Here is a 72,089-nt window from a genome sequence, read left to right as displayed (position 1 = left end):
AGCTCGGGGTAGTCGTCCACGTCACGCCTCCGACCCACCTGTTGCCGTCGAGAGGACCGTCAAGTACCTCTCCGCCCTCTTCTTCACGCACGCACCTCTACGGCCCTGGATTGACTACCACAATGACATCTTCTCCCTCTGCTTCGCGGATAGCAGCCCCACCAAGTTCAGCGCTCCCTCACATCATCTCCGGCTCGTCTCCGTCGACCCCACCGTGTCCTAGGGTGAGCTAGGTAACGCACCAACCTCTCCCTTTTCTTTCCATGGCATATAGGACCCCGTGACGCTCGATCGATCCGTGTCTTTGCTGTGCTCACGGTGCTCCGGCGAGGTCTGCAGTTTCGTTGTGTGTACTTGCTGCAGTGCGCCCACGCGTCCCCGTGCTCCGGTTCCCACCTAGCTGCGTTCTCCTCGCCACGCTTGCCCGTGTGCACGCTCGCAGCCCGCTCGCCTCGCCTCGCCTCGCCAGCTTCAGAGGTCGCTCTCTTGGCCTCTGCACCGGCGGTACCAAGCCAAGCTCGCCATGAGCTCGTGCTCAAGTTGAACCCAACGCACGCACTCCCGCACCAGCTCCGCATGCACGCGCTAAACCCCCCTCCGTGTCCGCACCCCCGCCGGCACACCACCTCGCCGGATAAGGTCGCCTCGCTCGCCGGCATCATCGCCATTTTCTTTTCTATACGCGTAGAGGAGACTGGCCAGACCTCGTGCTAGTACATAAGGTGTTCGGTCTTCTTTATGCCAACTATGAGCGCCTGGCCCAGTGGCAAAGGCTACGCTCTAACTCCAGGGAGACCTCGGTTCGATCCTCCCCTGGTGCGGTTTAAACCCCCCTTTTTTTGCATTATGCGTGAGTATGACAGCAAGGCCCCACCTGCCATACTAACACTCCTCAGGGCACCACATGTCATCCTCACCCCGTCCTCTTATTTCTTTTATTTTTTTCTTTATTCCAGCGCTTTCCATTTCGGGAAAGCTACCTTATCCTGTTCAGGCAAGTCCATTTCTGGACGTTTCCAAATAAGGAAAATGCCATTTCTGTCAGCTACCTTTTTAGGCAGTGTTTGACTTATTGCATTTGTGGTGATTTTTCTACAGCAACCCCAACATATTATATATGTTTTTGGGGTAGAAAAATCCCACCAACCCAGTGGTGGCATTAGTTTCTGCATTTGAGCAAGCTCATAAGCATGTCATTTTACATCATGATGTTGTTTTGGCATTTTTGTGTGATTTTTTTTCAAACATGCTATGTGGTGGTTTGGCACATGGTTAGCTTCGTTTTCATGTATACTTCATGCTAGAACTTGTCCCATGCCACGACATGCCTTGCAGTGAGTTAATCAAGCTTGTAAAGATGCCACGTTGAATCTGTTTTTGTCATGTCCTGGAATTTCACTAAATCTGAGATCTGTTTATGTTTTTGCCATGTTCACATGCTTGCAATGATATTTTCTGATCCCATTTGGCTCAAGGTCACTAAGGGACTTTTGTTAAGTGCTTTGAGTAGCTTCATTCCATGCCTTGCTTTGCCATGTTAAGTTCCTGTAGCATGTAGTTTTAATGCTCTAAAGTGTGCTTCCTGATGTTAAATTCCAGACTTGTGTTAATTTCACTAAGTCTGAAACCTGTTATCATTTGCACTTTTGCCATGCTTGTTTGAACCTGTTAATGGATGAATTAGCCGTATCTCAGTGTTCATCTTTTGTCAAGCATCATGAGTGGATCCCTGCTATGCATGTTGTTGTCATGTTTGAGTGCTGTAGCATATTTATCTTGATGCATTTAGTTGGTCACTTGCTGTTTATCGCAGACCGGTGCCATATTTGTTTTGCTTGCCATTTCCAAACCATGCATCCGATTCCGGTGATCTTTATATCGATTTCAACTGAAATCGCCTCACCTTTCCAGTGGCACTCTTGGATTTCCAAGTTGAGGCTAGGTTTATTCATTGCTTGTCAAATCTTGCATATGCATCACATATCGCATCCCGCATAGCATACCATGTTTGCATCATGTTGTTTGAGCTTTGCACGTGGTTGATCGTGTTCCTTTTGCTTGTTTGTCTTGTTTGGGTAGAGCCGGGAGACGAGTTCGCTAACGGGGAGCCCGTTGAGTTCGCTTACGAGGATCAAGTCAACTCTGACAACTTTGCAGGCAAGATGATCATACCCTCGAAATCACTTCTATCTTTGCTGCTCGCTCTTTTGCTATGCCTATGCTACGATGCCTACCACTTTCTTATCATGCCTCCCAAATTGCCATGTCAAACCTCTAACACCCCATGTCCTAGCAAACCGTTGATTGGCTATGTTACCGCTTTGCTCAGCCCCTCTTATAGCGCTGCTAGTTGCAGGTGAAGATTGGAGATCGTTCCTTGTTTGGAACATTGTTTATTGTTGGGATATCACCATATTATCTTGTTTATCTTAATGCACCTATATACTTGGTAAAGGGTGGAAGGCTTGGCCTTTTGCCTAGTGTTTTGTTCCACTCTTGCCGCCCTAGTTTTCCGTCATATCGGTGTTATGTTCCCGGATTTTGCGTTCCTTATGCGGTTGGGTTATAATGGGAACCCCTTGACAGTTCGCCTTGAATAAAACTCCTCCAGCAATGCACAACCTTGGTTTTACCATTTGCCACCTAGCCTATTTTTCCCTTGGTTTCTGGAGCCCGAGGGTCATCTTATTTAAACCCCCCTGGGCCAGTGCTCCTCTAAGTGTTGGTCCGACTGAGCTGCCTGCGGGGCCACCTCGGGGAAACTCGAGGGTTGGTTTTACTCGTAGCTAGTCTCATCTGAGTGTGCCCTGAGAACAAGATATGTGCAGCTCCTATTGGGATTTGTCGGCACATTCGGGCGGTGTTGCTGGACTTGTTTTACCATTGTCGAGGATGTCTTGTAAAACCGAGATGCCAAGTCTGATCGGAATGTCTTGGGAGAAGGAGTATCCTTCGTTGACCGTGAGAGCTTGTGATGGGCTCAGTTGGGACTCCCCTGCAGGGATTTGAACTTTTGAAAGTCATGCCCGCGGTTATGGGCAGATGGGAATTTGTTAATGTCCGGTTGTAGATAACTTGAAACTTAACTTAATTAAAATGAATCAACCGCGTGTGTAACCGTGATGGTCTCTTCTCGGCAGAGTCCGGGAAGTGAACATGGTGTTGGAGTAATGCTTGACGTAGGTTGTTCTAGGATCACTTCTTGATCATAGTTCTTCGTTCGTGCTTTGCCTTCTCTTCTCGCTCTCTTTTGCGAACAGGTTAGCCACCATATATGCTAGTCGCTTGCTGCAACTCCACATATTACCTTGCCTTACCTATAAGCTTAAATAGTCTTGATCGCGAGGGTGCGAGATTGATGAGTCCACGTGACTCACAAATTACTTCCAAACCAGACGCAGGGACCGATGATACCGTTCCAGATGATGCGCTTGAGCTCAAGTGGGAGTTCGATGAAGACTCTCGCCGTTACTATGTGTCTTTCCTAGATTATCAGTAGTGGTGCCCAGTTGGGGCGATCGGGGACCATGTCGCATTTTGGGGTTGATCTTTTATTTTGGTACCATAGTCGAACCATGAGTGTATTGGATGATTGTAATGTTATTCATGTATTTGTGTGACGTGGCGAGTGTAAGCCAACTATGTACCTTTTCCCCTTTTATCTATTTACATGGGTTGTTGTGAAGATTACCTACCTGCGACATTGCTTTCAATGCGGTTATGCCTCTAAGTCATGCTTCGACACGTAGGAGATATAGCCGCATCGAGGGCGTTACAGCTGGTGAGTGGGAAGATGATGTTATAATAACTGGTGTTGGCCACACCACCCTTGGCAATCCTGTTGCATTATCAAAGCATAGTGCCAAGGAGGAAATTTCTGCTATGTGCAAAGGCAAATGGAGCACAGACTTGTCAAGCTACGCCCACCTCAGCGCCCAAGAACTTCACTCTGGCTTTTTAAACTGTCTACACACAAACCGTGACTACAAAGCTGGTTTAGTGAATCTGATGAAGGAGCGTTATGAGGTAACTACATAACCTTTTCTCTCTTATGTCCAATTTCAAGTGCCAACTCCAGTAGCCCCCAAGGGCCGATTTATGATGCCAATCTAAATCGGGACTTTGCAATATCCAATTCTGCATGCTTATCTTCCAAGGGCCGGTTTATCGTTTGATGATGAACCTGTATTTTTAATTTTGTAATCATGAAACTTTCGTCAGTGTAGTCCACAAGGGTCGGCTTATCTTTCCGAGCTGAACCGGGACTTTAATCGATGTTACTTTGAGCAAACGTACATTATCCCCCAAGTGTCAAGAATAATACTTGTATTGTGCTTGAAACTTATTAAAAAATTCTGATAATCAAGCAAATAGGCATTAGCCCCCAAGTGCCAAGTGTATAACTTGTTATATGCTTGGGACTTCCAAATTTTATTGCCACTTCATAATATGTCTTTCTCTGATAGGCTGAGCTGAGCAAAAAGGAAGCCCAAATCGCCGACTTTCAAGAAAATATCGAAACCCAGCAAGCAGAGACCTCCAAAGCCAAAGAAGAATTGACCAGTTCCTTAACAGCCATGGAGAAGCTAAAGGAAGCTTTGAAGAAGGAATAGACAGACAGGGGCATAGAAAAAGCCACTTTACAAAAGAGAACCGAAGATGCAGAGGCAACCCTTAAACCGGTGGTCGAAGAGTTGACCAGTTTAAAACGGCAGATCAATGCCATGACCTCTGCTGTTTTTGGTAAGTACCTCACCTGAAGCTTTGCAATATACATTATCTCATCGGCTGCCGGTTTACTGATGCTTGCAATGACACAGGAACCCGCACTAACCACTTGGGCATGAAGCTGAAGGCTGCCTATACCCTGATAGAGCAGTTATATGCCGGAGCTCAACAAGCCATCTGCACTGCCGCGCATAACAAACCGCCTCCAACTTTGATAAAGGAGACCATTGAAAAACTATCAATGTTGCCTGCTCGTTTGGACGAGCTAAAGAGATCAGGTGCAAGGGCAGGTGCGCTGACCGCACTAATGCAGGCTAAGGCATGGATACCTGATCTTGACTCGTCGGATGTCACCAGAGGGTATCCTAGCATAAAAGAGGATGGCTCAGAGTTTAACAATGATGATCTTTGGAGGCTGACGAAAGAAATGTGCCCCATAGATAGCAAATTGGCCATAGAAATAGATCTCTCTCACTATCAGCCTGTTTATGACTCCGATCATAAAAGACTTCCTGCACCAACACATGATGTAGAAGATCTTACGCCGCCAACCCGTAAGCACACCTATGCCCTTGATGTTGACCCTTCAAACCTTATAAGTGATGAAGCTGTGTTCCAAGCCTTAACTGGAATCGATTGGGTAACCATTGACTTCCAGCCACTGGGTAGAGAAGAGGAAGATGCATCAGCACATGACAATCCATAGCCTTCAACTCAGCCCGGTGACGAATCATGATCCGGAGGCCGGATTAGCCTTCTGCGTACTGTCACACTTTGTTGAAAACAATTTTTGTTTCGGGCATTTAAAACGCCTTGTAATAGGCTAGCTGAAAACACTTGGTCTGCTATGCCATCGTGCATACTTATTTTGTTTGATACTGCGAATCCACCATGCTTTTAAGATATAATCTGTAGTGGTGTTATTTAAATTGTTCCTGCATACAGGAATTTTGAATGTATCCTAGCGGTTTACCGCTAGGCAGGTCATGATGTCCAAACATATGGTCTATGGATTGATAACCCAGGCTATACTTTGAAAGAATAATCAAAGATAAAAAAGGCGATACTTGTGATATCGTATCATACTGTTGTTTGACCAACTTTTGTATATTGAGGGTGGTAACCCAACCTTGAGTATTGATAACTCCTTTCATGTTGTGCCGGTCTATGATAAAACCGTACCGGGTTATAATAAACACCGGTGTATCCACATATAATACTGGTGACTTGTAGTCAAAACCAAACCGAGTTAATAAGCGTCGGTTTACACTTAATCATGTACTGACAACTTTGTAGTTGAAAGCTTAGCCGGGTTAATGAACACCAGTTTATCAAAACCATTTATAAATCTCATTAAAGGAGAACAAACTTGGCAAATAAAAGCATACGAAAACTTGTAGTTGAGGCTTTTCACGGGCTGCTAGGCCCCAAATTTGAGGCTTTTCATGGGCTTCCAGGCCGCTGAGTTAAACCATTTTACAAAGCCTTTTAAGATGGACCTCAATCTTTAACCAATCGTTGTTTTAACTTTGACAAGTTCAGGGTCTATGAGATTGACTTGTCAAAAGTTCGGGGGGTCATACCAGGTTTACCTGGATGGAGTGGCTTACTGAAAAGGCAGGCTAACTCGGGGTTTTAGGTGTATACACCAGGCTTCCAAGCCGTGGCTTGATAGCCTATTACAAGTGTAGATTCTTTGTTCATTGCGAAGCAAAGAATCCCCAAGCAATACTTTGAGCTGTGCTCGGTGGTGCCTATGTTTGAGTTGTTCTTTTATAACACTCTCTTTGGCTCCAGAATAATTTTCTTTTTGGCTTTGAGCCGATCAAGAGGTGTAGCTATGGTTCAAAAAACAACCAAGCCCCCAAGTGATTTTTCTGGTGGCCTTGCACCGATCAAGAGGTGTAGCAATGGTTCAGGTACGACCAAGCCCCCAAGTGATTTTTATATAAACCGGACTCCGCTTCATGAACAGAAGCCCCCATGTAACCATACATGATATAAGAAAACAACAGATACCCTGCTTTAGCTGAGGCTCCGGTTTATTATATTGATCATAATATATACATTGTCATAACTATGTACATAAGAAGAGCCTCTGGCTCAAGTATAGTAAGGCCGAAGATGAGCTATATTCCACGGCCGTTGGGTCTCCTCCGATTTACGTGAATCTTTATGCTCTCGAACATCGATAAGATAGTATGAGCCGTTGTGCAGATTTTTGCTAACCACAAAAGGTCCTTCCCGAGGTGGGGAAAACTTGTGCATATCAGTCTGATCCTGGATGAGCTGGAGCACCAGATTGCCTTCTTGAAAAGTTCTGGTTTTAACCCGACGGCTATGATAATGTCACATATCTTGTTGATAAATCGCCGAATGTGCCGCTGCAAGATCACGCTCCTCATCTAACAGGTCCAGTGAGTCCTGACGTGCTTTCTCATTATCAGCTTCAACGTAGGCCGCCACACGGGGCGAGTCATGATGGATGTCACTAGGGAGAACCGCCTCGGCTCCGTAAACCATGAACAAGGGCGTGTAACCCGTAGATCTGTTCGGTGTGGTGTTGATGCTCCATAACACGGAAGGTAACTCCTCCACCCAACAGTCCGGCGTCCGCTTTAAAGGAACCATAAGCCGGGGCTTGATGCCTCTCAAGATCTCTTAATTGACTCTCTCTGCTTGACCATTAGATTGGGGGTGAGCCACTGATGATACGTCAAGCCGGATGTGCTCACGTTGACAAAATTCTTCCATAGCACCCTTGGACAGATTAGTACCATTATCAGTTATAATGCTATGTGGAAAACCAAAACGTAAGGTCACCTTTTTGATGAATTGAACCGCCGTGGCCGCATCATACTTACTGACTAGCTCTGCCTCTACCCACTTGGTAAACTTATCAACCGCCACCAGCAGGTGGGTCTTCTTGTCCTTGGACCTCTTAAAGGGTCCAACCATATCCAGCCCCCAAGTTGCAAACAGCCAAGTGATTGGAATCATCCTTAATTCTTGAGTCAGAACATGAGCGCGGCGTGCAAACTTCTGATAACCGTCACACCTCTTTACCAAATCCTCAGCATCATCATGAGCCGTCAACCAATAGAAGCCGTGACGAAAGGCCTTAGCCACCAAGGATTTTGAACCGGCGTGGTGACCACAATCTCCTTCGTGGATCTCATGCAAAATCTCACAACCTTCTTGAGGAGACAAACAACATTAAAACGCCCCTGTTACGCTGCAATGATGTAGCTCCCCATTGATAATGGTCATTGAGTTGGATCGCCGGATTATCTGCCAGGCCAAAGTTTCATCGTCTGGTAACTTGCCCCGGTTCATGTACGCCAGGTATGGGACTGTCCTATCCAGGACAATGTGAAGAGCCACCACTAATTGTGCCTCCGGGTTAGGAACAACCAAATCCTCCTCAGTAAGTATTTTGACAGACGGATTATGTAGCACGTCTAGGAAGACATTGGGTGGCACTGGTTTGCGCTGAGAGCCTAAGCGACTTAAAGAGTCCGCTGCTTCATTTTTTCACCGGTCTATATGGTCCACTTGATAACCCTTGAAATGACCAGCTACTATGTCCACCTCTCGTTGATACGCCGCCATGAGTGGATCCTTGGAATCCCAAGTGCCAGACACTTGTTGAGCTACCAGGTTCGAGTCACCAAAGCACTTAACCCAGCTTAAATTCATCTCCTTAGCCATCCGAAGACCATGGAGCAAGGCCTCATATTCTGATGCATTGTTAGTGCAAGGGAACATTAAATAGAGAACATAACAAAACTTATCACCTCGTGGGGAAGTTAATATGACTCCATTCCCCGAGCCTTTCAATTGTCTGGACCCATCGAAATGAATAGTCCAATAAGTGTTATCTGGCTTTTCCTCCGGTGCCTGCAACTCTGTCCAATCATTGATGAAGTCCACAAGTGCTTGGGATTTGATTGCTGTGCGAGGCGTATATTTTAACCCATGAGGTCCGAGCTCAATAGCCCATTTGGCAATCCGGCCGGTTGCTTCTCTATTTTGGATGATATCCCCTAAGGGGGCGGAACTGAGCACAGTGATAGGATGACCCTGAAAATAGTGCTTGAGCTTCTGGCTGGCCATGAAAACTCCATATACCAACTTCTGCCAATGTGGGTACCTCTGCTTAGACTCAATAAGAACCTCACTAATATAATAAACCGGCCGTTGAACCGGATACTCCTTTCCAGCCTCCTTGCGCTCCACAACAATAGTCACGCTGACTGCTCGGGCATTAACAGCCATATATAACAACAAGGGCTCCTTATCAATAGGAGCAGCAAGGACCGGCGGCTCGGCTAATTGCTGCTTCAAGTCTTCAAACGCTTCATTGGTGTCCTCACTCCAGACGAAGTCATCCATCTTCTTCAACATCTGATATAAAGGGATGGCCTTTCTCCCCAAGGTGACTTATAAACCGGCTCAAAGATGCAATCCAGCCTGCTAGTCGTTGAACATCATTGATACACTTCGGTTTAGCCAAAGAGGTTATGGCCTTGATTGTCTCCGCTTTAGCTTCAATGCCCCTATTAGACACCAGAAAACCCAAGAGCCTTCCTGCCGGTACACCAAAGACACACTTGGCCGGATTAAGCATCATTTTATGAACCCGGAGATTATCAAAAGTCTCCTTCAAATCATCTATCAATGTCTCCTCCTTTCTGGACTTCACCACAATATCATCCACATAAGCATGAACATTGCGCCCGATCTGATTGTGAAGACAATTCTGTACACAGTGCTGAGAACTCGCCTGGGCACTCTTGAGCTCAAAAGGCATTGATACATAGCAGAAGGCTCCAAAAGGAGTTATAAAAGTTGTTTTCTCTTGGTCCTTAACCGCCATTTTGATCTGATGATAACTAGAATAAGCATCCAGAAACACAAACGGTCACAACCCGCCGTAGCATCAATGATTTGATCAATACGAGGGAGAGCAAAGGGATCAGCTGGACAAGCCTTGTTCAGATCTATGTAGTCCACACACATACGCCAAGTGTCATTCTTCTTAAGCACCAGAACCGGATTAGCTAGCCATTTAGGGTGAAAAACTTCCACAATAAACCTGCGGCCAAGAGTCGGGCTACCTCCTCACCAATAGCCTTGCGTCTTTCTTCATTGAACCGGCAGAGAAATTGCCTAACTGCTTTAAACTTGGGATCAATATTGAGAGTGTGCTTAGCGAGTTCCCTCGGTACACCTGGCATGTCAGAGGGTTTCCATGCAAAGATGTCTCAGTTCTCACGGATGAACTCGATGAGCGTGCTTTCCTATTTCGAATCCAAGTTAGCATTGATACTAAACTGTTGAGATGAATCACCAGGAACAAAATCAACCAGTTTAGTCTCATCAGCCGATTTAAACTTTAAGGCCAGATCATGCTCTGTAGTTGGTTTCTTCAACGACGTCATATCTGCCAGATCAACATTGTCCTTGTAAAACTTCAACTCTTCTGTTGCACAAACCGACTCAGCATAAGCTGCATCACCTTCTTCGCATTCCAAAGCGATCTTACAGCTTCCATGTATCGTGATGGTTCCCTTGTGACCCGGCATTTTAAGTTCCAGATAAATATAACAGGGCCTTGCCATAAATTTAGCATAAGCCAGCCGTCCAAACAGGGCATGATATGGGCTCTTGGTCTTTACCACTTCAAAGGTCAATGTTTCTGACCTTGAGTCGTGCTCATCTCCAAAAGCCACCTCCAGAGCTATCTTACCAACTGGGTACGCCTATTTACTAGGCACCACGCCATGAAAGACGGTGTCTGATGGTTTAAGATTCTTATCTGTTAACCCCATGCGACGGAAGGTTTCATAATAAAGGATGTTGATACTACTTCCTCCATCCATGAGCACCTTGGTGAAATTGTATCCTCCAACTTGAGGTGCCACTACTAATGTGAGATGACCCGGGTTATCCACCCGAGGAGGATGATCTTCTCGACTCCACACAATGGGCTGTTCAGACCAGTGTAAGTAACGAGGCACCGCCGGTTCGACGAAGTTCACTGCCCTTTTATGAAGCTTCTGATCACGCTTACACAGACTTGTGGTGAAAACATGATACTGCCCACTATTCAATTGCTTCGGGTTGCTCTGGTAACCCGACTGCTGCTGTTGCTGCTGACCCCCCTGATGATTGTAACCACCTTGGTTTCCTTGATTGCCTTGATTGCCATGTCAGTTCTGATTACCGTGGAAACCTGAATCGGAACTGCCTCCACCATAACCCGGCCCATGAGATCCGGGGCCCAAACCGCCGCCTGGTCCATGATCATACCGAAAAAATCTAAAATTTTGAATTCTAGCATAATATAATAATCTTTCCAGAGGTGCATGGCTGGCTTATCCCGCGATCTGTGCTTCGGGCAAGGCTGGTTCAACAGGTGAGATAGGCGCTCCGTATTAGGACCTGGTCCTCCACCACGTGGGGGCGGTTTATCCTTTCGCCGCTGGCCCTTGTCCTGCCCGTTAGTGTTAGCCACAAAATCTAAACCGCTCTCCGCTTTATGCTTACGTTGTGACCCACCGGATTATGTTGCTGCCCTTTGGTGTTGCCACTCTTCTTTCCCTTCCCTGTCTTGTCGTCGTCAGACTCGGGGTCCTTCGTACTATCAGAGTCGGCATACTTCACCAGAGCCGCCATAAGTGTTCCCATGTCATTGCAATGGCGTTTGAGCCGTCCCAACTTCAGCTTCAGAGGCGCAAACTGGCAATTGCCCTTCCAATGTTAAAACTGCTGTGTCAGCGTTGATGCAGTCTAATGAATGCAAAATCTCTAAAACCCGGTGCACCCAGCGGGTTGTTGATTATCCTTCCTCCTGGACACAGGCAGCTAAATCCATGATTGACATGGGCTGCTTGCACGTATCCTTGAAATTCTGGATGAACTAGGCCCTTAACTCGGCCCACGACCCAATGGAGTTGGCCGGCAGGTTTTTCAACCATGTGCGAGTTGTTCCCTCCAACATCATGGTAAAGTATTTGGCACACGCCGCATTGTCCACATCCAGCATCTCCATTGCCATATCATAGCTTTCCACCCATGACTCGGGGGATAAATCGGCAGTGTAATTTGGCACCTTACGCGGGCCTTAGAAATCCTTGGGTAGCCGTACATTACACAGTGCTGGGATGAGACATGGTACCCCCAAAGAACTGGAGGTAACCCCTGGTTCCACCGACGTTGTTGGACGAACCGGAGTAAGTCGGCGGGCCTCATGCTCCGCCGCTAACTCGGCCTCTCGACGTGCCCTAGCGTGATCCACTACGTCCTTAGCATTGCCACCGCAACACGCCGGGTTATGGCCATGGGGCGGATTACGATTCCGTGCACTCCTTGATACGTCCGATTCATCGATATGCCTGATGTAGCTCCGACTCGGGCAGGGAGTAGAATGAATCCTTTCGCGGCTATATGAATAAGCCCGCTGTTGAGTCAAGGCTGTCTGAAGGAGCTCCCTAGCTCGTCGTGTTTCAACTGCTACTGGGGACTCGCCATCAATCGGGAGAGCTGCCAATCGTGAAGCAGCGGCAACGATGTTATCCAGTGGGTTAGAGTAATGAACCAGAGGCGTTGAGACATGTCGTGATGGCACATCGTTCTGATGAGGCTGAGGGGGCGGGTCCATCGCGCGTGACTGAACCAGTGACCCGGTCCCAGGCGCCTCCGCCCAGTTTACCACTGGCTGGTTGCTGGTGCCTGCTCCTGGTGTGTTAAAGAGGTTTCTTCCTTCGTAAACCGGAGGCAGGTGAGATCGGTACCTTCTCCTCATGACGTCATCTGACGCACTGTGGTCCAGCATAAGCCGATAGGCCTGTGCCTCTAACCCAGCCCGCTCAGCGGCCATCCTGGTGTTCTCCGTTGCCAGATCCACCTTAGCTTGAGCTATCTGATCTTTCACCTTTGAATCTCCGCGTTGTGCTGATCTTGGTTTGCCGCGTCAACCTCCGCTGCCAGCAACGTTGCCAAAGCGTCGAACAAATTGTACAAAACCTGAGCCAGAGGCGGCGTAGAGCCCCCTGCTCCTGCTGGTGTTGCTGCTGCTGAACCAGAAATCACTACTGCGGCGGTAGAAGAGTGTTGCACCGTTTGTGTACCGGCCATGAAGATCGCAACTCGGCTCGGCGGTTCAAGGAGGTCCGGAATACTATCGCCATCGGAACCACCACTAATCCGGCCATCATGCAGCTGGTAAAGCGACTCGGTCTCTCCAGTTGAAGACTCGTCATCAGAATAGACGACGGTATCGCCACCAGATACTGATCTATCCTTAGATTCCGCTCCATGGATGACTTCCACAAAGGCAAGCTTCACGGCAGGCTGAACGCGGGCGGGTCATGCGCGCTGAGCCGTCTCGATGATGTCGGTGCAGATGTCCGTCTTAGGGCTCGGTTCACCGATCTTGCCAATGAAGACATGTATTTCGCCAAAGGGGACCCTGTACCCATACTCGATAGAGCCGGCCTCAGGGCCCCAGCCCGCGTCATCGATGTAGAGCTTGCCACGATGACTCTTGGTCATCCGGCCCACAGCGTATCCCTTGAGTCCTTGGAAGCTGCCCTTCAAGAACTCGAAACCATTGTGCGGTAGCCCCACGGTGGGCGCCAACTGTCGTGGAATTGTCACGGCAGATGTCCTCGTGAAAGGACTTAGTCGTGGAGCCATCGCGATGAGTTAGCTTAAAGGGGTTAAAGCGGACAAGGGACGCAAGGGTTTATACTGGTTCGGTCCCTTGCGGTGAAGGTAAAAGCCTACGTCCAGTTGTGATGGGATTGCTTGGGTTTCGATAACCAGGGAGTGAATCCGCTTTGCCTGGTTCTCGAGTTATTGTTTGTTGTCCCTAAACCGTCGCCGGGTCGTCCCTTTATATACATAGGTCGATGCCCGCCAGTTTACAGAATCCCGAGGCCGGCTCATAAACGTGTCCGGCTTGGTCTCTACTCTTTCTATCCTCCAACACAAGTTTACATATCAATGTCGGTTTATGTCTACAGGCCTTAACCCGCCTTTGGGCCTTGGGCCTTCATAAAGCGCCACCATCTTTGTCTTTATGGGCTTCAAATATAATAATCATTATGTGGATAACCTGGCCTCTCCTGACGGGTTTATGTCCAGTAGTAGTATCCCCAACAGGCCTTCTCCTTTCTTTTTATGGCCTCTTTTTTCTCTTTTTTACGGAAAAACTAACGCCCACATGTGTGGGCGTTTGCACATCGCCCACACGCCTCCATCACCACTCATTTTGCCACGTATGAATCGATGACATCAGCGGAAATCTTTTTGGTTTTCGGCTTAAAAATGTTTTATCTCTTAATTAAAAAAGCGAATTAAAAATCCGTTTTCATCATTAAATCCGTCACGACGAGATCTTCAAAACTAGACCCCATGTTGATATGTTTCGACAAATTTTTTTTTGCCCAGAAGTTGCCATGATGTTTACACTATAGTTGCCATAGTGTTTAAACTAAAGTTGCCATGTGGCAATTTTAGTTTGTAGATCATGGCAATTTTAGTTTTTTGATGATGGCAATTCCAGTACTTTGATCATGAAAATATTTTTTTGTATGAACCATGACAATTTTAAGTGCATATATCATGGCAATTTTAGTTTATGGTGCATGGCAAGTCTAGTTTATTAATTCCTCATTTATAATATGTCAAAAATTACTTTTAAATGTAAAATAAAATAACTGAAACATATCATGGCAACTTCAGTGTAAACACCATGGCAATTCATGTGCAATAGACATGGCAACTTTTAACCCAAAAAATTCATCGAAATATATTGATATGAGATCTAGTTTCGAAGATCTCGTCGCGAGGGATTTAATGGTGAAAATGGATCTTCAATCGGATTTTTCGTTTAAGAGATAAAACATTTCAAAAAACTGAAAATTCAAAAATATTCTTGCATGCATGCGATGACGTGACAATCTATTTGCATTAGGGACGTGTGGTGCGTCTCCCTTCCTGCCACACGTGTGGCAGTTATCGACGTCCTTTTTATTATTTTTCGTCCGGAGTCTCATCCCGACTTGTGGGGGAATCATAGTCTCCATCATCCTTTCCTCACATGGGACAATGCTCTGATAATATAGATCATCACACTTTTATTTACTTACAACTCAATAATTACAACTCAATACTTAGAACAAAATATGGCTCTATGCGAATGCCTCCGGCGGTATGTGCAATGAATCAAGAGTGACATGTATGAAAAATTATGAATGGTGGCCATGCCACAAATACGATGTCAACTACATGATCATGCAAAGCAATATGACTATGATGAAGCGTGTCGTAATAAAAGGAACGGTGGAAAGTTGCATGGCAATATAGCTCAGAATGGCTATGAAAATGCCATAATAAGTAGGTATGGTGGATGTTTTGAGGAAGGTAAATGATGGGTTTATGGTACCGGCGAAAGTTGCGCGGCACAAGAGAGGCTAGCAATGGTGGAAGGGTGAGAGTGCGTATAATCCATGGACTCAATATTGGTAGGAAAAGACTATCCTCGTCCCCGACCGCCACTCGTAAGGATGGTAATCAATGAAACACCTCATGCTTCAAATTTGTTACACAATGGTTACCATACGTGCATGCTACGGGACTTGCAAACCTCAACACAAGTATTTCTCAATTTCACGACTCTAATATCACCATCTTCATATGTCGAAACTATCATCAAGTATCAAACTTCTCATAGTATTCAATGCACTCTATATGAACATTTTTATTATACCCATCTTGAATACCCATCATATTAGGACTAATTTTATAACCTAAGCAAATTAGCATGTTGTTCTAAAAGACTCTCAGAATAATATAAGTGAAGCATGAGAGATCTGTTAGAGTTGTGTCAAATATTATTGTACAAGTTAGGTTACAGTTGGACTTGGTTTTGGACTGTGTGTAGACAGGGTAGGAGTTGTGTCCTAATAGGACACTTGTATCCTAGGCCTCTCATATATATCGGGGGTAGACACACGATGTAACCTATGCCAACATAATAGCACCGGCACACGGGGGAGCCGGCGGCGTGTGTCGGCGCCTGGACGGCCGGGGATGCGGTATTGTGGCGGTGTCATGGGGAGGAGCGCTCGTAGTCAGGCCCCGGGGATGTAGCCATGATGGTGAACCTCATTAACAAATCTCGGTGTCATGCCTCGTGTGATTGCTTGGTCCTCGGTAGATCGACGGAGCGTCTCTAATTTATTCTAACAAGTGGTATCATGAGCAAGGTTTCGAGGAGGCTGCGGATCGTTGATCTAGAGGAAGCGACGAAGACTAGTGGATGGTCATGGTAAACATGCGGGTTCACACGATTTTGGGAGGACCTTGGCAATGTTTGGAGATCGTCGGATGAGAGGCAGTCAGAAGGAGCAGCAGCCGACCTATCATGCGGCGACGGCGGTATCGTGAAGTTCTCGACGAGATCGGGATGACATTCAGCAGGAGGACTCCACCGGATAGATCGATCCAGTCTGGGCAAGCGGTGGCGGTGGTGGCGTATTGCGGCGCGTGCGCGTGGGTAGGTGTACTGCCAACGCGTGGAATACCCGCGTATGTGTGCGCTGGCGCTGGGCGGCCGGTGGCCCAGGTGAATGGCGAGGAGGCTGCAATCCAGGCGGGAAGCAAGCCCATAGCGCAAAAGCCCAGGCGTGGGCATCTTGTGCGCGGAGGGGGCTGCTGCTAGTGGCGGGCAGGTAGCGATCACAGCCGTTTTTCGCAGATTCGGAAAAGGCAGCGAGAGATTTGTTAAAGGAAAAACATCTTCGCGGATAGCGCAAGCTCAATCAGGGGATCAACTTTTCTGTTCTTTTTCGCAAATTCAGATTGCATGCATTGTGTCAGGTATAGGACGCCGTGGCAAGAGGCCTGGGAGCCAGTGCATAATGTTGCTAAATTGAGGCATCAGGAGTATTTTTGGACAAAGAAGTATGCATGGCGTGAGTTTTGAGCAAGGCATGACCTTTATGTTGTTTGCAATGCGTACGCGGAGAAGCTGCTTGGGTCCAAATAATTTCTCCGATGAAAGTGTGGCGTGATGTCAAGTTGGTCAAGATGGAGCGCGTGATGAGTGATACATGTCTGTCGTATCTACTTTTCCAAACACTTTTGCCCTTGTTTTGGACTCTAACTTGTATGATTTGAATGGAACTAACCCAGAATGACGCTGTTTTCAATAGAATTACCATGATGTTGTTTTATGTGCAGAAAACAAATATTCTCGGAATGACCTGAAACTCCACGGGAGGTCTTAGAAAAAATAATAAAAAATCCTCGCCAAATATGAAGACCAGGGGGCCCACACCCTTCTCACGAGGGTGGGGGGCATCCCCCCTAGGGCGCGCCCCTACCTCGTGGGCCCCTTGTTGACCCTTTAACGCCAACTCCAACTCTATATATTTTCTTTCGGAGAGAAAAAATAGGAGAGAAGAAATCATCGCGTTTTACGATATGGAGCCGCCGCCAAGCCCTAAAACCTCTTGGGAGGGCTGATCTGGAGTCCGTTCGGGGCTCCGGAGAGGGGGATTCGTCGTCGTCATCATCAACCATCCTCCATCACCAATTTCATGATGCTCACCGCCGTGCGTGAGTAATTCCATCGTAGGCTTGCTGGACGGTGATGGGTTGGATGAGATTTATCATGTAATCGAGTTAGTTTTTTTAGGGTTTGATCCCTAGTATCCATTATGTTCTGAGATTAATGTTGCTATGACTTTGCTATGCTTAATGCTTGTCACTAGGGCCCGAGAGCCATGATTTCAGATCTGAACCTATTATGTTTTCATGAATATATGTGAGTTCTTGATCCTATCTTGCAAGTCTATAGTCACCTACTATGTGTTATGATCCGGCAACCCCGAAGTGAAAATAATCGGGACCACTCCCGGTGATGACCATAGTTTGAGGAGTTCATGTATTCACTTTGTGCTAATGCTTTTTTCCGGTTCTCTATTAAAAGGAGGCCTTAATATCCCTTAGTTTCCAATAGGACCCCGCTGCCATGGAAGGGTAGGACAAAAGATGTCATGCAAGTTCTTTTCCATAAGCACGTATGAGTATATATGGAATACATGTCTACATTACATTGATGAGTTGGAGCTAGTTTTGTGTCACCCTATGTTATGACTGTTACATGATGAACCGGATCCGGCATAATTATCCATCACTGATCCGGTGCCTACGAGTTTTCCATATACTTGTTTACGCTTATTTACTTTCCCGCTGCTACTGTTACAATCACGACCAAAAACCAAAAACATTACTTTTGCTGTCTTTACTTTTGTTGCCGCTACCACCACTATCATATTACTTTGCTACTAAACACTTTGCTGCAGATACTAAGTTTCCAGGTGTGGTTGAATTGACAACTCAGCTGCTAATACTTGAGAATATTCTTTGGCTCCCCCTGTGTCGAATCAATAAATTTGGGTTGAATACTCTACCCTCGAAAGATGTTGCGATCCCCTATACTTGTGGGTTATCAAGACTAATTTCTGGCGCCGTTGCCGGGGAGCATAGCTCTATTCTTTGAGTCACTTGGGATTTATATCTGCTGGACACTATGAAGAACTTGAGAGATCCAAAAACTAAGATCTATCCCTCAATTACGAGGGGAGGTAAGGAACTGCCATCTAGCTCTACACTTGATTCACCTTCTGTTATGAGTAAGTTTGCGACACCTACACCTGCTTCTGTTATTCGTTCTGATATGTCGCATGTTATTGATGATGCCACTTCTGCTATGCATGATACTTATGATGAAACTTCTGGTATGCCTGACACTATTGTGCCCCTTAGTGAATTTCTTGATGAACAAATTGCTAGGGCTAGGGAAAGAGAAATTATTGAATCTGAATACGATGATGATAGTGACGATGATAATATGCCTGTTATTCCTAAAGGTTATCTTTTTGATAAAGATGCTTCTTTAGCTATTTTAGCTTGCAGAGATAGATATGAGCTTAAGAGGTTATTAATTAAATGGAACAAAGAATCACTTAGAGATAAAATGAAACCCGATTCAGCTTTTTCTACTTCACCTATATGTGTTCCTGATAAAGATTATGAATTCTCTGTTGATCCTGATATAATTAGTTTGGTTGAATCTGATCTGTTTTATGGCTATGAATCTGAAACTGTTGTGGCACATCTTACTAAGTTAAATGATATAGCTGCCCTATTCACTAATAATGAGAGATCACGTTACCTCTATTTACTCAAAATATTTCCGTTCTCATTAAAGGGCGATGCTAAGATATGGTTTAATTCTCTTGAACCTGGTTGTGTGCCTAGTCCCCAGGATATGATTTATTACTTCTCTGCTAAATATTTCCCTGCTCATAAGAAACAAGCTGCTTTGAGGGAAATATACAATTTTGTGCAAATTAAAGAAGAGAGTCTCCCACAAGCCCGGGGGAGGCTTCTCAAGCTACTTAATGCTTTGCCTGATCATCCTCTTAAGAAACCTGAAATACTTGATATCTTTTATAATGGACTAACCGATGCTTCCAGAGATTACCTGGATAGTTGTGCTGGTTCTCTTTTCAGGGAAAGAACACCGGATGAAGCTGAAATTCTATTGAATAATATGTTGACAAATGAAAATAATTGGGCACCTCCTGAGCCAGCTCCTGCTCCAATTATTGAGTCTATTCCTAAACCAAATCCGAACAAGAGAGGTGTTTTATTTCTCAGTCCCGAAGATATGCAAGAGGCAAAGAAATCTATGAAAGAAAAAAGAATTAAAGCTGAAGACGTTAAGAATTTACCTCCTATTGAAGAAATACACGGTCTTAATTCACCACCTGTTGAAGAAACATATGATCTCATTTATTTATTCACTGAAGAACCTCCTGATCCCGATATCCCGACACAGGTAGTAAAGGTAAATTTTCTCTATAGATATGATAAAGCTGAAGTCCCTCCTACTAAAATTGCTAGTCAATGCTTGGATGAGTTTGATAACTTTATGTATAAGCAAGATGACTTCAATGCTTATTTTGGTAGACAATTAAAAGAAAATGCGTATATGATTAGACGCTTGGGTGATTATATGGCTAATATTAAAGGTGAACTTAAACTTGTTAGCAAACATGCTTCTATGGTTACCACTCAAGTAGAACAAGTACTTAAAGCTCAAAAAGAAGTGCTTGATGAAATGAACAGTAAGAAAAATGATTATGCTGTTAGAGTGGCTACTAGAGCTGGTAGAATGACTCAGGAACCTTTGTATCCTGAAGGCCACCCTAAGAGAATCGAGCAAGATTCTCAGAGAAATAATATTGATGTTCCTAGTTCTTCTAAAAAGAAGAAGAAGAAAAATGATAGAACTGTGCAAACTTCTAGTGAACATATTGCTGAACCACCTAATAAACCAAATGATATATCTATGTCTGATGTTGAAACACAACCTGGTAATGAACATGAACCTAGTAAAAATGTTAATGATGATGTTCATGATGATGCTGAACCTAGTAATGATAATGATGTAGAAGTTGAACCTGTTGTTGATCTTGATAACCCACAATCAAAGAATCAACGTTATGATAAAAGAGACTTTGTTGCTAGGAAACATGGTAAAGAAAGGGAACCTTGGGTTCAGAAACCCATGCCTTTTCCTCCAAAACCATCCAAGAAAAAGGATGATGAGGATTTTGAGCGATTTGCTGAAATGATTAGGCCTATCTTTTTGCGTATGAGATTAACTGATGTGCTCAAAACGAATCCTTATGCTAAATATATGAAAGATATCATTACTAATAAAAGAAAGATACCGGAAGCTGAAATTTCCACCATGCTTGCTAATTATACTTTTAAGGGTGGAATACCAAAGAAACTTGGAGACCCTGGAGTACCTACTATACCTTGCTCCATTAAAAGAAATTATATTAAAATTGCTTTATGTGATCTTGGAGTCGGTGTTAGTGTTATGCCTCTCTCTTTATATCGTAGACTTGACTTGAATAAGCTGACACCTACTGAAATATCTTTGCAAATGGCTGATAAATCAACTGCTATACTTGTCGGTATTTGTGAGGATGTGCCCGTTGTGGTTGCAAACGTTACTATTTTAACGGACTTTGTTATACTTGATATTGCCGAGGATGATAGTATGTCTATTATTCTTGGAAGACCTTTTCTTAATACTGCAAGGGCTGTTATTGATTGCAACAAAGCCAATGTCACTTTTCATGTTAATGGTAATGAGCATACGGTACACTTTCCAAGGAAACAACCTCAAGTTCATAGTATCAACTTTATTGGAAAAATTCCATCAATTAAATTTGGAGGTTTTGAATTTCCTCTTCCTACTGTCAAGAAGAAATATGATATTCTTATTATTGGGGATGTGCATATCCCCGTTGAGGTAACTTAGTGTTATTCGAAATTTCTCCGGTTTCATGATTATCGAAATGAGTTTGTTAACAAGACTTGATCAAGCTTGTTAGTGGATTCTTTTTGATGAGCATGAGATGGATGAAACTAGAAGCACAAACTTCCGTACCCCACTTTTACTTTCTGTTATTTATATTAAATAAAGTAAAAATAGTATTTTTCTGTCTGTTTCCTGACTTATCTGTGGAATATAAAAATATCCCAAAAATAAAAGTCCTCAGAATGCCATGCCAATTTAATATGATTTTTTCGGGAATATTTGAGGATTTACTGTGCAAAAATTACCGTGGGAGGAGCTGCCACCTGGCCACGAGGGTGGTAGGCGCCCCCCCTATAGGGCGCGCCCCCTGCCTCGCGGGCCCACGATGGCCCTCCTCCACTTATCCCAGCACCCATCTTCTTCCTCTATCTCACACAAACCCGAAAAACCAACTCAAGCACGAGTTCCAGCCACTTTTGCTGCGATTTTCGATCTCCTTGGTCAAAGCACCTCTCTCAAAACTGCTTGGGGGGATTGTTCCTTGGTATGTGACTCCTCCATTTGTCCAATTAGTTTTTTTTCTAGTGCTTTATTCTTTGCAAATTTTTGCTGCATAGGTGACCATGTTCTTGAGCTTGCATGTCAAATTTATATGGTTCCAAGTAGTTCTAATGCTTGATATAGGCTCTAGGCACTTGTAGGAGTAGTTACTATCAGTTTTATTAAGTTTGGTTACTTTTATTTTGAAGTTACTAAAAATTTCAGATTGTTTTAGAAAAATGATGAGGAGATTATTGAGGGGCTCATCAAGCCAAAAGCTCAAAGGAAAAGGCACCTAAGCCTAAGTATAATTTGCCACGCACTGCGGAGATTCGGGCGTGTGAATGGCCTTCTGAAGATTTCTTGAGAGCAGCCGGTATCTATGAAGATTTTCATGAATTGGCTCACAATGCAGGCCTCACCGCTTTCCTCCACGACCAATGCGATCAGTATCTCTTACTCACAAATACCTTTGTGCAAAACTTTTATTTTCATCCTAGGAACTCACCGCCTAGGATGGAATTTCATTTATATGATGAGCCTAAGGAGATGTCACTTTTTGATTTCTGTCGGATTTGTTTAGTCCCTTTTGAGGGCAAGACAGAAGAACCACATCATGATGATGTGGCTGGGTTTATTGATAATATCACTGTAGGAGAAACCAGGAAGGTTTCCGATGCACGAATCACTAGCATACATTTTCCTGTTTTGCATTACTTTGCATTATTTGCTAGTCGTTGTTTAATTGGACGCAGAAATTTTGGAAACCTTAGTATCCCCGATTTAATTATTCTGCTCCAAGGTTTATATAGTGATAACACTTTTAGTTTGGGCGGTATTATTGCTAGACGGTTAAATATGAACAGTACTAAGGGCCCCATCTTTGGAGGCATCTATGCCACACGCCTAGCCGCACATTTTAACATACCTATTAGGCATGCTGAAAAGGAAGAAAAAGTGCTATCCCGTGTTTATCTAGATCGTGAAAGTATGGTGGCACATGATTTTATTGTTAAGAATAGGGCAGGGGAGCTTAGATATCAACTGTTCTTTAATAAACATCATCCTGAGACTATTACCTTGCCTGCTCCTTCTTTGTTTGATTTGACTACAGGCACGTACCTTATTCCGTTGGCAGCTATTCACACCTACCGGAACCCTGCACCAGCTGAGGAGCCAGAGCCGGAACCACAATTTGATCCTTCACGACAGTCTAACTATCAGTGGGATCCAGAGATGATTGCCAGCCAGTGGCAATCGAAGCCTTCTTCTTCATCACAGTACGACCCCAACAACTATTATTATGGATATATGCTAGGCCAGCCGTGGCCATAGACCAACTTAGGCCAAAAGCCTAAGCTTGGGGGAGTACGTATTTCTCACCGACATTACATTTACGCTCACACACACTCATTGCTAGATGTCGGTGCTCATACTTTTTCATTGTAATATCCATGCTAGTTTATTTTCTTTTTCCTTCTTTCTTCTTGTGTGTTTAGTAAACCTTAAGAAAAACCAAAAAAATTAGTAGTAGTTTATTTTTCTGATGTAGTAGTAATAATTGAAAAGAAAACCATATTTCCCGTTCTTCTTTTGCTTGTTGGGAGCTTTCCCGTGTAAATAGTTTTATTTCTTTTCTTTCTTTGGGGGTCAGTAGGAGAAGACCATAATTAAATTGTTGAACTGGATCTTATATGCATTATTGTTGAATTAATGAAAGAGCCCATATTGCCTTGTCTTCTCCTGTTTATTGAATGCTCACAGATTCCAGCTTAGTCCAATGCACGTGCTCTCTTATTATTATTCACACCGTTCGGTCATGCAAGTGAAAGGCAATTATGATGATATATGATGGACTGACTGAGATAAGAAAAGCTGGTATGAACTCGACCTCTTTTGTTTTTGTAAATATGATGAGTCCCGCATTCTTGATTCATCTTATTATGAATAAACATGTTTGCAATGACAATTAGAGATCATAGTTGCTTGTGCCATGCTTGATTAGCTATGAGCTATAATGATTTACCTTGTATGTCAACATGCTATTGAGATGATTATGATGTGGTATGATGGGGTGGTATCCTCCTTTGAATGATTTAAGTGACTTGACTTGGCACATGTTCATGCATGTAGTTGAAACAAAATCAACATAGCCTTCACGATATTTATGTTCATGGTGGATTATATCCTACTCATGCTTGCATCCAATGTTTATTAATTTTAATGCATGTACATGGCTGTTGTCGCTCTCTAGTTGGTCGCTTCCCAGTCTTTTGCTAGCCTTCACCTGTACTAAGCGGGAATACTGCTTGTGCATCCAATCCCTTAAACCCCAAAGTTATTCCAGATGAGTCCACCATACCTTCCTATATGCGGTATCTACCTGCCATTCCAAGTAAATTTGTATGTGCCAAACTCTAAACCTTCAAATAAACATTCTGTTTTGTATGCTCGAATAGCTCATGTATCAACAAAGGCTGTCCTTATCTTCCGTGCTAGCCGGGTTATTCTCAAGAGGAGTGGACTCCGCTCCTCACTCACGACAAAATGGCTGGTCACCGGGATGCCCAGTCCCATGCTTTATGCAAACTAAATCAAAATTAATTGCAAACAAAACTCCCCCTGGGACCTGATGTATGTTGGAGGCACTCGTTGTTTCAAGCAAGCCATGGATTGATGCCTGTTGGTGGAGGGGGAGTACAAACTTTACCATTCTGTTTGGGAACCGCCTATAATGTGTTTAGCATGGAAGATATCGCCATCTCTTAGTTGTTACGTTGACAATGAAAGTATACTGCTCAAAATACAATTTATCTCTATTTCAAAACCAAGCTCTGGCACCTCTACAAATCCCTGCTTCCCTCTACGAAGGGCCTATCCATTTACTTTTATGTTGAGTCATCACCCTCTTATTAAAAAGCATTAGCTGGAGAGCACAACCGTCATTTGCATTCATCACTGTTATTTATATTGGGTATGACTATGATTGGATCTCTTTTACCATGAATTACAATGTCTAGTCAGTCCTTGATCTTTAAAGGTGCTCTGCATTTATGTTTTGCGGTCTCAGAAAGGGCTAGCGAGATACCATCTTGTTATATCATATTATGATTGTTTGAGAAAGTGTTGCCATCCGAGATTTGTTATTATGACTTGCTAGTTGATTATGCTATTGATATGAGTAATTACGAGACCTAAGAATTATTGCAAATGTGGTTAGTTATGATCTATGCTGAAAACTTGAATGCTGGCTTGACATAGTTACAACAACAAGAGCAAACAGAGTTTGTAAAAGTTTTTCTTTCTTTCTTTCAGTTTGTCAACTGAATTGCTTGAGGACAAGCAAAGGTTTAAGCTTGGGGGAGTTGATACGTCTCCATCATATCTACTTTTCCAAACACTTTTGCCCTTGTTTTGGACTCTAACTTGTGTGATTTGAATGGAACTAACCCGGACTGACGTTGTTTTCAGCAGAATTACCATGATGTTGTTTTATGTGCAGAAAACAAATATTCTCGGAATGACCTGAAACTCCGCGGGAGGTCTTAGAAAAAATAATATAAAATCCTCGCTAAATATGAAGACCAGGGGCCCCACACCCTTCTCACGAGGGTGGGGGACGCCCCCCTAGGGCGCCCCCGCTACCTCGTGGGCCCCCTGTTGACCCTCCGACGCCAACTCCAACTCTATATATTTGCTTTCGGAGAGAAAAAAATAGGAGAGAAGAAATCATCGCGTTTTACGATACGGAGCCGCCGCCAAGCCCTAAAACCTTGCGGGAGGGCTGATCTGGAGTCCGTTCGGGGCTCCGGAGAGGGGGATTCGTCGCCGTCGTCATCATCAACCATCCTCCATCACCAATTTCATGATGCTCACCGCCGTGCGTGAGTAATTCCATCGTAGGCTTGCTGGACGGTGATGGGTTGGATGAGATTTATCATGTAATCGAGTTAGTTTTGTTAGGGTTTGATCCCTAGTATCCATTATGTTCTGAGATTGGTGTTGCTATGACTTTGCTATGCTTAATGCTTGTCACTAGGGCCCGAGTGCCAAGATTTCAGATCTGAACCTATTATGTTTTCATGAATATATGTGAGTTCTTGATCCTATCTTGGAAGTCTATAGTCATCTACTATGTGTTATGATACGGCAATCCCGAAGTGACAATAATCGGGACCACTCCCGGTGATGACCATAGTTTGAGGAGTTCATGTATTCACTTTGTGCTAATGCTTTGTTCCGGTTCTCTATTAAAAGGAGGCCTTAATATCCCTTAGTTTCCAATAGGACCCCGCTGCCACGGGAGGGTAGGACTAAAGATGTCATGCAAGTTCTTTTCCATAAGCATGTATGACTATATACGGAATACATGCCTACATTACATTGATGAATTGGAGCTAGTTCTGTGTCACCCTATGTTATGACTGTTACATGATGAACCGCATCCGGCATAATTATCCATCACTGATCCGGTGCCTACGAGTTTTCCATATACTGCTTTACGCTTATTTACTTTCCCGCTGCTACTGTTACAATCACTACAAAATACCAAAAACATTACTTTTGTTGTCTTTACTTTTGTTGCCGCTACCACCACTATCATATTACTTTGCTACTAAACACCTGACTGTAGATACTAAGTTTCTAGGTGTGGTTGAATTGACAACTCAGCTGCTAATACTTGAGAATATTCTTTGGATCCCCTTGTGTCGAATCAATAAATTTGGGTTGAATACTCTACCCTCGAAAGCTGTTGTGATCCCCTATACTTGTGGGTTATCAATGAGGATGACGTCGTGCGTATAAGGCTCAGAGGGGTCTAGAGCACATCGTGGTAGGATCTGCAACGTATGGTGTTTTTTACTAGGAGACTTGCAGGTTGGTGACATGTGCATAAGGTTCATAGGAGCCTAGAATGTGTCACAGGGGATCATGCATATACATGGCGTCAAGGCAATGCACAAATGTGCGGGCGGACACGACGCAGGGTTGAGCATGGTTGGAGTCGCATAATTTCGACTGGGTCAGACTGGACAGTCTGATGGATCGACATGGATGTTGATCAAAGCAGAAGACGGTGGTGATTTTAGCGACGACTTCATAGGAGCGTGATGCTAATGGTGGCCGACTTCTGGGGCGTGGAAACACGTGGTGCAGGCCTGAGGGGCTTGTGTGCTTCGACAGAATATTGCACGGGGTTGATTCAAGATGGTGCACATGAGAGCTTGGAGTCGTCAGGGTGCGGGAGGGTGGCATGTACAAGCACCATGGAGTCATGTTGAAGGTGGAGTTGGAGTCTGATGGATGACTTCGCTCTGTGCTGATGAAGGGGCTACAATGTAAATGCATGGAGAGTCAAAGCCTATTTCAGCGGGATAGCGAGAGACACGTGGATCGGACTGGGGCCCAATGGTCTGATGGAGACGTGATACTCGGCATCGGTCAGTGATGATCGGTGGTTCTCTGGAATGGGCGTTAAGGCAGTGTGGGCAAGCTACTCGAGAGACTCAACCAGGACAGCAGAGGCTCGATGCGGTGACAGCGGTGAGGCATGTAGTAAGCATTGGACATAGCGACACGCCAAGGCACTGGTGGTCAGACATGTCGTCAAAAAAATTGTGAAGTGGGTGCTGATGCAGTGTTGACGAGTACCAGATTCGAGTTGGTGGCTGGGTGTGTCGGTGCTAGTTGATGGACACGAGTTGACCATGGAGAATCTGAGAATGTGGCAGAAGGTCTGAAATTGTCAAAAGGTGAGAGTACATGGTCGTATATTCTGTGGTGTTCAGTGCACATGGCAAAGTGCGGATGACAAGTACAGAAGGAGGTGGAGTGCTATAGCTATGGGATATGTCAGACACTATTCGGGAAAAAAGGATGAGACAACTGTGAATTTGACTCAGTGTGACACAGGGCGACACTGAAATTCCTTCAAGTTTCAGACATGCGGGCAAGAAAGAGCGGTGATGTTGAGTTCAGGTAACTCTTATGTGTGGCGTCCAATATGTGAGTTGTTCACTTTCACGCAGGTTAATGATCAGTATGTGATGGCGTTGAACGGATTCTTCGGAAGTTGGGAGTGCAAAGTAGAGTAATGAGGAACTTAATTTTGCTCAAGTATTGACTGTGAAGAAGACGAGAAGGGACTACAGTTGCAGGTGCAGTCACATGGAGTCTAGGAGTAGCAGTGGTGCTCATGGTGTATCTCAAGTCCAATGTACATGGAGGTTCGACGCACGGATGAATCCAAGGTGGTGGAGAATATTCGCCATGGTGGAGTTTGTTAGAGTTGTGTCGAATATTATTGTACAAGTTAGGTTACAGTTGGACTTGGTTTTGGACTTCTTGTAGACAGGGTAGGAGTTGTCTCCTAATAGGACACTTGTATCCTAGGCCTCTCATATATATCGGGGGTAGACACACGATGTAACCTATGCCAACATAATAGCACCGGCACGCGGGGGAGCCGGCGGCGTGTGCCGGCGCCCGGGCGGCCGGGGGTGCGGTATTGTGATGGTGTCACGGGGAGGAGCGCCCGTAGTCAGGCCCCGGGGATGTAGCCATGATGGTGAACCTCGTTAACAAATCTCGGTGTCGTGCCTCGTGTGATTTCTTGGTCCTCGGTAGATCAACGGAGCGCCTGGGATTTATTCTAACTAAATCAATAATTTCTATAAAATAAAACCACCACCGTGCTCTAAAAGGATATAAGTGAAGAACTAGAGCTGAATTATCTAGCTCAAAAGATATAAGTGAAGCACATAGAGTATTCTAATAGATTCTGATTCATGTGTGTCTCTCCTAAAAGGTGTGTACAGCAAGGATGATTGTGGTAAACTAAAAAGCAAATACTCAAATCATACAAGACGCTCCAAGGAAAACACAAATCATGTGGTGAATAAAAATATAGCCTCAAGTAAAGTTACCAATAGACGAAGACGAAAGAGGGGATGCCTTACGGGGCATCCCCAAGCTTAGGCTTTTGGTTGTCCTTGAATTTTACCTTGGGGTGCCTTGGGCATCCCCACCTTAGGCTCTTGCCACTCCTTATTCCGAAATCCATCAAATCTTTACCCAAAAACTTGAAAACTTCACAACACAAAACTTAACAGAAAAACTCATCAACTCCGTTAGTATAAGAAAATAAACCACCACCTTAAGGTACTGTAATTAAATCATTCTTTATTTATATTGGTTTTAACACTACTGTATTCCAACTTCTCTATGGTTCATACCCCCCGATACTAGGCATAGATTTATCAAAATAAGCAAACAACACGCGAAAAATAGAATCTGTCAAAAACAGAACAGTCTGTAGCAATCTGTAGGTTTAGAGTACTTCTGTAACTCCAAAAATTCTGAAAAATTAGGGCAACCAGGACAATTTTTATGTCGATCTACTGTAGTTGTAAACGGTATTTTATCGCTCTCTGGTAAAACATGAAAAATTGTTTTCGTGAGCGCATACTTTCTGTTTTTATCATCAAGATCAAACAACAATCACCCAAGAAGATCCTAAAGGCTTTACTTGGCACAAACACTAACTAAAACATAAAAACACAATCATAACAGAGGCTATATAAATTATTCATTACTAAACAGGAACAAAAGGCAAAAAAACAAAAATAAATTTGGGTTGCCTCCCAACAAGCGCTATCGTTTAACGCCCCTAGCTAGGCATAAAAGCGAGAATAGATCTAAATATTACTATCTTTGGTATGCAATTATTCAATTGAACACATATGGCCCTTAGAAGGTTATTTGGTTTTATTAATGATCAAACTCCTAGGCAAGAAATCAATAAAATCATTTGTAGCAAAAGGTTCCTTAATGATATCGAAAAAATTGGGGTGAACACCTATTGATTTGAAGTCTTCATTTTCTTTACTAGAAGATTCACCCTTATTTTCAGGAACATAGATAAACTTGGCAGCTTTGGTAGGAGGAGGATTTGAGGTATTTTTTATGGCAGAAAAAGCGGATCCCAAGATGGTAATAATATCTTCAAATTTATCAATTCTAATGGAATCTTGGTCTACCTTCTCATTAACTATGGGTTCCTTTTCCCTAAGATTTTTCAGAGTAACTCCGACCATAGATCCATATTGGGTTATGTGGTTGTGGATCTTTTTACCCAAATTTTTGATTAACTCTACAATGGCAATTTTATTTTCAATGATATCAAGCCTTTGCATCACATGTTCCAAAGTTAAAATAGTTCCATTGACCAAAAGAGGTGGTGGGCCTAACATATCTATCATAGGATTATAACAATCAAAAGTATGGCTCCCCAAGAAATTCCCTCTGCTAATGGTGTCAAGAACATATCTATTCCAAGGAGTAATGCCTATGTAAAAATTGCAAAGAAGAACGGAAGTGTATTGCTTTTTAGTAGATCTATTTTGAGCATTGCAAAATCTATACCAAGCATCTTTTAGATTTTCTCCTTCCCTTGGTTTAAAATTGAGAACTTCATTATCGGGAGTATTAACAATGATAGGTGGGCTAGCCATGACAGCGAAAAAAACGATCTAACACACGGACACACAAGAGGCAAGCGGAAAGAGGCGAACAGAAAGGAGGCGAAGAAAAGGCAAAGGTTTTTCAAATCGTTTTAGAAGTGGCGGAGAGGAAAATGAGAGGCGAATGGAAAATAATGTAATGCAAGGGATAAGAGTTTGTGATGGGTACTTGGTATATATGTCTTGACTTCAGAGTAGATCTCCTCGGCAACGGCACAAAAATCCTTCTTGCTGCCTCTTGAGCATGCGTTGGTTTTCCCTGGAAGAGGAAAGGGTGATGCAGCAAAGTAGTGTAAGTATTTCCCTCAGTTTTTGAGAACCAAGGTATCAATCCAGTAGGAGATAACATGCAAGTCACCTAGTACCTGCACAAACAATCAAGAACCTTGCAACCAACGCGATAAAGGGGTTGTCAATTCCTTCACGGTCACTCGCAAAAGTGAGATCTAATAAAGATAGTAAGATAAATATTTTTAGTATTTTTGTTGTATAGATTGGAAAGTAAAGATTGCAAAATAAAATAAATAGGAAACTAGAATTGTAGATCAGAAACTCATATGATGGAAAATAGACCTGGGGGCCATAGGTTTCACTAGTGGCTTCTCTCAAGATAACATATATTATGGCGGGTGAACAAATTACTGCCGAGAAATTGATAGAAGAGTGCATATTTATGAGAATATCTAGGCAATTATCATGAATATAGACATCACGTCCGTGTCAAGTAGACCGAAATGATTCTACATCTACTACTATTACTCCACACATCGACCACTATCCAGCATGCATCTAGAGTATTAAGTTCATAAGAACAGAGTAACGCATTAGGCAAGATGACATGATGTAGAGGGATAAACTCAAGCAACATGATATAAACCCCATCTTTTTATCCTCGATGGCAACAATACAATACATGCCTTGCTGCCCCTACAGTCACTAGGAAAGGACACCACAAGATTGAACCCAAAGCTAAGCACTTCTCCCATTGCAAGAAAGATTAATCTAGTAGGCCAAACTACATCGATAATTCGAAGAGACTTGCAAAGATATCAAATCATGCATATAATAATTCAGAGAATAACCAAATATTGTTCATAGATAAACTTGATCATAAATCCATAATTCATTGGATCTCGGCAAACACACCGCAAAAAGTATTACATCGAATAGATCTCCAAGAACATCGAGGAGAACTTTGTATTGAGAACCAAAGAGAGAGAAGAAGCCATCTAGCTAATAACTATGGACCCGAAGGTCTGTGGTAAACTACTCACACATCATCAGAGAAGCTATGGTGTTGATGTAAAAGCCCTCCGTGATCGATTCCCCCTCCGGCAGATCGTCGAAAAAGTCCCCAAGATGGGATCTCACGGGTACAGAAGGTTGCGGCGGTGGAAAAGTGGTTTTCTGGCTCCCCCTGATGTTTTTAGGGTATAAGAGTATATATAGGAGAAAGAAGTACGTCGGTGGAGCTCCGTGGGGGCCACGAGGGTGGGGGGCGCGCCTACCCCCTGGGCGCGCCCTCCTGCCTCGTGGCCGCCTCGCAGATTCCAGACTTCAACTCCAAGTCTTCTGGATTGCTTTCGTTACAAGAAAGATCATCGCGAAGGTTTCTTTCCGTTTGGTATTCTTTTTCTGCAAAACACTAAAATAGGCAAAAAAAATCAGAAACTGGCACTGGGCCTTCGGTTAATAGGTTAGTCCCAAAAACAATATAAAAGAGCATATTAAAGCCCATTAAACATCCAAAACAGATAATATAATAGCATGGAACAATAAAAAATTATAGATACATTGGAGACGTTTCAGAAGGGTGGGTGAACGAATCCCTTTTTTCCTCAGCAATCAAGAACATGCAGGAGGCCAGGTCGGGGCATCAGGGAATGACCAATATATGTGAATTTTCCCATCCCCAAGCAGTTCCACTTCATGTGGATGGGAAGAGCCTTGTCCGTGTCAACAATCCCACAGCTGGGAGGACGGGTATACACTTCTTTTTATTTCCCGACCACTGAAGTGGTGGAGGGCTGGTCGGGAAGGAGAGGGAAAATAGATCAAGGATGGAGACGGACTCAATCGCGCTAAACAAACAACCAGACAACTGATGCGGCTTGAAGCTCGTCGGTATTTCCCCAAAGAGGAAGGGATGATGCAGCATTGTGGCGGTAGGTATTTCCCTCAGTGATGAGACCAAGGTTATCGAACCAGTAGGAGAACTAAGCAACACAACGTAAACAGCCCCTGCACACAAATAACAAATACTCGCAACCCGACGTGTAAAAGGGGTTGTCAACCCCTTTCGGGTAGCGGCGCCCCAAGATAGGCAAATGGACGTGAAATAAATTGTAGTAGATTGATAGATTGAACGTCAAGTAAAATAAATAAGAATAAAACACAGCAAGGTATTTTTGTATTTTTGGTTTAATAGATCCGAAAATAAAAGCAAGGAAAAGTAGATCGCAAAGGCGAATAATATGAGAAAGAGACACGGGGGCCGTAGGTTTCACTAGTGGCTTCTCTCGAGAAAAATAGCAAATGGTAGGTAAACAAATTTCTATTGGGAAATTGATAGAACTTCAAATAATCATGACGATATCCAGGCAATGATCATTACATAGGCATCACTTCCAAGATTAGTAGACCCACTCCTGCCTACATCTACTACTATTACTCCACACATCGACCGCTATCCAGCATGCATCTAGTGTATTAACTTCATGGGGAAACAGAGTAATGCAATAAGAATGATGACATGATGTAGACAAGATCTATCTATGTAGAGATAGACCCCATCATTTTATCCTTAGTAGCAATGATACATACGTGTCGGTTCCCCTTCTATCACTGGATCAACCACCGTAACATCGAACTCACTACAAAGCACCTCTTCCCATTACACGATAAATAGATCAAGTTGGCCAAACAAAACGCAAATATCGGAGAAGAAATATGAGGCTATAAGCAATCATGCATATAAGATATCAAAGAAACTCAAATAACTTTTATGGATATAAAAAGATAGATATGATCATAAACTCAAAGTTCATCCGATCCCAACAAACACACCGCAAAAAGAGTTACATCATATGGATCTCCAAGAGACCATTGTATTGAGAATCAAATGGAGAGAGAGGTAGCCATCTAGCTACTAACTACGGGCCCGAAGGTCTACAAAGAACTACTCACGCATCATCAGAGAGGCACCAATGGAAGTGGTGAACCCCTCCGTGATGGTGTCTAGATTGGATATGGTGGTTCTGGACTCTACGGCGGCTGGAATTGATTTCCGTCGACTCCCCTAGGGTTTCTGGAATATTGGGGTATTTATAGAACAAAGAGGCGGTTCGAGGGGCACCCGAGGTGGGCACAACCCACCAGGGAGCGCCTGGACCTCCTGGCGCGCCCTGGTGGGTTGTGCTTGTGAACTATTGGTGTTAAACCACATGACGATGTGAACTAGATTATTGACTCTAGTGCAAGTGGGAGACTGAAGGAAATATTCCCTAGAGGCAATAATAAAGTTGTTATTTATATTTCCTTATATCATGATAAATGTTTATTATTCATGCTAGAATTGTATTAACCGGAAACTTAGTACATGTGTGAATACATAGACAAACAGAGTGTCACTAGTATGCCTCTACTTGACTAGCTCGTTGATTCAATGATGGTTATGTTTCCTAACCATAGACATGAGTTGTCATTTGATTAACGGGATCACATCATTAGAGAATGATATGATTGACTTGACCCATCCGTTAGCTTAGCACGATGATCGTTTAGTTTGTTGCAATTGCTGTCTCCATAACTTATACATGTTCCTATGACTATGAGATCATGCAACTCCCGAATACAGGAGGAACACTTTGTGTGCTACCAAATATCATAACGTAACTGTGTGATTATAAAGGTGCTCTACAAGTGTCTCCGATGGTGTTTGTTGAGTTGGCATAGATCGAGATTAGGATTTGTCACTCCGATTGTCGGAGAGGTATCTCTGGGTCCTCTCGGTAATGCACATCAATATAAGCTGTAAGTGCATCTAGTGCCACCCCTTGTTGGTTTTGGAGTATTGACAACAAACCTGGTTGAGGGACTAATGTGTTTGTGAGAATTGCAGGATAACACAGGTAGAAGTCCCTCATTGATTCGGTTTTCCTACCAGAGATGACCCCTAAAAATGTATGAAGACATTGAAGTCAAAGGTGGTATGTGAAGACATTCACATTGAAGACTATGACAAGAGAAGACATCGTGTGAAGACAATGGAGCGCGAAGACTTAGTCGTTTCGTCGTTCTTTTTCTTCTTTGTTGAGTCATAGGAACCACCGTACTGTTAAGTGGGGTCCAAGAGAACCAGTCAGAATGACTGGAGTGATGCTTAACCAAAATCCTATGTCTTCGAGCGAAGACAATGAGAGCAAATCTTATCCAGAGCTGGATAAGTCAGCTTTGCTTGTAGACCAAGTAAAGTTGTCGTGTGTGTTTGAAATCTGACCGTTGGAACACGTGTCAGTTCCTTAGTGATCCAGGGTCATTTCGGACAAATCAGGTTGGGTTGCCTAGTGGCTATAAATAGCCCACCCCCTACAACCATAAACGGTTGGCTGCTCAGAGTTAGTGTAAGGCTTTTGTCGTTTGAGAGCAACCCACCTCGAAGCCTTTGAGAGAGAATTCCTTGTCAGGATAAAGCCCTGAACACCTAGAGCCAAAGAGTGTAAGGCATCACTTATGTCTTCCTGTCTGTGTGATCTGAAGACTTATTACACTTGAGGACTGTGAATCCTCCAGCCGGTTAGGCGTCGCGTTCTGAGCATCCAAGAGTCATTGTGGATTGCCGGTGAACGAGGTCTGTGAAGGTTTGGAAGTCTACCTTGAAGACTTACCAGAGTGATTGGGCGAGGACTGGGTGTCCTTAGCTCAAGGGCAATAAGGTGAAGACACGGTCTTCTGAGTTGAATCTCAGCCTCCCTAACCAGACGTACAGTTGTCACAACAACTGGAACTGGTCCAACAAATCATTGTCTTCAATGAGTCACTGGTTCTATCCTTCCCATCTCTTTATTTACAGTTGGTCCTTGTGAAGTCATTGCCTGTTTGCATTATCTTTTGTCTTCACTGAGTGACTGCTTGCTCTAATTGGCTTCATACTATCTTCCTACCTGATCTATACTGCCTAGCTGCTATTAGTCGTTGTGCTTTCACTTCATTGAATACTTGACTATGTCTTGCTTAGTGTAGTCTACCTTCCGCTTCATGGTAATAGGTTTATTTCTATCGTTTGTCTTCGAAACTCCCATGTTTTGAAGACTTTCTCAAAAATCTCCTATTCACCCCCCTCTAGTCGATCACTAGCACTTTCAATTGGTATCAGGGCAAGGTACTCCCTTGTTATGTGTGATTCGGTTTAACCACCTGAAGTTTTAGCTATGTCGACTGCAGGGATAATCAAAGTCTCCGCTGCGTGCCCAGTCTTCGATGGAACTGAATATCCCTACTGGAAGAATAAGATGGCATGCATCTTGAAGCCATTGATGTCGACCTCTGGTATGTCATCAAGAATGGTGTCCCCAAGGCTGGTGAAGGTGTCACCGCTGCTGATGTCAAGAAGTTCGTTCAACTGGACTCCACGGCCAAGAACATCATCTGTAGTCATCTGAACAAAGGACAATATGGCCGTGTGAGTGCTCTGGAAACATCTAAGCTAGTCTAGGACTGGCTCTCCAAGGTCAACGAAGGCGTCTCAACCCAGAGAGATCAAAGAATCAGTGTCCTTCGCAACCTCTTCAACCGCTTCAAGAGAGACGGCAATGAGAATGTTCAGCTCACGTTTGATCGACTCACTAACATCACAAATGAGCTTCAAGCCCTCGGCACTACTGAGATCACCAAGCATGAAGTCGTCAAGACACTCCTGAGATCACTTGACAGCTCGTTTAACACCCTAGCCCTGATGATTCAGGAACGTCCTGACTTCAAGACACTCGATCCGTCTAACATACTTGAAAGGCTCAACACACATGAGTTTCAGCTTTCTGAGAAAAGAGACATCTACGGTCCCAACTATGGGCGAACTCGTGCCTTGAAGGCAAAAGCTGTCTCCTCATCTGAAGAAGAATCTAACAGCAGTTCTGATGATCCTGAAGACATTGGAAAGGAGCTTGCTATGCTTGTGAAGAATTTCCAAAAATTCACCAAGAAGAAAGGCTTCAGAAAGTTTTCACGATCAAGCTCAAGGAATGATGAAGCTTCTGCTCATGACTACAAGAAGAGAACATGCCACAAGTGCAAGAAACCTGGCCACTACATCTCTGAGTGTCTGACGCCGATGCAAATGATAAGGACTACTCCGCTCCCACCTACTGCTTCATGGCACGCGGTGCCAAGGTAAACACACGCACTACTCACTATCAAACATCCAGTGAAGATGACTCTAATTGTGGTTCCAAACCCAGCTACAAAACACTTGCTAAAATTGCAACTGAACAACAGAAAGCTATGGAACATATTCAAAAACTGTTAGACAAAAGCGATGACCTGTTAGACGCTGAAATGACTCGATCTCAGTCCTTAATTGAAGACATAAAAAATCTTCATGTTAAGTATGAGGAACTTGAAAGTCGTCATGAAACGCTCTCAACAACTCATGAAAAGCTTTCCTATGATTATCTTCAAAGGAAGCAAGATCTTGAGAAATTGAGAGCGGCTCATGAAGATCTTCAAAATGAAAACGAGTCACTTCGCGCCAAACAGATCAGTTCCGCTCATGAAGGATTTGAACCACCATGTCTTAAATGCATTGAGCGTGACAATGCTACTTCTGTTGCTGGATGTTCTACTGCTGCTACTATTGCAATATCTTCAACTATTGATGTGGTAACTAATCCCTCTACTCAGGATACCACTGCTATTGCTGATGAAAATGCTAGGTTGAAGACATTGCTTGAAACAGGGATGTACAAAAGTCTCAAAGGGCATCAGACACTATGTGATGTCCTAAAAAGGCAGATCCTGAACTGAAACCCTAGGAAAGAGGGTCTTGGGTTCGAAAGGAAAATGAATGCTGATGGCTCTTACTGGAAACCTGAGCAGTACCCCAAAACCACATGGGTTGCTGCAAAGGAACCTTCAGTGGATCCATCCACACTGTCTGGCTTCACTTGTGTTAATCCCATTGTTATTGATGAATCCTTTGATGCAAACTATAAACTGTTTAAGAATTAGAGTGGTGAAGTGTTTGCCAGGTATATTGGTACTAACTGAAGGAATGGGCCACCTATGAAGAAAGTCTGGGTGCTGAAAAAGTGATTGGAGAATCTTCCTGTGAATGTCGTCATGACACCACAAGTGAAGAAGACAAACCCCAGACCACAGGCTTCATATGGTCCAAAGGCTTCATACAGACAAAGGACTTACCTGAGTCGCACTAATGCAAATGTTTTGTAGGGAAACCATACTCTGGCCTATGGATATGAGCGCGTTTCATCAAACCGCCATGTTCATAAGACCAAGAACTACTCTGCTTATTCTTATGAGTACTATTGTCCACCTGCAAGACTATTTTCTAGGGCTCCAAAGCCAAAGTTCTCAGAAGCTGCACTTAGACTCATTGCTTCGAAGCCACCCTTGAAGATGTGGGTGGCTAAGAAAGCTTAACTCTCTTTTGTAGGGAAGGGTCTCCAGCCGAAAATCAAATTCGTCTGAAGCTATTGCTGGGGACCTCAAACATCTTGTACGACGCAAGATCAAATGCCCAAATGGTCTTATTATGTATTTTGTTCCTGAATCGCTTGCTACTTGCCCTATCAGTCCTAACCTCGATCTAAGCTTTCATAATCCACTTGCTCTTCAAATGTTTATGCTTCACAATTCTCTTCGTGAAGTCTATCCCCCTAACTGCACTATAGGGTATGACACTAGCTGCTTCAGAATGGATTATTGATAGTGGGTGTACTAATCACATGACTGGCAAGCGAAGTCTTCTCATGGACTCAACTTTACGTCCATCTAACAAGAGTCACATCACATTTCTTGATACTGGTAAAAGCAAGGTATTGGGTCTAGGTAGAGTTGCAATCTCAAGGGATAAACACATGGATAAAGTGATGCTTGTTGAATCCCTTGGTTTCAACTTAATGTCTGTCTCAATGCTTTGCGATTTAAACATGATTGTGATATTTGGAAAATATCGTTGCCTTGTTCTAATGGAATCTGACAAGTCTCTAGTCTTTGAAGGGTATCGGAAAGATGATTTGTACGTGGTAGATTTCTCAGCAGGACCACAGCTTGCCGTATGTCTTCTAGCAAAAGCTTCAGAATGCTGGCTCTGGCATCGGAGGCTAGGGCATGCTGGCATGAGGAACTTACACACTCTTGCAAAGAAGAAACATGTCATAGGCATCGAGGGCGTCAAGTTCAAGAAGGATCACTTATGCGGTGCCTGTGAAGCAGGAAAGATGACGAGGGCCAAGCATCCCTCGAAGACAATCATGACAACGACTCAACCCTTCAAACTGCTCCACATGGACCTCTTCGGTCCCACTCACTACTCAACTCTTACTACTACTGCTTGTCTCTATGGCTTTGTCATTGTTGATGATTATTCAAGATATACTTGGGTGCATATAATCCTCTACAAGACTGAAGTGCAGGATGTCTTCAGACACTTCGCCAATCGAGCCATGAACAACTATGGCGTCAAGATCAAGCACATCATAAGTGACAATGGCACTAAATTCAAGAACACTGGCCTCGACACTTATCTTGATACTTTGGGCATCACTCATGAATTCTCAGCTCCGTACACGCCGCAACAGAATGGCGTTGTGGAACGCAAGAAAAGAACACTTATTGAGATGGCCCGGACGATGCTTGATGAATACAAGACTCCAAGAAAGTTCTGGCCTGAAGCCATTGATACTGCATGCCATATCATCAGCCGTGTTTATGTTCACAAGCTTCTGAACAAAACATCCTATGAGCTCCTCACTGGTAAGAAGCCAAATGTCAGTTACTTCAGAGTATTTGGTGCCAGGTGCTGGATCAAGGATCCACATCACACTTCAAAATTTGCACCGAAAGCACATGAAGGTTTTATGCTTGGATACGGAAAGGACTCGCACTCCTACAGAATCTTCAACCTCTTTCACTATAAAGTGGTTGAAACTGTGGATGTGCGGTTCGACGAGACTAACGGCTCGCAAAGAGAGCACCTGCCAAGTGTGCTAGATGAAGTTCCATCCAGTGAAACCATCAAGCTCATGGGGACAGGAGAAATCATATCGTCTGAAGCTCAGCCTGAAGAGGAACTCATCATGTCTACACCTGATCAACTAGAAGACAATGCTCAGCATGAAGACAATCCTTCTAATGATGACAATGATCAACAAGAGCAAAATCTTCGTCATGTTCATCCTCGTGTTGCAAATGAAGTACAGATTGAGAGAATAATTGACAGCATCAATGCAGCAGGTCCACTCACTCGTTCAAGGGCAACACAACTAGCAGACTTTTGTGGACACTTCGCATTTGTCTCAATATCTGAACCCAAGAAAGTTGATGAAGCCTTCATGGAACCTGAATGGATTCAAGCTATGCAAGAAGAGCTTCAACAATTTGAGTTGAATAATGTATGGGAACTGGTCAAGCATCCTGATCCTCGTAAGCACAATATCATAGACACTAAATGGATATATCGCAACAAGCAAGATGAGCATGGTCAAGTTGTCAGAAACAAAGCTCGTCTCCTTGCTCAAGGATACACTCAAGTTGAAGGAATTGACTTCGATGAAACATTTGCTCCTGTGGCTAGGCTTGAAGCTATACGCATACTGCTGGCCTATGCAAATCATCATAACATTCTTCTCTATCAAATAGATGTGAAGAGCGCCTTTCTCAATGGCAAGATTGAATAAGAAGTGTATGTTGCACAACCGCTTGGCTTTGAAGATCCAAAACATCCTGACATGGTTTACAAGCTCAACAAGGCACTGTATGGCCTTAAACAAGCCCCTCGACCTTGGTATGACACACTCAAAGACTTCCGGAAGAGCAAAGGCTTCAAACCTGGTTCCCTGGATCCCACTCTCTTCACGAAGACATATGATGGTGAACTGTTTGTGTGCCAAATATATGTGGATGACATTATCTTCAGCTACACTAACCAAAAATATAGTGATGAGTTTGGATATATGATGCAAGAGCAATATCAGATGTCCATGATGGGTGAGCTGAAGTTCTTCCTTGGTCTTCAAATACGACAACAACGCAACGGCATCTTCATATCTCAAGAGAAATACCTCAAAGATTGCCTGAAGAAGTTTGGAATGCAAGACTGCAAAGGCTATACGACGCCAATGCCAGCTAAACCCCATCTGGGTCCCGACGACAATGGTAAAGAGTTCGATCAAAAGGTATACCGCTCCATGATTGGTTCTTTGCTTTATTTATGTGCATCTAGGCCAGATATCATGCTTAGTGTTTGCATGTGTGCCCGATTCCAAGCGGCACTAAAGGAATCACATCACTTAGCTGTGAAGCGAATTCTTCGATATTTGGCTCACACCCCAACACTAGGATTGTGGTATCCAAAGGGCTCAGAGTTTGATCTAGTTGGATTGTCAGATGTTGATTATGCTGGTGACAAAGTGGACCGCAAGTCTACATCAGGCACATGTCACTTTCTGGGACGATCACTTGTATGTTGGTCTTCAAAGAAGCATAACTGTCTATCTCTCTCCACTGCTGAATCTGAATACATTGCTGCTGGATCTTGCTACGCTCAGCTTCTATGGATGAAGCAAAGACTCAAGGACTATGGCATTTATCTGAAGCAAGTGCCACTCTACTGCGACAAGGAAAGCGCCATGAAGATTGCAAACAACCCAGTTCAGCACTCGAAGACAAAGTACATTGAAATTCGTCATCACTTTCTCAGAGATCATGTCATGAAGGAAGATATTGATATCATACACGTCAACACTGAAGAGCAACTGGAAGATATCTTCACAAAGCCCTTGGATGAGAAAAGGTTTTGCAAGTTACGATGTGAGCTAAATATCTTGGAATCCTCAAATGACCTGTGATCAGGCACACATCCTAACACTTGTGCATGTTGATGACTTAGATGTGCAACACACGAAGTAACGTATGTCTTCAATCAATGAAGACTTGCATTCTGAGTGTGAATACATTAACGTGGAATTTGACTTTGGAGCGCCACGATAATTGTGCGCCGTGTCTGGGTCTAATACTTCCTATACGGTGGGTAACGCCACCACCAAATTCTTCCCTAAGAAGTGTTTCTCACATGTCGTTACATTTGCAAAGTCTTCACTTTCTGTTTGTCTTCAATGTTAACATGGCTTCATGTTTATCTTCAATATACTGATTTGGTTTCTGTCCTCTATAGCATTCACTTACAGCTATGGCTTCTTGTTGAATCTTTTGAACTAAGTGAATGTGATCGGACCCTAACCCCTCTATGCTTCTTTCTCAAGTATGTCTATCCAAATCATATGCATTCTATTGACACTGTCAAAATGTCTTCTTTGCGTCCTTGTCAACAGAAGACACAGAGACAAACTTTAATCCGTTTTCAATGCTAAATCCTTCCACCTGAAACACGGAGAAGTGGGAACGACCACCCGACAATCCAGGCATGCGTGGGAACGTGGAACAACCTCCAATGTGTTGCATGATAGCCACATGTCCTTCAGATGTGAACCGCCAGGGGCACCTATGTAATAACACTGTGTCGTCCCTGTCCCTATAAATACACGCCTCACCCCAGTCATTATCTCTTCTTCCACTCTCGCACAAACCCTAGCGCCACCGTTAGCCCTCGACGACGCCGGCGACGAAGCGCTTAGCTGCCGTGACCTCACTAACGCCGTCCTCATGCCGACCATAGACAATGTCTTCTCCGCTGTCGCCGTAGGTGTCCTCCGTCGCCAAGTTAGGGAACGGACGATCGAACTGCTCGGCCTCCTCTCCCACTCCGTCTAGCAGTTCCTCGTGTGGTAAATAAAACCTCCTTTTACAGTCCTTTTGATCCGATAGATTCATCCTTTTCAACCACAAGTAGTTTCTGTTCACACAAGTTGGATCTACCTCATACTGCATCTCATAACATGCCTAGTATATTCACTTATGCTTCACAAAGTAGTTAGATTCCTCACTTGTACTTATTCATGGATTCGTACAAATCTGGAACCAACTCTCTACCTATGAGTGAATGTCTTCGCACTATGAGGTCAATGTCTTCTAAACTGATTTATCTTCAAAAATCTTTTGAGAATGCATATGACCTCTTCCCCTTCCCTCGCACCTTTAATGCTGTCACAGGTACATGTTCGTGGGAGAATCCATTGGTTCTCATAGTCTCCATTCATTTGTAGAGTTCTTACAGCATCATATAAATTCTCCTGAAGCCAGTTCTTGTCTGACCAGTAGACGGAAGACTTTGACAGTTTTGAAGCCTTTCAGTCTAAACTTCATGGCCACAGAGAAATCTGCAAGGAAGGGTGGCAGACAGCATCGTGGCAACACCTCAAGAGATTTGCCTCCTGACCTCTATGAGATGTACAAGACAGATCCAGAGGAGGACTACAATCAGCGAAAAACCCGAATCTAATGGATTCAAAGATATTGGGCAGAACAATGGTTCAAGTACAGGTTTGTGACCCAGGAGGATGCTCAGAAAAATGCCATCAAGAGACCGTGGGGAGACATCTTGTACAGAAATCTTCAACCCAGATCCAGAGCTGAAGCCATTGAACAAGGCTTCTATCCTTGCATGGCCTGTGGACCATACCCTGCCGATGCAGACCCATCTTCGCTGCTATGGTGCCGTGATGACAATCTGTTCAAGTGCAACTTCTAGTTTGCCAAGAACTCGGCCAAAGCAAACAAGAAGTCATGGGGACTAGACTTCAATCCAGGCCCCTCTGCTCCTCGTGCTGACGGCACACGCGGAGCTGAACCCAATATGGTTGGGCCCTTCTATAACTTAGAAGGTCTCATTACTCACATACAAGTTCAAGGGGCAGTCGTGGATCAACCTGCAGACGACGCTGAATCTGACGAAGCGCCTGCACCACCGAAGCCAAAGAAGCTGAAGAAACCTAAGGCTTGGAAGCCTGCCCCTGCACCAAAGGTTTCACGGGCGAAGCCTCTGGCCACTGCACCTCCTGAACACAGTGTGCAGTCTAAAGATCTGTCACGCATCTCCAAGCCCTCCAAAGTGAAGATGCCCATGCAACCCACCAGCCAAGCACTGACCCCTGCTGTTGTTCTGCGCAACGAGAATGACGCCATTGATCTGTCCAGCGACGACAACCTTGGCGATGACGCTCTTGAGCAGTTAATCAAGAGCAAGCAAGAGGTAGAAATCTTAAATGACCTTCCTCTCTTTGATGTTTAAATCATCAACAACTTCATTGATGAGTGGTTTGACAGCCCAAATGTTAGCTTTGATGATCTTCAGCTTCACATTGGCCTCAGCGTCGTCTTCCATGGAGCCATTGCTGCTGAGCTGGCTCTAGCTCAGAAAATTGTTGAGCTGAAGCATAAGATAGATTATGAAAAGGCTCAGTTCAAGAAGCATATGGCCAAGCTCAATGTTGAAGACATTCAGAACTTCCAGGTCATGATGCATGAGCTCAAGGAAGCATTCCGAACCAAATGCGAAGAAGCCAAAGGTCCTCGTGAGCGCATGAAGGATCTTGCTGCTAAATGTGTTCAGGGATACAATGAACCTGAAAAGCGCAAGGCTTTGGGGAGACCAGACATCGACCCCAGAATGGCAGCCAATAAGAAGAAGAAGCCAGCTTTGGTAGAACCCGAATGTCAGGACCGGATTTTCGGGATATAAATTTCCCAGAAAATGGCCCTTGTGCTCACCAGCCCCAGGATTACTGTTAGCTGATGAGGCACCAACTTGATAAAGAAACTCCGAGAAAAGTACATCATATGTAGTACAAGACCATTCTGGCCTATGAGTACAGCAAAAAGGTTTCTAGTGGTTGATGGCAGAAGCGGTTTGCGGATCATCAACGTCTATGGGACTCCATTTCCCACAGGAACAGCTGACCAGGATAACTCCTATCTTCGCGAGGCTGCTATCACCATTGCATAGGTTCCGGGGCTGTCGTCACAACGCTCCTCTCCACGCAAGAAATCTGGCCAAGACAATAGCCAGGGACAAGCCAGTGAGTACTTTGAATGTACTCGCAAACATTAAGAACACAAGTGTAATATAGCCACTGATAATCATGTTTTAAAATATTCTATAATCACTTCATCAATTATGAAATAAGGTTCATGATGCACGCAAGCAGATCATTCAAATAAAACATGAGTAAATAATCAGGGAGTAGAAATGGAAAGCACCGATCGGGTGTCTAAAGCAATGCCTCAAAAGGATAATAATATGAAGCATGCCTCAGTCGGGCGTCTGAGTGACACCACATAAAGGGCTTATATATAAAGGAATAACAAGCATGCCACAGTCGGTCGTCTGTGCGACACCACATAAAGGGCTTATAAGTAAATGAAATAACAAGCATGCCATAGTCGGGCGTCTGAGTGACACCACATGAAGGGCGTATATATAAAAGGGATAACAAGCATGCCACAGTCGGGCGTCTGTGCGACACCACATAAAGGGCTTATAAGTAAATGAAATAACAAGCATGCCACAGTCGGGTGTCTGAGCGACATCACATAAAGGGCTTATATATAAAATAATCACAGTGAATATCCAGGAGGTGGAACCGTCCCATGGATACTCATTAATTTCAAATAATACAATTGATTAGACCACAATAATAACAATCATAATCATCATATGTCACAGGTCATAATCAATGTTCTGGTTTAGTAGTTTTCCTCCGAAGACTGACACTAAGACCGACACTTGACCCATCCCAGACTGTAGTCCTTAACCATGGACATGGCTATTCGAATAGGTATGATATCTCTGCAGAGGGTGTACTCTTTACCCACTAGCAACGGATTCCTTTAGTCCATCGGGACTAATTCCGTCTACGGTCTTTCATTCAAAAACACACCTGACCGCACACACCAGGTTAACTTACCGGTGTCTGGAATCACCCACGACACATGTCAAGCGAAACTCTAAGTGGGGAGGCTATGGCCTCTCTTAGCTTGGGATCAAACTTATATCACGCGCTCTAAGGGGTGCCCCCCTCTCGGTCCCAACCGGAAACACCCATGCCCCTGGACCAGGTGGCATGCCTACCAGATGCAGCCGGTATCTTCCACCATGGCCTCTCTGTACGGTGTGTGCTAGGATAGGGGTTGACAACTTACTGAACCGTAGCCTACCTACGGCAGGGACAAGTGGCAGCACGAAACAAGTATGGGGGTTACTGGAACAAGACTCGATCTATGTCCGACTCAGGAGGTTTAAGCATTCCTGCATCGTTATCTCAAGAATTATATTTCACATCCATCAAACAGAACCACCACTCATCATACCTCCCCATGCCCCACCGGTCATAATCGTCTCGATGAGGGACAAGCTCGTGTCTACCCAAGACAGAGGCTTTCCCGAATCCTTCCCGGTAGGCATGAGAGGCATATGAGGGGGATTTCTATCACAAACATATTAAATGCCAACAGCATGAAATCATCAATATGCATTATGATCGTATCATCACATAGAATAACGAAATCTCCGAGACAAGATGGGGTTGGAACCGTATCAACAACGCAAGACAATATTATGCCAGGGTTCAGAATGCTTGCCTTCCAGGTGTGGAGAGGTGAGGTGCCCTCCAAAACTTTTGCAAGTTATAATCCCCCCCTCCAAATTCCTATTTAAAAGAAATATTCAAATAACACATACTTTAAAAACAGTACAAAGAGTTGTCCTAATTTTTTTGAAATAAATCTTAAAATAAACTAGGAGAAATTTTAGAGAGATAGGAAAAAGAATCAATCCATTTGGAGTTTTATTTAAAAAGATATAGCCAGTCAAAGCTTCAGTCAAACTCTGTTTTTTAAAATAAAACAAAAAATAAAACATTTCAAATACGAATACGCTCTTGGGAAGAGAAAACGTACTTTAGGTTTTGCGCTTCCACTTAAAACACGTGGAGGCGGGCTGGTCACTGACAGTGGGTCCCTTGGGCCCACTGGTTAGGTTTGACCAGTCGTCCCCCGCCTTCGCTCTCCTTTGGCCGAACGAAGGCGGAGCTCCAGCGATCTTCGCCGGCGAACGGCAGCTCCTCGAGGGCATCCGAGGGCAGGGATGGATCCGCCAGCCCAAGGCGGTCCTCCCGGTGGTCGACTGGCCGGCGGGGACGGAGGGAGTCGCCGGCGGTGAGCTCCGCGGCGGAGGAAGCTTCAGGTGAATTTGGGGTTCTAGGCTACGGTGGTTCTGGGTCGCGTTTGAGGGTTTGGGAAGCTCCGCAAGGTCGAGGGGAAGGTGATGGTGGCACTGGTTGGGCGGGGGAGACTCTGTTTGCGACGCACGACACTGAATCGTGGCGGCGACCGAACTGGCCGGAGGCGGGGAAGAAGGCTTCCCCCCCCCCCCGACGATTACTGGCCGTGGGGGCTTCGAGGGGATGGCTTGAGGCTGCTTGAGTGGCTGGACGAGCTCGGGGCCCCTACTTATAGCGCGGCTAGGTCGGTTCGCGGCGGTCGTGGATAGGATCATCGGCAACCGCCGTTCTGTAGATGCAGGGCGACGTGGTGGAGGCTAGCGGGGTTGGGAGGGCGAGTGGATGAGGACGGCCTGCACACGAGGGCAGCTGGCGAACGGAGGAGGCTCGGGCGGCGCCATACGCGGCAGAGGCTGGTGTCGCCGGCCGCTAGCCGCCATGGCCGACCTGACGGCGGCACTGTAGGGTTCCAGGGACGACTCTGTGGCGAGGGAGGGGGCAGGCGTGTTTGCTGCGAGTGGGGAGAGGCCAGAGCGGGCGAGGGGAGGCGGTAGTGCAACGCGGCGGCTCGGTGCGCGCGCGCCCAGCGCACGCACGCTGCATGCTCGACGCAATGCCAGAGCAAGCTAGAGGATTAGGATGAGGCTGAGGATTAGCAGGCCTGGGTTAGGGTTAGCTAGGAGCTTAGTGGACATGTTGGTTGGGTCAGGAGGTAAAGTCCACAATGCAGACTAAAGATCATGCCAAATCTGTGCATGCACTCAAGGTGTTTGACAGAATGCCATGTGCATCTAGGCAATTCTTAGGGTGGCCAAAAGCTCCAGACCAGTGTCTCTTTAGGTGTAGGTGATGGTGGCCAGGTCAGTTGGTCAAGACTAGAAACTTGATAGAGCAAGTTTTTGGGAAAACCATTTCTGGACAGAAAGAAAAGGGCATAGTTTCATTGACCAAAAACACTCCAATGGTTCCACCCTCCTAGACTTAAGGGTTTTGCAGGGTGGTCTATAAGTAGGAAAAAGCTCATGGTTACTAGAGCAAGATAAATTAGGGTTGCAGTACAAATCACCAAGCTGGACCAGAATGAAAAAGAGGTTGATTCACTCAAATTTTCAAATAACATGAATGGGTTTTTTGCATAGAGTTGAATAAAATACTCCTATTCACATCCCATAATTTTGGTGGAAGTTTTAAAGAAACATTTAGATAGGTTGTAGTGCAAAATTGCCAACTGGACCAGATTTGAAAAATTGGGGTAGAGCTCAAAATATCCAATGAATGAAATATATTTTTACATAAAAGTGATTTAAAAACATCACATGACATCGCCAAATTTTGGTGAAAAATTTAAATAAATTTATCAAATGGTTGTAGTTCAAATGGGACCCTAAAACCATGGGAAACCATTTTAAAGAAATAAAGATCAGAAAATAATAATTATATAATTAATTCCACTGATAAAAGGAAAAGTTTTCCTTGAGAGGGTCAACAAGTCCAATAATATATTTGAAAGGTTTTTCACTTGGGGTAAAAACTCCATAATAATAAGGAAAAGAATGGCTCTGAAATCAAAAGAAAATCCAGAAAATAAAAGTTTAAATTTCCTGGCAAAATTTTAATTAATAAAACAAGGTTGAAATTTTTGGGGTGTCACAACATTACCCCCCCTTAAGAAAAATCTCGTCGTCGAGATTTGCTAAGGGTCGTCCGAAAATATAGCTCATATTAGCTGAAACCGAACAGTTTACTCATAGCACGAACCTGGGTACAACGCATAAGCTGCAACACATAAATAAACATAACCATGACGTTTACAATGAAAACGGTAAGAGGACAGGGTCCTGAGAAAACGTCTCTGGCACTGGGGCACACTCCTCCTCTATCGGGGGAAGCGGATTGACTAGTCGATGAATGCGTCTCTCCTGGTCGGGCCTAAGTGGTCTGCCGATGGCGATCTAAGGATTTAAATCAGTGAGGCTCTGAACATAACCCATTATCCGCTGGGTCAGACGCTCTTGCGCGATGACATACTGGGCAAGGTTGGCCAATACTGGGTCTCTCTCAATTCGTCCACCGGGAAAAGATACTACTTCCCCGGGTGCTGCACGGCTCGGATAGTAATAATACCCTCGTTCGCTGGCATAGGGTACCGCGAATCGAAGGCGAACAAGCGCTTCGTGTGCAGCAGCTTCTATGGCCATCTGCGGAGTCGGCATAGATTTCCCCACGAAGGAGACTTCTGTTAGGTCTTGTTTTGAGTTTACGGGAGGGATGTGCACTACTGCCCAATATTTCGAGGTGGATGAGGTGATTCTCAATTTGAGCAGCTCGTACTGGGGTGGCTGGGTAGAACCCATGGTACTGCAGGTAAAGTCCCACAATATTTTAACAAAACTACCTGGGGTTGCCTCGGGGGTCCTCAGATAAATGCTAGGGCTCGACATGGCAAGAAATGGCTGTGAGGGTTGTGCCCAAGGTGAGGGGTACTTGACAAGGTCACGAGGTGGCCTTTTATATAGCGACTGGGCTAGGTTATTTACCGCGGTGAAGGGCAACTAGTTTGTCGGTTCTGCTCTATGGGATCGGGGTCAAAGCCACAGATACACACATCTCGCAAAAGCGGCACATTAATGTGGGTGCCGTCAGGGTTGGTTTTTGGTAGCTACGCCCGGAATTAAAAATGCAACCGTACATCAACAAACTTATGCACAACTACTATTTAAAATAAGGGCGCACATGCAGACAACATCCCAATATGGCGATACATGATCACACAATTACAGGGCGTGGGGTATACTAAGACTCGGTACTACTCGAGTGACTTAGTCTACCTCGTTTATGTCCAAGCGGGCTTGCCTTGAGGACGCCGAGGCTTCTCCACGGTTTTCACCGTCGGGGTTAGCTAGAGGGGGTTGAGGTGCTGCAGGGTCGGGGTAGCGGCGCTGACCATCGTGGGGGTTGCTGGCCACAATCCCGCTGGAGTGTGTTCCCAAAAGGCGACGAAGCACTTCTGGGGACATCAACGCATTATGGTCGATGGCTGGGGCAGACCTTAAGGACTCGATCGGTTGTCCGAACAGCACGACTGGGCTGTCGGCGACGGGCTCATCTTCTCTTCTTGCCGGGGCTCGGCCGATCAGTTCTCCACGAGCTGTGATCAGATCAAGGGTGATTTGATCGAATAGTTCCTCTAGTGCACTTACATAGCGCACCAGATGCAATAATGCAGGATCCGTCTCGTGATCTCCGTTGGCAACTTGGGGTGGCCTACCATACCCGTCACGGCTAGGGTAGTAGTAGAAGGAGCGACAGTTAACTCTGGGCGACAAGTGCCGGAGTTGAACTATAGCCTCTCGAGCAGCTAGTTGGATGGCCTATGGCTCAAAGGAAGTTGTCCTTCCGGTGAACCTGTAGGGGCGTTCTGGCGATAGACCCCTACCATAGACGTGTACAATGGCCCAAAATTGACGGCTCTCACCGCTCATGGACCCTTGGTACACAACATATTCTGGGGGCTCTTCTAACGCGAAGGCACAGCGGGTGAGGTTTGGTAGCACGGTCACGAAACCTCCAAGGTTGGTTGCTGTGGTCTCATTGTGAACAATGGGGCTAGGCATTATAGCTTGGTTTGGGGCAGAGGCTGTGCTGCGCTGGGTTGAGGCTAGCATGCCCTTTTTATAGAAAAAGGGGGTGGAGTCTTCCTTCGCACGCCTGCGAAAAGGACTATTTAGGCATCGGTCACTGGCGCGTGATCGACAGGCTAGGTTGATAGGTTGGGCACCGACTGCCAAAAGGTGTCAGGTCACTGTGTGGTTATCTTACACGAGAAGCTTGGCCGGGGTTAGGTTAAGGTCTGGTGGGTTGGTTTTCCTAGGTTTTTTGACCTGACTAGGATATGATTAGCCAATGGTCAGCCTGGCTCTGATACCAAGTTTGTCAGCACCGGATTTTCGGGATATAAATTTCTCAGAAAATGGCCCTTGTGCTCACCAGCCCCACGATTACTGTTAGCTGATGAGGCACCAACTTGATACAAAAACTCCAAGCAAAGTACATCATATGTAGTACAAGACCATTCTGGCCTACGAGTACAGCAAAAAGGTTTCTAGTGGTTGATGGCGGAAGCGGTTTGCAGATCATCAACGTCTATGGGACTCCATTTCGCACAGGAACAGCTGACCAGGATAACTCCTATCTTCGCGAGGCTGCTATCACCATTGCATAGGTTCCGGGGCTGTCATCACAACGGTCCTCTCCACGCAAGAAATCTGGCCAAGACAATAGCCAGGGACAAGCCAGTGAGTACTTTGAATGTACTCGCAAACATTAAGAACACATGTATAATATAGCCACTGATAATCATGTTTTGAAATATTCTATAATCACTTCGTCAGTTATGAAATAAGGTTCATGATGCACACAAGAAGATCATTCAAATAAAACATGAGTAAACAATCAGGGAGTAGCAATGGAAAGCACCGATCGGGTGTCTGAAGCGACGCCTGGAAAGGATAATAATATGAAGGATGCCTCAATCGGGCGTCTGAGTGACACCACATAAAGGGCTTATATATAAAAGGGATAACAAGCATGCCACAATCGGGCGTCTATGCGACACCACATAAAGGGGTTATAAGTAAATGAAATAACAACCATGCCACAGTCGGGCGTCTGAGAGACACCACATAAAGGGCTTATATATAAAAGGGATAACAAGCATGCCATAGTCGGGCGTCTGTGCGACACCACATAAAGGGCTTATAAGTAAATGAAATAACAAGCATGCCACAGTCGGGCATCTGAGCGACACCACTTAAAGGGCTTATATATAAAATAATCACAGTGAATATGCAGGAGGTGGAACCGTCCCAGGGATACTCATTAATTTCAAATAATACAATTGATTAGTCCACAATAATAACAATCATAATCATCATATGTCACAGGTCATAATCAATGTTCTGGTTTAGTAGTTTTCCTCCGAAGACCGACACTTGACCCATCCTAGACTGTAGTCCTTAACCATGGACACGGCTATTCGAATAGGTATGATATCTCTGCAGAGGGTGTACTCTTTACCCACTAGCAACGGATTCCTTTAGTCCATCGAGACTAATTCTATCTATGGTCTTTCATTCGAAAACACACCTGACTGCACACACCAGCTTAACTTACCGGTGTCTGGAATCACCCACGACACCTGTCAAGCGAAACTCTAAGTGGGGAGGCTACAACCTCGCTTATCATGGGATCAAACTTATATCGCGCGCTCTAAGGGGTTCCCCCCTCTAAGTCCCAACCGGAAACACCCATGCCCCCGGACCAGGTGGCATGCCTACCGGATGCAGCCGGTATCTTCCACCATGGCCTCTCTGTACCGTACCCTACCTACGGCAGGGACAAGTGGCAGCACGAAACAAGTATGGGGGTTACTGGAACAAGACTCGATCTACGGCCGACTCAGGAGGTTTAAGCATTCCTGCATGGTTAGCTCAAGAATTATATTTCACATCCATCAGACAGAACCACCACTCATCATACCTCCCCATGCCCCACCGGTCATAATCGTCTCGACGAGGGACAAGCTCGTGTCTACCCAAGACAGAGGCTTTCCCGGATCCTTCCCGGTAGGCATGAGAGGCATATGAGGGGGATTTCTATCACAAACATATCAAATGCCAACAGCATGAAATCATCAATATGCATTATGATCGTATCATCGCATAGAATAACGAAATCTCTGAGACAAGATGGTGTTGCAACCGTATCAACAACGCAAGACAATATTATGCCACGATTCAGAATGCTTGCCTTCCAGGTGTGGAGAGGTGAGGTGCCCTCCAAAACTTTTGCATGTTATAATCCCCGCTCCAAATTCCTATTTAAAAGAAATATTCAAATAACGCTTACTTTAAAAACAGTACAAAAGGTTGTCCTAATTTTTTTGAAATAAATCTTAAAATAAACTTGGTGAAATTTTAGAGAGGTAGGAAAAAGAATCAATCCATTTGGAGTTTTATTTAAAAAGATATAGCTAGTCAAAGCTTCAGTCGAACTCTGTTTTTTAAAATAAAACAGAAAAAGAAAACGTTTCAAATATGAATACGCTCTCGGGCAGAGAAAACGTACTTTAGGTTTTGCGCTTCCACTTAAAACACGTGGAGGCGGGGCTGGGTCACTGACAGTGGGTCCCTTGGGCCCACTGGTCAGGTTTGACCAGTCATCCCCCTCCTTCGCTCTCCTTTGGCCAAACGGAAGCGGAGCTCCGGCGATCTTCGCCGGCGAACGGCGTCTCCTTGTGGGCATCCGAGGGCAGGGATGGATCCGCCAGCCCAAGGCGGTCCTCTCGGTGGTCGACCGGCCGGCGGGGACGGAGGGAGTCACCGGCGGCGAGCTCCGCGGCGGAGGAAGCTTCGGGTGAATTTGGGGTTCTGGGCTGCGGTGGTTCTGGGTCGTGTTTGAGGGTTTGGGCAGCTCCGCAAGGTCGAGGGGAAGGTGATGGTGGCACTGGTTGGGTGGGGGAGACTCTGTTTGCGACACACGGCACTGAATTGTGGCGGCGACCGAACTGGCCGGAGGCGGGGAAGAAGGCTTCCCCCCGGACGATTACTGGCTGTGGGGGCTTCTAGGGGATGGCCTGAGGCTGCCTGAGTGGCTGGACGAGCTCGGGGGCCCCTACTTATAGCGCGGCTAGGTCGGTTCGCGGCGGCCGTGGATAGGATCGTCGGCGACCGCCGTTCTGTAGATGCAGGGCGACGTGGTGGAGGCTAGCAGGGTTGGGAGGGCGAGGATGAGGACGGCCTGCACACGAGGGCAGCTAGCGAACGGAGGGGGCTCGGGCGGCGCCGTACGCGGCAGAGGCTGCTGTGGCCGGCCGCTAGCCGCCATGGCCGACCTGACAGCGGCACTGTAGGGCTCCAGGGACGACTCTACGGCGAGGGAGGGGGCGGGCGTGTTGGCTGCGAGTGGGGAGAGGCCAGAGCGGGCGCGGGGAGGCGGTAGTGCGATGCGGTGACTCAGTGCGCGCGCGTGCAAAACGTGCGCTCTGGGTGCGCCCCGCGCACGCACGCTGCATGCTCGACGCAATGCCAGAGCATGCTAGAGGATTATTATGAGGCTGAGGATTAGCAGGCCTGGGTTAGGGTTAGCTAGGAGCTTAGTGGACATGTTGGTTGGGTCAGGAGGTCAAGTCCACAATGCAGACTAAAGATCATGCCAAATCTGTGCATGCACTCAAGGTGTTTGACAGAATGCCATGTGCATCTAGGCAATTCTTGGGGTGGCCAAAAGCTCCAGACCGGTGTCTCTTTAGGTGTAGGTGATGGTGGCCAGGTCAGTTGGTCAAGACTAGAAACTTGATAGAGCAAGTTTTTGGGAAAACCATTTCTGGACAGAAAGAAAAGGGCATAGTTTCATGGACCAAAAAAACTCCAATGGTTCCACCCTCCTGGACTTAAGGGTTTTGCAGGGTGGTCTATAAGTAGGAAAAAGCTCATGGTTACTAGAGCAAGATAAATTAGGGTTGCAGTACAAATCACCAAGATGGACCAGAATGAAAAAGAGGTTGATTCACTCAAAATTTTCAAATAACATCAATGCTTTTTTGCGTAGAGTTGAATAAAATACTCCTATTAACATCCCATAATTTTGGTGGATGTTTTAAAGAAACATTTAAATAGGTTGTAGTGCAAAATTGCCAACTGGACCAGATTTGAAAAATTGGGGTAGAGCTCAAAATATCCAATGAATGAAATATATTTTTACATAAAAGTGATTTAAAAACATCACATGACATCTCCAAATTTTGGTGAAAATTTTAAATAAATTTATCAAATGGTTGTAGTTCAAATGGGACCCTAAAACCATGGGAAACTATTTTAAAGAAATAAAGATCAGAAAATAATAATTATATAATTAATTCCACTGATAAAAGGAAAAGTTTTTATTGAGAGGGTAAACAAGTCCAATAATATATTTGAAAGGTTTTTCACTTGGGGTAAAAACTCCATAATAATAAGGAAAAGAATGGCTCTGAAATCAAAAGAAAATCCAGAAAATAAAAGTTTAGATTTCCTCGCAAAATTTTAATTAATAAAACAAGGTTGAAATTTTTGGGGTGTCACACCGAAGCACCAAGGCAGGAAGTACATCCAATTGTCTTCCCAGCCAGTATGACAGGCTCGAAGCCCCAGGTCCCCACAGTGGCTTCAGAACTGAAGAAAACAAGGGCAGCTGAAGCTGAAGCTAGAAAGCGCAAAACCAAGGCCACCACTGATGATGCTCCTCCAACTAAGAAACGCAAAACCAAGAAGAGAGATCGGGCTGCTCCCACAGAGCCCCTTGAGGTCGAGCCAATCTCAGTGGCTCGTCCTGCGTCTGAACATCAAGAACGTCAAATGATAGTTCATGAGCCTGCTTCCACAGAGGCTCATGAAGCTGAAGACAATCCAGCTGTTGACCCCACCGCAGTTGAAGACATTGGTCCTCACGACAATGTTGAAGATGATGAAGTCCTTCCTCAGATCAAGCACCAGTTGGTATCATCGTCTGTGCTCACACACAGCGAACTCATCAGCATTGGTCGTCCTTTGACGCCAATTTCTCAGGATGCATTGTGGGCTGATCACCCACAATGACAAGACACCCCAAGTTCTCCCCAACCACAAGTCACCTCACCCGTGCAAGACGACGATGACTTTGTGGCCCAGCAAACTCCATCTCCGCAACCATCGCCAGCATTACGCAGGCTTCGCAAAGGACCGAGGCCCCAAGTCACTCCCACTATGCACATGTCAGAGTCTGAAGCCAAAACCGCTGAAGATACTCCGTCTGCATCAGCCGATGAAAGAGAAGAACCAAGAGTTGAAGTAGAAAGAGTTGCTACACCCCCGTCCAACCAAGATGTTGTTCTCGAGGAGAACGTGTCCGACCCTCCAGCTTATGAAGTGGAGGTTAACAATCCTGAGGCGGCCACCAACATCAACACTGAAGCCAATGACGTTGTCATGGCTGAAACTAATGTGGCGCCTGAAGCTACTGCGGTGCCAGAAGTGCATGCACCTGAAGCCTCTGCAGCGCCCGAAGCCAATACTGAAGCACCTGAAGCCAATGTGGCCCATGAAGCCCAGATCAACGACAATGTCAATGCTCATGTACCCCCTCCAAGACCTCATACAATTGAGCTGGCATTTGATCGTGGTCAGCCTGTTATGGTCCGATGGCCCATTCTGGTTCCTCCACCTGCCGCGGGTCCACAATTTGACTATCATGTCGAGCACAGACCTCCCATCCAGAAGCCCAAGCCAAGACTTCCACGATTCCCAGGCACTGCAACTTCACCTAGGGTCTTCAATGTGAATGGCTTCGTGGCACACAACACGTTCTTCAACAGCGCGAAGAACCCTTACACCAAACCTCGCATTTCATCAGATCGGTTCTTGAGCTATCAGCAGCGCAGCTACTATTCCTGCGTCTTATACAATCAAGGGCGCATATTTCCACATATGTGTCTCGACACTGAAGCTATAGCTGGCCTGCGCTGCCTTGAAGAAGCGTTGGATTGCTTTAGAGACGCTGGACTGCTGCACTTTGTCACAGATAAGGAACACTGGAATGAAGAGCTTCTGCTACAGTTCTATGCAACTCTTCACATTCGAGGCTACAATAGGGATCCAAAGACTTGGGTCCTTGAGTGGATGACAGGCAATGTCCATCATGAAGCCAAAGCTCTTGATATCATTGAGCTCACAGGCCTGCCCACTCCTGTTGAATATTATGAACCAGGTTGTCAACAACACCAGAATGCTTTGGAGAGCATCTTTCAGAAGCCAGAACCCAACATGAGCCAAATGTTGAGCATGATGAAGCCTTTGCCTCACGACGCTGACTACCCATCTAAATTCTTTGTTGAAGACCTAGAGTATCTGCCTCGCACCATTTATCATATCATCACAAAAACTCTATGGCCCGTCAAAGGACATTCATCTACAGCGAAGCTTGAAGGAGCAATGAAGACTTTGGTCTTCTATATCTTCAATGGCATTAGCTTCAATGCTCAAGACTTCTTCATCAGGCAGTTGGCTGCATCGGGCTCCGACATTTTTGGTCTGAAGTTCTATGCTCCATGGGTAATGCGACTTATCAAGCTTCACTCTGCCATTAACTATCAGCCGTCTGCGCGCAATCATCTTGTCTTCTTGCCAGAGGTTGATCTGTTTGTTGAAGCTATTTACCCAGAGCCTGCTAAGGATCCCATTTATCTTCACAATGTTGATCACCAAAGCTTCACCCAGCCCATTGAAGGAGTTCAGGCAGTCTCATGTGTTTATCCCTTGGCTGGCAACACACGTGCCCCTCGCACTCAGACTGACGCCACTGGTAGCACTATTGCGCAAAGGTCTCGAAGGCGATCTCGTGTTCTAAATGACCGAGAGCTTCTCGTCATGCTACACCAGAAACAGGACAAACATCATGAATGGCTTAAGTGTCAGATGCAAAGCCTCTTGGTGGATGTCAACCACATTCGCAATCTTGCCACCAAGAATGCCTTTGTCACTCATGAAACCTGTCAGAGGTCGTGGAAGAGTTTGACATTGCTTAGTGCTGAAGCTAATCTGCAAGACGATGGCTTCACCGAAAGATTCAAGTTTGACTCAACTCCTCCCAGGAATGCTCACTTGCGTCAAACTCCCTCACTTGAAGACTCTGACTATTCGTCCTCAGCTGCGACCGTGAATGCCAGAGTCATTGATGACCAAGATGATGCAACTTCACCTCCTCCAACTTCAGCGCGTGTCGACACTACACCAATTTCTTCTGCACCACTGGACCTCAACGACGACCCTGCTTCCTCGCCTGCACCTCATGGGAACGGGTAGGCGCTCTATGTCTTCAAACCTTTTTGGTCCTTACTGACAAAAGGGGGAGAAGCATATGAGTTGATAGTCTTCAAGAGGGTCCATATGGGTGATTGCTTTACCTTTTGCTACTTTTGCCAAGTGCTTACAACTCTTGCTTTTCGATACATTTGGTTCTTCGAGTTGTAACGCTTAAAATCGATGGTTGTCTGCTACTTATTTGCTATTCTGTGATGCGATGATAAATTCAGCATGTGCGATGATATCTTCCGCACTTAGGTCATTTTGCAAACATCCATTTTTCATTATGCATGTCATTATCTTCGTTACATCAAATCATGCATTATGAATTGTCATCATAAGTTGAAGAGGATCTCCACAAGTACAACCTGCCATGTGCATTTGCATTCCAAGAGCAAATTACTTGTATGCACATCTTCAGGGGGAGCCTTTGCCACTTATGAAGACAATACCCTATCCTTTACAATTTCACATATTTTATTCCCTGTTGAAAACTTCAACCAGTTTGTCATCAATCACCAAAAAGGGGGAGATTGTAAGTGCATCTAGTGCCACCCCTAGTTGGTTTTGGAGTATTGACGACAAACCTGGTTGAGGGACTAATGTGTTTGTGAGAATTGCAGGATAACACAGGTAGAAGTCCCTCATTGATTCGGTTTTCCTACCAGAGATGACCCCTAAAAATGTATGAAGACATTGAAGTCAAAGGTGGTATGTGAAGATTCATATTGAAGACTATGAAAAGAGAAGACATCGCGTGAAGACTATGGAGCGCGAAGACTTAGTCGTTTCGTCGTTCTTTTTCTTCTTTGTTGAGTCATAGGAACCACCGTACTGTTAAGTGGGGTCCAAGAGAACCAGTCAGAATGACTGAAGTGATGCTTAACCAAAATCCTATGTCTTCGAGCGAAGACTATGAGAGCAAATCTTATCGAGAGCTGGATAAGTCAGCTTTCCTTGTAGCCTAAGTAAAGTTGTCGTGTGTGTTTGAAATCTGACAGTTGGAACACATGTCAGTTCCTTATTGACCTAGGGTCATTTCAGACAAATCAGGTTGGGTTGCCTAGTGGCTATAAATAGCCCACCCCCTACAACCATAAACGGTTGGCTGCTCAGAGTTAGTGTATGGCTTTTGTCGTTTGAGAGCAACCCACCTCAACGCCCTTGAGAGAGAATTCCTTGCAAGGATAAAGCCCTAAACACCCAGAGCCAAAGAGTGTAAGGCATCACTTAAGTCTTCATGTCTGTGTGATCTGAAGACTTATTACACTTGAGGACTGTGAATCCTCCAGCCGGTTAGGCATCGCGTTCTGAGCATCCAAGAGTCATTGTGGATTGCCGGTGAACGAAGTCTGTGAAGGTTTGGAAGTCTACCTTGAAGACTTACCAGAGTGATTGGGCGAGGACTGGGTGTCCTTAGCTCAAGGGGAATAAGGTGAAGGCACGGTCTTCTGAGTTGAATCTCAGCCTCCCTAACCAGATGTACAGTTGTCACAGCAACTGGAACTAGTCCAACAAATCATTGTCTTCAATGAGTCACTGGTTCTATCCTTCCCATCTCTTTATTTACAGTTGGTCCTTGTGAAGTCATTGCCTGTTTGCATTATCTTTTGTCTTCACTAAGTGACTGCTTGCTCTAATTACCTGATCTATACTGCATAGCTGCTATTAGTCGTTCTGCTTTCACTTCATTGAATACTTGACTATGGCTTGCTTAGTCTAGTCTACCTTCCGCAGCATGGTAATAGGTTTATTTCGATCGGTTGTCTTCGAAACTCCCATGTTTTGAAGACTCCCTCAAAAATCGCCTATTCACCCCCCCCCTCTTGTCGATCACTAGCACTTTCATTAGCCTTGCAAGCAATGTAGCTAATGAGTTAGTTATGGGATGTAGCATTATGAAACGAGTAAAGAGACTTCCGAGTAACAAGATTGAACTAGGTATTGAGATACCGACGATGGAATCTTCGGCAGGTAACATATCGATGACAAAGGGAACAACGTATATCGTTATGTGGTTTGACCGATAAAGATCTTCATAGAATATGTGGGAGACAATATGAACATCTAGGTTCCACTATTGGTTATTGACTGGAGACATGTCTCGGTCATGTCTACATAGTTCTGGGACCCATAGGGTCCGCACGCTTAACGTTCGGTATTATGAGTTTATGTGTTTTGATGAACCGAAGGTTGTTCGGAGTCCCAGATGTGATCATGGGCATGACGAGGAGTCTCTAAATGGTCGAGACATAAAGACCGATATATTGGATGACTATGTTTGGACATCGGAATGGTTTTGAGAGAGTTCGGGCATATACCGGAGTACCGGGGGGTTACCGAAACCCCCTAGGGAGTCAATGGGCCTTAATGGGCCATAGTTGAAAAGAGGAGGAGGCGGCCCATGTGCGGGCGCACCCCCCAAGCCCAATCCGAATTGGGAGGGGGGCCGGCCCCCCTTTCCTTTTCTCCTTCTCCCCCTTCCTTCCCTCTCCTACTCCAACTAGGGAAGGGGGAATCCTAGTCCCACCGGGAGTAGGAGTCCCCCCTTGGGCACGCCTAGGAGGCCGGCCCTCTCGCCCTCCTCCACCCTTTTATATACGGGGCGGGGGGGGGGGGGGGAGGGGGCACCCCATAGACACAGAACTTGATCATTGATCCCTTAGCCGTGTGCGGTGCCCCCCTCCACCATAATCCACCTCGGTCATATCATCGTAGTGCTTAGGCAAAGACCTGCGAAGGTAGCATCATCATCACCGTCATCATGCCATCGTGCTGACAAAGCTCTCCCTCGATACTCAGCTAGATCGAGAGTTCGTGGGACGTCACCAAGCCGAACGTGTGCAGATCGCGGAGGTGTCGTACTTTCGGTACTAGGATCGGTCGATCATGAAGACATACGACTACATCAACCGCATTGTCATAACGCTTCCGCTTACGGTCTACGAGGGTACGTGGACAACACTCTTTCCCTCTCATTGCTATGCATCACCATGATCTTGCATGTGCGTAGGAAATTGTTTGAAATTACTACATAACCCAACAGTGGCATCCGAGCCAGGTTTATGCATAGATGTTATATGCATGAGTAGAACACAAAGGAGTTGTGGGCGTGGGTATATACATATTGCTTGCCGTCACTAGTTGATTCCTGATTCAGTGGCATTGTTGGATGAAGTGGCCCAGACCGACATTACGCGTACGCTTACGCGAGACTGGTTCTACCGATGTGCTTCGCACACAGGTGGCTAGTGGGTGTATGTTTCTCCAGCTTTAGTTGAATCGGTATCAATGAACATGGTTCTTTCTGAAGATCAAAAAGCAATCACTATACCGCGTTGTGTTTTTTGATGAGTAGGTAAGAACGGTTCTTGCTCGTCCTGTAGCAGCCACGTAAAACTTGCAACAACCAAGTAGATGACGTCTAACTTGTTTTTCCAGGGCATGTTGTGATGTGATATGGTCAACACATGATTGTAAATTTTATTGTATGAGATGATCATGTTTTGTAACACAGTTATCGGCAACTGGAAGGAGCCATATGGTTGTCGCTTTATTGTATGATATGCAATCGCCATGTAATTGCTTTACTTTATCACTAAGCGGTAGCGATAGTCGTAGAAGCAATAGTTGTTGAGACGACAACGATGCTTCGATGGAGATCAAGGTGTCAAGCCGGTGATCATGACGGTTGAGGGAGTCCTGGATAAGGGGGTCTCCGGACAGCCGGAGTATATCCTTTAGCCGTACTGTTGGACTATGAAGATACAAGATTGAAGACTTCGTCTCGTGTGCGGATGGGACTCTCCTTGGTGTGGAAGGCAAGCTAGGCAATACGGATATGTATATTTCCTCCTTTGTAACCGACCTTGTGTAACCCTAGCCCCCTCCGGTGTCTATATAAACTGGAGGGTTTTAGTCCGTAGGACGACATACAATCATACCATAGGCTAGCTTCTAGGGTTTAGCCTCTCTGATCTCGTGGTAGATCTACTCTTGTACTACCCATATCATCAATATTAATCAATCAGGACGTAGGGTTTTACCTCCATCAAGAGGGCCCAAACCTGGGTAAAACTTCGTGTCCCCTGCCTCCTGTTACCATCCGCCTAGACGCACAGTTCGGGACCCCCTACCCGAGATCCGCCCGTTTTGACACTGACATTGGTGTTTTCATTGAGAGTTCCTCTGTGTCGTCGTCGTTAGACTTGATGGCTCCTACTATCGTCGATAGCGATGCAGTCCAGGGTGAGGCTTTCCTCCCCGGACAGATCTTTGTGTTCGGCGGCTTTGCACCGCGGGCCAATTCGCTTGGCCATCTAGAGCAGATTGAAAGCTACGCCCCTGGCCGCCAGGTCAGGTTTGGAAGCTTAAACTACACGGCCAATGTCCGCGGAGACTTGATCTTCGATGGATTCGAGCCTCTTCCTTGTGCGTCACGCGATCACGATGAGTACGATTTAGCTCTACCATCAGACAGTGTTCGGGAGATCGCACCGGCAGCCGCTCCAACCCTCAATTCGGAGCCAGTTGCGCCGTCCATGGACGGGTGGATGGACCCCGCCACGGAGGCCTTACCCTCAGCGGCGATCGAGCCAAACATCGACCTTACCTTGCATGAGAGCCGTATTGTTAAACTGCCGGATCTTTCTCCGGCACCGGACTCCGAACCGCCTGCGCCCGTTCCTATCAAATCCGATTGGGTGCCGATCATGGAGTTTTCCTCCAGGGTTATCTTTCAGCACTCGCCCTTCGGCGACATACTGAACTCATTAAGGTCTCTCTCCTTGTCAGGAGGATCCTGGCCAAACTATGTTCGGCAGGACTGGGATGCGGACGATGAAGAAATTTGTGGCCCACCCACCACCCACTTAGTAGCCTCTGTCAATGACTTAACCGACATGCTCTACTTCGACTCCGAAGACATCGATGGTATGGACGACGATGCGGGAGACCAAGAGGAACCACTGCCCACAGGGCACTGGACAGCCACCTCATCATACGATATATACATGGTGGACACACCCAAAGAAGGCAACAGCGACGAGACAGCGGCGGATGACCCCTCCAAGAAGCAACCCAAGCGCCGACGTCAGCGGCGCCGCTATAAATCCCGCCAAAGCAAAAGTGGTGATACCGGCACAGGAGATAATAACACTCCGGATACTGCCGAAGATAACAACAATCCCCTCTAACAAGATTTAGAGCAGGAGGATGGAGTAGCCAGCCCTCTTGAGAAAGCGGAAGACGGAGAAGCAGAGGATGATAATTACATGCCCCCTCCGAAGACGAGGCAAGCCTCGGCGATGACGAATTCACTGTGCCAGAGGATCCCGTCGAACAAGAGCACTTCAAGTGTCGGTTATGGCCACGTCAAATAGCCTTAAGAAAAAGCAGCAGCAGCTTCAAGCTAATCAAGATTTGCTAGCTGACAGATGGGTCGAGGAATATAAACTCGAGCGCCCCTCCAAGAGTTACCCAAAATGCAGGTTGCTACCTCGACTGGAGGAAGAAGCGTATGACGCGGCTGATCGGCCACCTCGTGGCCGCGATAGAGAGGCATTCCAGCCAAAAACTCAACCTGCACCCCGACGCCTTTCAAATAAAAAGGCATGGGGAAATACGCCAGACCTGCGAGATGTATTGGAGGGCAAAGCAAAACATGCAAGATCGATCTACGGATCACAAGGGCACGCCACTATGCGAGACGATAAACGTCACGCCGGATACAGTAAAAGTGAATCCGGCCGGGCCGAACACAGCGAGCAAGACCCATTCGAGCTGCATCGTGATATAGCCCAATACAGAGGCGCCGCACACCCCCTATGCTTCACAGACGAAGTAATGGATCATCAAATCCCAGAGGGTTTCAAACCCGTAAATATTGAATCATATGACGACACAACAGATCCTGTGGTATGGATCGAGGATTTCCTCCTCCACATCCACATGGCCCGAGGCGATGACTTACACGCCATCAAATACCTCCCACTAAAGCTCAAAGGACCAGCGCGGCATTGCCTTAACAGCTTGCCAGTAGAGTCCATTAGCTGTTGGGAAGATCTGGAAGCTGCATTCCTCGACAACTTTCAGGGCACTTATGTGCGACCACCAGACGCCGATGACTTGAGCCACATAATTCAGTAGCCAGAAGAGTCGGCCAGGAAATTCTGGACACAGTTCCTAACAAATAAAAATCAAATCGTCGACTTTACGGATGTAGAGGCCCTAGCAGCCTTCAAGCATAACATCCGCGACGAGTGGCTTGCCCGGCACCTTGGACAGGAAAAGCCGAAATCTATGGCAGCCCTCACGACACTCATGACCCGCTTTTGTGCGGGAGAAGACAGCTGGCTTGCTCGCAGTAACAACATGTCAAAGAACCATGGTACTTCGGATACCAAGGACGGCAATAGGTCACGTCGCAACAAACATAAGCACCGCATTAACAGCGCCAATACTAAAGATACGGTAGTCAACGCCGGATTCAAAGGCTCTAAACCCGGTCAGCGGAAAAAGCCATTCAAAAGAAACACTCCGGGCCCATCCAGTTTGGACCGTATACTCGATCGCTCGTGTCAAATACACGGCACCCCTGACAAGCCAGCCAACCACACCAACGGGGATTGTTGGGTGTTCAAGTAGGCCGGCAAGTTAATTGCCGAAGACAAAGATAAGGGGCCACATAGCGATGACGAGGAAGAGCCCCGGCAGCTGAACACCGGAGGACAGAAGAGGTTCCCCCCACAAGTGCGGACGGTGAACATGATATACGCAACCCACATCCCAAAGAGGGAGCGGAAGCGTGCGCTCAGGGACGTATATGCGTTGGAGCCAGTCGCCCCAAAGTTCAATCCATGGTCCTCCTGTCCGATCACCTTCGATCGCAGGGACCACCCCAGTAGTATTCGTCATGGCGGATTCGCCGCACTAGTCCTATACCCAATCATTGACGGATTTCACCTCACTCGAGTCCTTATGGATGGCGGCAGCAGCCTGAACCTGCTTTATCAGGACACAGTGCGCAAAATGGGTATAGACCCCTCAAGGATCAAACCCACAAAAACGACCTTTAAAGGCGTCATTCCAGGTGTAGAGGCCCATTGCACAGGCTCAATTACACTGGAAGTGGTCTTCGAATACCCGGATAACTTCCGAAGCGAAGAATTAATCTTCGATATAGTCCCGTTCCGCAGTGGTTACCATGCACTGCTCGGGCGAACCGCATTTGCGAGATTCAATGCAGTAACGCACTATGCATACCTCAAGCTCAAGATGCTAGGACCTCGTGGGGTTATTACAGTTAATGGAAACACAGAGCGCTCTCTCCGAACGGAGGAGCACACTGTGGCCCTCGCAGCAGAAGTGCAAAGCAGCCTCCCAAGGCAATCCACCAGTTCGGCGTCTCAAGACTCGGACACCTTCAAGTGCGCTCGGAGTAATCGCCAACTAGACCGCCTGGCACGATCTAAGCTCGCATAGAAATGCGGCCCCCACCCCAGTCCCAGCCAAGCAGCGAAATACGTGCCACGCGTACATAATTATGCATTAAAAATACCATGGGCACAGTGGGGGAGGGGGGCACAACTAGGGCACGCCCCAAGAGGCGGCCTAAACTGCACTAGGGGCTTTCCGCTTTGTTATTTTTCTCTTTCAGGACTTTAATCTCTGGAAACCTTGTCTGGCAGCATGATTGCCGAACACATGATGCAGCAACCAAGAGAGGCAGAAAGCTACGTCACACCACGGAACTCCAAGGTCGATTACGATAACGAGTGAAATATTTGCTTTAATACTATTCCTCAGCTTGCCCTTGGAAGGGACATAGTCCTACTTTTTGCTTATCGCACTATCTGTATCATTCTGTTTTAACGCATCTATTTGAATAAACAATGCATAGCATTAAGACTATTATTGCATCCTTCTTTTTTATATATGTGTTCATTAATGACACCTTGCAACCGTACACTTTGATATGGCCAATACACTAGGGGCTTAAGTACCCCACAATGCGGTGTGAGAAGTCCGAACACTTTCACAAGTGCGGCACCACAAACTTATAGCATTATATGCATCAGCTCCGAATCATGTCTTTGGTCAAATGTTGGGTTTGCCCGGGTCCTATGTTTTGGTACCTTACGTTCCGCTCTATCGGCTAAGGTAGCGCTAGGAGAACTACTGCGATTGTGCCCCGGTTCTGCTAGGCTAAGCACCTCAGTAGAGAAAGCTAAAACTAACTGTCATGATAAGGCGAGAGACTGGTCGCTGTTCGGTGAGGTTTCAAGTCCCTAAAGACTTATGCCGCTTAGAGCGAGGAGCCGGTCCTGTCCGGCTTAAATGCGTGTATCGCGCCCTGAATTCGGCCTTCCGAACACCAGGGGCTTCGCCAAAATTTAAAATTATATAATTCTATGGCTAAGTGAGAGTGATAAAGCATTATTAGTCCGGTTTCCTTGTTCGCTGTGCTGAGCACCTCCCTTGAAGGACCCAAAAATGGGAACAAGAGTGCTCAGGTTTATCCCGAACACCCCAGCACTCATGGCATGGGGGCAGAAGCCGAGGACTAGCCATCTCTTAGATTGGATAAACAGCCAAAAAGAAAGTAATATTTTAAATTCAAACAAGCGTTGCATAGCACATATGAAACAAGTTTTCATCATACAGGATCACACGAGCAAGTTTACTCAAATATTACATCCTTGGAACATTCGTCCGCTACAAGACGGGCACCCTTTAGGACACCCTCATAATAAATTTCGGGGGTGCGATGCTCCTTGCCCTGCGGCGGTCCTTCCTTGATCAGCTTCACGGCGTCTAGCTTGGCCCATTGCACCTTCACACGGGCGAAAGCCCGGCGTGAACCTTCAATGCAAATGGACCGTTTGACGACTTCCAGCCGTGGCAGGCATCCACATGCCGCCTCACCAGGCTGAAGTAGCTATTCGGAAGCGCGTCACCAGGCCACAGCCGGACTATAAGGCCCTTCATGGCCGGTTCGGCCACCTTGTGTAGCTCGACCAGCTGCTTCAGCTGGTCGCTCATAGGCACCGGGTGTTCGGTCCCAGTATACTGAGACCAGAACAGCTTTTCCGTTGAGCTTCCCTCCTCAGCCTGGTAAAACTGTGCGGCATCCGACACACTGCGGGGCAAATCTGCGAATGCTCCTGGAGAGCTCTGGATTCAGGTAAGTAATAGGTAATTTACTTTCACATGCTTGCTTTGCCTATAGAATGCCTTACCCGCCGCTATTTTCTTCATCGCGTCAATCTCCTGGAGGGCCTTTTGGGCTTCGGCCTTGGCACTCTTTGCGCTCTCGAGGGCCGCGGCAAGTTCAGACTCTCGCATCTTCGAGTCAAGCTCCAACGCCTCGTGCTTCGTCACGAGAGCCTGGAGCTCTTGCTGCACCTCGCCCACCCGAGCCTCTTGCTTTTCCCACTCGGTGTGCTCCTTGGCCGCTTTATCTTCGGCCTTGGACAACGCTTGCTTTAGGGTCGCCACTTCGGTCGCGGCCCCTGGCAAACATACGATGATCCTGTCATTTTGCAATCGCGTCTTCTTTTATATATACATATCTATAGATAGGGTATTACTTACCTTTGTTCTCCTCGAGCTGCCTCTTGGCAAGGCCGAGCTCATCCTTGGACCCTTTAAGGTCCTGCTTCAGTGTGGCGACCTCCACAGTCAGTGCGGCTGAGGCCAGCAGCGAAGCCTGCATACGCATATTGACATACTTAAATTAGACTCCTGCGATATTGTTTGATCCTCTGTTCGGCTTTTCTTTGTGAACACCGAACAGAGCATCAGGGGCTACTTTCTATGCGGTAATATTTTTCCTATATTTTAACACTTACCTCAAAGCCCGTTAGAAGGCTGGCACAGGCTTCAGTTAGTCCGCTCTTGGCGGACTGAACCTTCTGGACCACTGCACTCATAATAGTGCGGTGCTCCTCATTGATGGAAGCGCTGCAAAGCGCTCCCAGCAGATTGTCCGGTGCCTCTGGATGGACAGAGGTCACTGGCACAGGGGTCTTGCCCCTCTTGGAAGGAGGCCGCCTGCCCGAGTCCGGAACCACTGGAGGTTCCGGCGCGGTGTTCGGCTGAGGGCCGAACTCAGAGTCCTCAGGGGCCTTGTTCCCTCTGCCCTCGGAGTCTGGAAGGTCGCCTTGAGGCGCCTACGGGACTGTCTCCCCTCGACCCGGTGCCTCTTGAGACAATACCTCGGCGTTGTCCGCAGGGCAAGGGGAGGTGGCGGTCAGAAGTGGATCGCTGTCCATATCCGACGAGCCCAGGGAACCGTCCGATGATACATCAATACGGGCTCGTGGCGGGCTGCATGATCATATTCGGCGTTAGGGGAAGCGGTGCGCAAAAGGATACTATGAGTTACTCTGGTATCCGAATACTTACAACCTCTCAGGGGCTTGGCCCTGGGTAACCACTCGTCTTCGCCTTCGGCAGCGGTGGTGGAACTGTCTGGAAGGGGAGTCCTTCCCTTCTTGGAACCTCCGGCCTCCCCGGTTGGGGCAGCCTTCCTTTTCTTATCTCCCGCAACTGAAGGGGGAGCACCTTCTTCTTCCTCCTCGTCTTCGGGGGAGGAGTGTGCTGCAGAGTCATCGGACGGTGAGTCCGATGACACCTGGCGCCGGGAACTCTTTCGGGTTCACTTGGCCTTCTTGGTCTTCTCCGGCACCTTGTAAGGAGCCGGAGTCAGCATCTCCGTCAAGAGAGCGCCCGCAGCATCTTCGGGCAAAGGGGCCGGTCAGTTGATCTGCCCCGACGTCTCCACCCAGTCCTGTCAAAGGCATGGAGATCAGACCCCGCACATGATTAAGCTAGGGGAAATAAATATCCTACGGGATATATTGAACTCACCGAACGCGCTAGGCGCTTTGCGCTTAGCCCGCGGTCCTCGGCGAGAGGAGGAGGGACCTCGGCGCCCTTGAACAGCACCTTCCAGACGTCCTTGTGCGTCGTATCGAAGAGCTTGCTCAGAGTCTGGTGCTGGGCCGGGTCGAACTCCCACAAGTTAAAATCCCGTTGTTGACACGGGAGGATCCGGCGGATGAGCATGACCTAGACAATGCTGACAAGCTTGAGCTTCTTGCTTGCCATACTCCGGATAAATTTTTGGAGTCCATCCAGCTCCATCGATGAACCCCACTAGAAGCCCTTCTCTTTCCAGGAAGTAAGCCGTGTAGGGAATCCGGATCGAAACTCGGGGGCCGCCGCCCATTTGGCGTCGTGCGGCTCGGTGATGTAGAACCATGCCGATTGCCACCCCTTTATGGTCTCCACAAAGGAGCCTTCAAGCCATATAACGTTGGGCACCTTGCCCACCATGGCTTCGCCGCATTATGCTTATTGGCCTCCCACCACCTTCAGCTTGATATTCAAGGTCTTTAACCACAGGCCGAAGTGGGGACGGATGTAGAGGAAAGCCTCACACACGACGATGAACGCCGAAATGTTGAGGAAGAAGTTCGGGGCCAGATCATGAAAGTCCAGCCCGTAGTAGAACATAAGACCACGGACGAATGGATGGAGGGGAAACCCCAGTCCGCGGAGGAAGTGATGGAGGAAGACTACCCTCTCGTGTGGTTCCGAGGTAGGGACGATCTACCCCGCAGCGGGCAGCCGATGCGCGACATTCGCGGCTAAGTATCCGGCTCAGCGCAACTTCTTGATATGTCCCTCCGTAACGGAGGAAGCCATCCATTTTCCTCCTTCTCCGGAGATGTTTGGAGAAGGTTGAGGGGAAGGATGTGGACTTGGGTGTTGGAGCTCGAGTGCACAAGAATGGATGAGCAAGGAGGAAGAAGGCGTGGATGAAAAGGTGAATCCTTATCCCTTTATATGGGCGGACGAAACTATGCGTCCCCCTAGCCTGTTAAAACTCGCTTATCCCCCAAGCGTCCTAATCGATGGCGCGGTTGGGTTACCCACACCCGTATTGATGAGCATCCCGTGATAAGGGGACATGATCTCTGCTTTGACAAGACGTGTCAAAAAACTGCCTCGTGTTATGTGCGGGGCTAGTTAAAGGAAACGGTTCGAATAATCACCAGGCCATGACATAATGACGTTTTCCCAAAACAAGTCAGCAAATTGGATTTGTGGGAATATTATTCTCTCTATGGTGGTATGTGGAACTTATTTTGCAGGGTCGGACACTATCCTTGTAAATTCTTCCGTGGTGTATTCGGGGGAGGAACCTGCCTTGCAATGCCGAAGACAACACTGCGCGCCGGACTCATTATCATTGAAAGCCTGGTTCATGGGATACTAAGGGAGTCCTGGATAAGGGGGTCTCCAGACAGCCGGACTATATCCTTTAGCCGTACTGTTGGACTATGAAGATACAAGATTGAAGACTTCGTCTCGTGTCCGGATGGGACTCTCCTTGGCGTGGAAGGCAAGCTAGGCAATACGGATATGTATATTTCCTCCTTTGTAACCGACCTTGTGTAACCCTAGCCCCCTCCGGTGTCTATATAAACCGGAGGGTTTTAGTCCGTAGGACGACATACAATCATACCATAGGCTAGCTTCTAGGGTTTAGCCTCTCTGATCTCGTGGTAGATCTACTCTTGTACTACCCATATCATGAATATTAATCAAGCAGGACGTAGGGTTTTACCTCCATCAAGAGGGCCCGAACCTGGGTAAAACTTCGTGTCCCCTGCCTCCTGTTACCATCCGCCTAGATGCACAGTTCGGGACCCCCTACCCGAGATCCGCCGGTTTTGACACCAACAACAGTGCTTTGGAAATGGAGATCAAAGGCACAAGATGATGATGGCCATATCATATCACTTATATTGATTGCATGTGATGTTTATCCTTTATGCATCTTATTTTTCTTAGTTCGACGGTAGCAGTATAAGATGATCTCTCACTAAATTCCAAGGTATAAGTGTTCTCCCTGAGTATGCACCGTTGCTACAGTTCGTCGTGCCGAGACACCACGTGATGATCGGGTGTGATAAGCTCTATGTTCACATACAACGGGTGCAAGCCAGTTTTGCACACGTAGAATACTCGGGTTAAACTTGACGAGCCTAGCATATGGCCTCTGAACACTGGAGACCGAAAGTTCGAGCGTGAATCATATAGTAGATATGATCAACATAGTGATGTTCACCATTGAAAACTACTCCATCTCATGTGATGATCGGACATGGTTTAGTTGATTTTGATCACGTGATCATTTAGATGACTAGAGGGATGTCTATCTAAGTGGGAGTTCTTAAGTAATATGATTTATTGAACTTTAATTTATCATGAGCTTAGTCCTGATAGTATTTGCATAACTATGTTGTAGATCAATAACTCGCGATGTAGCTCCCCGTTTATTTTTGATATGTTCCTAGAGAAAATTGTGTTGAAAGATGTTAGTAGCAATGATGCGGACTAGCTCCGTGATCTGAGGATTATCCTCATTGCTGCACAAAAGAATTATGTCCTTGATGCACCTCTAGGTGACGGACCTATTGCAGGAGCAGATGCAGACATTATGAACGTTTGACAAGCTCGGTATGATGACTACTTGATAGTTTAGTGCACCATGCTTTACGGCTTAGAACCGGTACTTAAAAAAAAATGAACGCCACAGAGCATATAAGATGTTCCAAGAGTTGAAATTGGTATCTCATACTCGTGCCCGTGTCAAGAGGTATGAGACCTATGACAGTACTTTGCCTACAAGATGGAGGAGAATAGCTCAACGAGTGAGCATGTGCTCAGAATGTCTGAGTACTACAATCACTTGAATCAAGTTGGAGTTAATCTTCCCGATAAGATAGTGATTGACAGAGTTCTCTAGTCACTATCACCCAGTTACTAGAACTTCACGATGAACTATAATATGCAAGGGATAATGGAAACGATTCCCAAAGCTCTTCGCGATGCTGAAATCAACAAAGGTAGAAATCAAGAAAAAGCATCAAGTGTTGATGGTTGACAAGACCACTAGTTTCAAGTAAAAGGACAAGGGAAAGAAAGGGAACTTCAAGAAGAATGGCAAGCAAGTTGCAACTCCCATGAAGAAGCCCAAAGCTACACCCAAGCTTGAAACCGAGTGCTTCTACTACTGAGGAAATGGTCACTGGAAGTAGATCTGCCCTAGATACTTGGCGGATAAGAAGGATGGCAAAGTGAACAAAGGTATACTTGATATACATATTATTGATGTGTACTTTACTAGTGTTTATAGAAAACCCCTCGGTATCTGATACTAGTTCAGTTTCTAAGAGTAGTAACTCGAAATGGGAGTTGCAAAATAAACAAAGACTAGTTGAGCACGAGGTGACGATGTGTGTTGGAAATGATTCCATGGTTGATAAGATCACCATCGCACACTCCCTTTACCTTCGGGATTAGTGTTGAACCTAAAATAAATGTTATTTGGTGTTTGCATTGAGCATAATATGATTGGATCATGTTTATTGCAATACGGTTATTCATCTAAGTCAAAGAATAATTGCTATTCTGTTTACATGAATAAAACCTTCTGTGGTCATACACCCAAGGTGAATGGTTTATTGAATCTCGATCGCAGTAATACACATATTCATAATATTGAAGCCAAAAG

The sequence above is a fragment of the Triticum urartu genome, chromosome 7 (assembly GCF_003073215.2).
Source record: "Triticum urartu cultivar G1812 chromosome 7, Tu2.1, whole genome shotgun sequence".
Classification (NCBI taxonomy): Eukaryota; Viridiplantae; Streptophyta; class Magnoliopsida; order Poales; family Poaceae; genus Triticum; species Triticum urartu.
Note: the sequence above shows the minus strand (reverse complement) of the source record.